The 62804-nt window shown below is 48.3% G+C and overlaps 2 protein-coding genes across 2 annotated transcripts; both read left to right on the plus strand.

The window, feature by feature from the left end:
• The first annotated feature begins 13542 nt into the window (after nt 1-13542).
• LOC147973782 (uncharacterized) lies at nt 13543-22694 on the plus strand. The gene is made up of 3 exons (XM_087524784.1): nt 13543-13557; nt 21986-22321; nt 22410-22694. Exons 1-3 carry the CDS (start codon nt 13543-13545, stop codon nt 22692-22694), a joined length of 636 nt encoding a protein of 211 aa, XP_087380910.1.
• Nucleotides 22695-49086: 26392 nt separating this feature from the next.
• Nucleotides 49087-50342, plus strand: LOC125555914 (uncharacterized). Its single transcript, XM_048718717.2, has 2 exons — nt 49087-49835; nt 49971-50342. The coding sequence occupies exon 1, from the start codon at nt 49244-49246 to the stop codon at nt 49787-49789; it is 546 nt and encodes a 181-aa protein (XP_048574674.1). The 5' UTR covers nt 49087-49243; the 3' UTR covers nt 49790-49835; nt 49971-50342.
• The last annotated feature ends 12462 nt before the right edge of the window (nt 50343-62804 follow it).

Below are 62804 nucleotides of genomic sequence, written 5' to 3' on the forward strand. Positions count from 1 at the left end.
ATGGCAAGAACAATGGCATAGAATGCACGGATCAACTACAATAACATCGGCAAAATCGCAAACAAGCTAACGATCTGCCCAGATTCACAAAGTAGCAAAAGTAGAGCTCGATTGACTCAAGCTAGGGTGCTCCATAATTGCAAACAAAGACATGGATGGATAGAGCACTACAATATTAACAAAACTCCCTTACTGATCATCCTCAAAAGAGGCACGGATCACTAGGAAACAACATGAACATATGGCATCATGAGATAAACAATCCCAGGACTTAGTGGAATCACTAAGTCCCTGAAAACAGAATTAGCAAGTGCACCACTTTGCAAGCTTGCAGAAGTCACCACACACATCCTAAAAATACATGGGTTGCACCTCTGGAAACATGGCAAAACCCTTAACAAAACATATGTAGAACTCACGGGCATATCATGCACACAATAATCATGGCAAAAATGACAAAAGTGCTAAACGGAGTAACAGATCTGACAATTAACTAAAGTAGCCCTCTTCTAATAGCATTTCGGTCATCAAGATGAGCTCAAATGAAAATGACGCAATGGAATGAAATGATGTACTCTCTGAGGTGAACATTTTGATATGTTATATGCCTAAATCGGAGCTACGGATGCAAAGTTACGGGGCCGCGAACAGGGGCATATGAACTAAAAATATCCGGGACTTAGTGAAAAAAACTACCCCTAGGATTTACTGTAGCAACCCCGATCCAGATCGGATCTCGCGGCACTGTAGCTGGCCGGACCCGAGTTCGCCGGAGTCGGCGTGGAGGAGGGAGGAGGCGGCCGGCGATGGCGCGGTCGCCGGTGGCCGAGGCGGCGGTCGGAGCTGGGGCGACGTCGGCGAGCTTCTGCGGCGGCTCGGGCCGGCGACCCCAACGACGAGGCGGCGGCGGACCGGGACGGCGGCGGCGGACGGCTGGGCGGCGACGGCCGGGCCGAGGAGGGAGGCGGCGCGGGGCGGCCGGCTCGCGGGCTCGCGGGGGCCTCGCCTGGGCCGGGCGGGCCGGCGGCGGTGGGAGGTGGCGGCCGCCAGGTGTCGACGCACGGGTGGCTGGAGGCGGCGGGCGGACGCTGTCCAGCCCCGTCCGGACACGTCCGGCGGCGGCGGCAGATGGATCTAGGGTTTAGGGGGGAGGGGAGACCCGTGAATTTCGGAGGGGGGTGTATATATAGGCATAGAGGGAGCTAGGAGAGTCCAAATGAGGTGCGGTTTTCGGCCACGCGATCGTGATCGAACGCTCTAGGACATGGAGCAGAGTTTGGTGGGTTTTGGGCCAAATTGGAGGGGTGTTGGGCTGCAACACACACGAGGCCTTTTCGGTCCCTCGGTTAACCGTTGGAGTATCGAACGACTGAAAAAGGTACGAAACTTGACAGGCGGTCTACCGGTAGTAAACCAAGGCCGCTTAGCAAGTCTCGGTCCAATCCGGAAATGTTTAATCCCCACACACGAAAGAAAGCTAGAAATGACCACCGGAGGAGAACGGAGCGCCGGAATGCAAAACGGACAATGGGGAAAAAGCTCGAATGCATGAGACGAACACGTATGCAAATGCAATGCACATGATGACATGATATGAGATGCATGACAAAGACAACAACACACGGAGACAAAGACCCGAACCCGAGGAAATAAATATAACTTAACGCCGGAAACGGCAAGAGTTGGAGTACAAATAGGGAAAGTTACATCCGGGGTGTTACATCACGGCACCCCTGACAAACCTGCAAATCACACCCACAGAGAATGTTGGGTCTTCAAGCAGGTCGGTAAGCTAAACGCCGAACACAAAGGGGAAGAGACACCAAGCGAAGACGAGGATGAACCTCGCCAGCAAAGCACCGGTGGACACAAAAAGTTCCCACCAGAGGTTAAAACAGTAAACGTGATCCATGTGACGAAGAGGATAAGCAAGCATGCACTCCGAGATACATGCGCCATAGGATTACCTTCTGCGAAGGAGGTTAGTCGGGGAGGAGGAACTGAAACTTCCTCTCCCCAGGGAAGGAAGAGAACCGCCTCTGAGGACCCGAAGCCAATGGTCTCCAAACGGGGGAAGAAATCTCCGCCGGAGGGTCCTGCCCTGGGGGATACCCTGGCCGCACTATGCCCTCAAGGGGATCAGCCCTCCACCGAGCTGTAAGTAAAAGGGTACTTAATAATGAAAATATCTCGCTTTACTTCTGAGGAAAATAATCGAAGCATTTATCTTGTAGTTCGGATCTTAGCCCTTCTCAGCAGAGCTTGTCTTCAAGGGATATTCTTCCAGAGATGATGGAGAGCGAAACGGCTCCCCCTGCCACACGGCCTCACGAGGCGGGCGACCTCGAGGTGTCATCGCGGAGGGTTTCTCCTGATCCGGCAAGGCCAGAAGGTAATCCTATGGCCACTCGAAGTCCTCAGTATCCGGCTCTTGAAGAGAGCAATCAAAAGAGTCTGGCACCGTCTGGTGTGCGGTCGGACGTACTGAGGGATCTGTTAGGGCAAGCGGCTATCTCAGAAGAGCACCGCACGTTGATGGGTACGGTGATTGAAAGGATTTTGTCCGCTGAAAGCGGGTTGCATGAAGCTTTTATGAGTCTACTGATGGGTTTTGAGGTACACAAAATGATGTACATTGTTGACAGTACCGCACATTTTTAGATGTTCCCTGTGTAGATAGTAGCCCCTGAGACTTTGGTTGCCGTCGAAAATGGCGGCAAACAGAGGATCATAGTCCTAGATACTAACCAGACCGCCTTTATGTGCAGGTGGTTGAAGCTCCAATGGCTAGCCGGACTGATGGGTTTGCCGAACTAAGGCGGCAACTAGATGCGGCAGATGCCGACATCGTGCTTGTTAACAAATGGCTTAACGAGGCACAAGGTAGGTGATTTTTCTGGTGATTGTCACATAATAAGAGCAGCATCATGCCAGTATCTTTAATATGTTGTGACTACAGATGGAGCTGCCACCGTGGAGACCCTTCGGGCAGAGCTTGCCGGATCCAAGGAGCAAGCAAGGAGCAGCAATGCGGCCGCTTTAATGGCGGACGAAGAGTTAAGGGCCGAACAGGCCGCGCATTGCGAGAGCAAGGAAAAAATAGCCAAGATGGCTGTAGAGTTAAAAGATGCTGCTGACCGTTACCAGCTTCTTGAAGAAGAAAACCGGGCGAAGGCGACGGACCTGGAAAAAGCCCGGGTGGCTGCCAAGGAAGCCCGCTCCAAAATTAGAGCGACGAAGGAGGGGCTGCATCAAGCTGCGTATATTGTATCTGGGAAGCCCTTCTTGTTGCGGACTAAGTTCGGGGATCTGAAGTATGCACCTCTGGACCGGCTATGGAGTTCTGCAGACGCCTACGTGGATTTGGCTACAAGTGCTGCTGATGCAGTCGAGTACTTCAAGGATCGGAAAGATCACGAAGTGGAAAAACTGTTTTGGTCACAGTTTCATGCACCAGCCCATCCGCTGTTGTTGAATGAGCAAATGGCCGAGTGGGCCGAGCTCCATAGATTATCCGGACATGCCATGAGGTCCGTTGTGGATCATCTGTGGCCGAGAGGGCCAAGGCCGAATATATACTTTAGCTTAGTGCAACAATTCCTTGGTGTTGTGCCACGCATCGATGCTGTAAAGAGGTCGGCGTGCATAGAAGGCTCGCGGATGGCCCTGGCCCGTGTCAAAACATACTGGGCGGAGATGGATGTCCCCACTGTTGCGGCACAGGGTTCGGCCATAGGCCGAGTGGCTGCCGAGCACTACTTTGAAGAAGTTCTTGAAGGCGCTCGTTCGATAGAGGCTTAGTGCTCGAAGAATATTATGTTTGAGTGACATGTATTCCCATTGTAAAAACAATGTTTTATTGAGTTTATCAAGGCTGTATTTATACTTTTGCCCGAAAGTACTATGATGCCTCCCGTGCGGCCGTTTATGTATATATGTATATAACCCGAAAGATGGCAGTCGTCGGCTTCAGCCCCCACACATATAATGCGGGGGTGCTCGCAGAAGACGCATGTTCACGCTTGATCCAATGTCTTGGTCCATTAAAGAGGTGATAGCACAGTGAACTAGGCAATCGGACTATAATGCTTTAACACTTTCACTTAGCCAGAGGAGTTTGACAGTGGGCCTACTATATAGCCCCTGGTGGCTCCGCGCTCATCCGAATTCGGGGCGCGTACACGCCTGGCCAGGAAATGGCCCTTCGTTAAGGCGGAGGAATCCCGAAGATTCCGTTAGGTCATCGAGTGGTTGATCAGTCTCACGCTATATCATGATATTCAGTTTTCGGCTTTCTCTACTCAGGTGCTCGTCCGGATGAACCAGGGCACAATCGCAGTAGTTCTCCTGGTGCCGCCTTAGCCAATAGAGCAGAACGTAAGGCAACAAAACACAGGAGCCGGGCAAACCCAACATTTGACCAAAGACATGATTCGGAGCTGATGCATATAAGGCCAAACTCGCGCCGCCAAACACTCCCTAAGGTATTCAGTCTTTATGATGTAAACCAGGCTAAACAGTGCCCTGTGTAATAAGCCCCTGGTGTCCAGGTACATGCAATATTCTGACGTGGCCACATGCCAATACGTCAGCATCCTTCTCAATTGTACTGAGAATCCAGGGGATGTGTATCAACAAGAGACAGTAAAAAAGGTTTACGCAGGGTCTTAATCTAAAAAGAATCCTTGGAACGGGTCCCTGCTGCACGTCTGCACCTGTGTCTCCGTTGTGCCGTATCCTGGATGGGTGTAGCATGATGGTCATATGTGAAAGAGAGGAACTTAGCTGAAAAGTTGTCGTGCAAAAGGTAGGTTAAACCATGTACGATTCAAGATGAGTAAAGTTGAGCCTAATTGTCACTTGTTTACGCGCGTTGAGCCCCTTGTATTGTTATAGGGGTATAGCCATCAAACTTGTATCAATTATATATAGTTACACCGGACTCGTCTAACCGTGTCCGTGGTCTTAACGACATGTCAGATGCTTCAGTTGGTGAGGCCGTCTAGTGTGCGGCTGCGAAGGCAGCCGCCCGGTCTTTCGCGCGCAAGGAGTGCTCAATATTTCCATTTACTTTAATGATGCCACGTGGACCGGGCATCTTAAGCATGAGAGAAGCGTAATGCGGTATTGTGTTAAAGCGAGTGAAATCTTCGCGTCCGAGTAGTGCTTGATAGCCACTTTGGAACAGAGCGATGTGGAAGGTTAACTTTTCGCTGCGGAAGTTCTCGGGAAAGCCGAATATAACCTGTAGTAGCAGGGAGCCCGTACAATGGGCTTATGTGCCTGGCGTTACTCCTTTAAAGGTAGTATTGCTATGGCTGATTTTTGGTGGGTCTATCCCCATTTTGCGGACTGTGTCATGATATATCAGGTTTAAACTACTGCCACCATCCATCAGGACTCGTGTGAAGTGGTATCCGTCAATTATCGGGTCTAACACCAAGGCAGCCCATCCTGCATACCGGATACTTGCCGGGTAATCCTGATGGTCAAAGATGATTGGTTTGGACGACCAATGGCAGAACTCCGCGATGATAGGCCCTGGGGCATGTGTCTCTAGGAGTGCCGCTTTGTTTCTCCCCTTCATCAAGTGTAAGATGTTTACTGTTTTGACTTCGGGTGGGAATTTCTTCTGTTCCCCAGTGCTTTGCTTGCGAGGCTCATCCTCGTCTTCGCTTGGTGTATCCTACCCCTTGTGTTCGGCATTGAGCTTGTCGGACTGCTTGAAGACCCAACATTCTCTATGGGTATGATTTGCAGGTTTACCGGGGGTGCTGTGGATCTGACATATTTTGTCCAGAATCTTGTTCAGGCTGGAGAGTTCGTCTCTGTTGCCTTTAGAGGGCAGCTTTTGCTGACCTGGCCGAGAGCTTCTAAATCTAGCGTTTACTGCCGTGCTCTTCGGGCTGTCTTCTTTATTCCGGTGCTTATTTTTACTGCGTCGTGGCTTCCCGTTTCCGTTCCTGACTTCGGATGTACTTCGGTCATTGGTGCTACATCGGGCTAACCAGCTATCCTCGCCCGCGCAAAAGTGGGTCATGAGGCTTGTTAATGCTGCCATTGTTCTCGACTTTTCTTGGCCGAGATGTCTGGCAAGCCATTCATCTCGAACACTGTGCTTGAAAGCTGCTAAGGCTTCGGTGTCCGGACAGTCGACTATTTGGTTCTTTTTAGTGAGAAACCTGTTCCAAAGCTTTCGGGCTGACTCTCTGTGCTGTTGAGTTATATGACTTAAATCGTCTACATCCGGTGGTCAGACATAGGTCCCTTGAAAATTTGCTCGAAAAGCGTCCTCGTGCTCTTCCCAGCTTCCAATGGAGTTTTCGGGGAGGCTTTTAAGCCAGTGCCGAGCTGGCCCTTTGAGCTTGAGGGGTAAGTACTTGATGGCATGGAGGTCGTCTCCTCAAGCCATGTGGATATGGAGGATGTTGTCCTCAATCCAGACCCTAGGGTCTGTTGTTCCGTCGCACGCCTCTATGTTTACGGGTTTGAATCCCTCTGGAAATCCATGGTCTAGCACCTCATCGGTGAAACATAGGGGGTGTGCGGCACCCCTGTATTTGGGTGTACCGTGGTGTTCGGATTTTTGTTGTGTTGCGTTGCATGCTGGAGCGTGCTTGCTTGGCCCGTAGATGGATCTGGTTGCGCCGTCCTTTTGATGCGAGCCCTCACGTGGATCGCGTACTGGCTTGTGTGTGGCATCGTTTGCTGCTCTATGTTGGCCTTAATGAGTTCAGTACGTCGCCAAAGGGCGAGTGCTGAAGGATATCCACGGAGGTGAACTCCATGATCGGCGCCCAGTTGGATTCGATGGGCACGGGCGCAGGCGGTTCGGAGTCCGTGGCCGGGGAAGAATCTAACAGTTTGGCGTCACGGCTCCCGTGAAGGGTAAGGTCGATATTCGGCTCGATCACCGCTGAGAATGCGGCCTCCGTGGCGGGGTCTATCCACCCGTCCATGGATGGCACAATTGGCTCCGAATTAAGGGTCGGAGCAGTTGCCGGTGCGGCCTCCTGAACACTGTCCGATGGTAGAGCTAAATCGTGCTCATCGTGACCGTGCGGTGCACTCGGCAAGGGCTCGAATCCGTCGAAGATCAAGTCTCCGCGGATGTCGACCGTGTAGTTTAAGCTTCCAAACCTGACCTGGTGGCCAGGGGCATAACTCTCAATCTGCCCCAGATGGCCAAGCGAGTTGGCCCGCAGTGCGGAGCCGCCGGATACAAAGATCCGTCCGAGGAGAGAAGTATCAGTCCAGACTGCATCGCTATCGATGATTGAAGGAGCCATCCAGCCTAACGATGACGACACGGAGGAACTCTCAATGAAAGCACCAATGTCGGTGTCAAAACCGGCGAATCTCGGGTAGGGGGTCCCGAACTGTGCGTCTAGGCGGATGGTAACAGGAGGCGGGTGACACGATGTTTACCCAGGTTCGGGCCCTCTTGATGGAGGTAATACCCTACGTCCTGCTTGTTTGTTCTTGATGATATGAGTAGTACAAGAGTTGATCTACCACGAGATCGAAGAGGCTAAACCCTAGAAGCTAGCCTATGGTATGATTGTTGTTGTTCCTACGGACTAAACCCTCTAGTTTATATAGACATCGGAGGGGGCTAGGGTTACACAAAGTCGGTTACAAGGAAGGAGATCTACTGTCCATATTGCCAAGCTTGCCTTCCACGCCAAGGAGAGTCCCATCCGGACACGGGACGAAGTCTTCAATCTTGTATCTTCATAGCCCAACAGTCCGGCCAAAGGATATAGTCCGGCTGTCCGGATACCCCCTAATCCAGGATTCCCTCACCAAGGGTTTCACCTCTGACTATGAAATACAAATGCCCCGACTGTCCTTATTAATCATTACTCAGATCCTGAAGGCCAACACAATGAGACTAAAATCCTATAATGTTATCCCATGCTAATGTATCCAAAGCGATGGCTTCCTTTGAGCACTCTAATTTCTTCAAAGTAACGATGCTGGAAACACGGCCCGACTAAATAAGGCTAGGAGCACGATGTCGACCGAAGGGTCTAGTAGGTCGGTGCTCTCCGTGAGGCAGACTGGCCGACCCGGCCCAAAGTCCAACTGTGACCTTTTCAACTGCAACAACTTAAATATACGTTGTTGGAGCTTGAATTCTGTATTTCGGTACCCCGTGACTAACAACTGATACGTCTCCAACGTATCTATAATTTTTGATTGTTCCATGCTATTATATTATCAACCTTGGATGTTTTATATGCATTTATATGCTATTTTATATGATTTTTGGGACTAACCTATTAACCTAGAGCCCAGTGCTAGTTTTTGTTTTTTCCTTGTTTTTGAGTATCGCAGAAAAGGAAAACCAAACGGAGTCCAATTGACCTGAAATTTCACGGAGATCATTTTTGGACCAGAAGAAGCCCACAGAGTACCGGAGATGGGCCAGAAGAGTCCCGAGGCCACCACGAGGGTGGGGGCGCGCCCCCCTACTTCGTGGCCGCCTCGGGGACCCCCCTGACTTGTTCCCAACTCCAACACCTCTTATATAACCCAAAACTTCCAGAGAGAAACCTAGATCGTGAGTTCCGCCGTTGCAAGCCTCTGTAGCCACCGAAAACCAATCTAGACCCGTTCTGGCACCCTGCCGGAGGGGGGAATCCCTCTACAGTGGCCATCTTCATCATCCCGGTGCTCTCTATGACAAGGAGGGAGTAGTTCACCCTCGGGGATGAGGGTATGTACCAGTAGCTATGTGTTTGATCTCTCTCTCTCTCTCTCTCGTGTTCTTGATTTGGCACGATCTTGATGTATCGCGAGCTTTGCTATTATAGTTGGATCTTATGATGTTTCTCCCCCTCAAATCTCTTGTAATTGATTTATTTTTCCGTTTGAAGTTATCTTATCGGATTGAGTCTTTAAGGATTTGAGAACACATGATGTATGTCTTGCGTGGGATACCCGTGGTGACAATGGGGTATTCTATTGATTCATTTGATGTACGTTTTGGTGATCAATTTGCGGGTTCCGTGACCTTGGGAATCTATGCATAGGGGTTGGCACACGTTTTTGTCTTGACTCTCCGGTAGAAGCTTTGGGGCACTCTTTGAAGTTCTTTGTGTTGGTTGAATAGATGAATCTGAGATTGTGTGATGCATACCGTATAATCATATCCGCGGATACTTGAGGTGACATTGGAGTATCTACGTGACATTAGGGTTTTGGTTGATTTGTGTCTTAAGGTGTTATTCTAGTACGAATTCTAGGATAGATTGAACGGAAAGAATAGCTTCGTGTTATTTTACTACGGACTCTTGAATAGATCGATCAGAAAGAATAACTTTGAGGTGGTTTCATACCCTACAATAATCTCCTCGTTTGTTCTCCGCTATTAGTGACTTTGGAGTGACTCTTTGTTGTATGTTGAGGGATAGTTATATGATCCAACTATGTTATTATTGTTGAGAGAACTTGCACTAGTGAAAATATGAACCCTAGGCCTTGTTTCCTTGCATTGCAATACCGTTCAAGCTCACTTTTACCACTTGCTACCTTGCTGTTTTTATATTTTCAGATTACAAAAACCTATATCTACCATCCATATTGCACTTGTATCACCATCGTTTCGCTAAACTAGTGCACCTATACAATTTACCATTGTATTGGGTGTGTTGGGGACACAAGAGACTCTTTGTTATTTGGTTGCAGGGTTTCTTGAGAGAGACCATCTTCATCCTATGCCTCCCACAGATTGATAAACCTTTGGTCATCCACTTGAGGGAAATTTGCTACTTTCCTACAAACCTCTGCACTTGGAGGCCCAACAATGTCTACAAGAAGAAGGTTGTGTAGTAGACATCAACAACTAGTCACTATACCTGGCCAGGCGATGGTGCACACCGTAATACCGAGTGGGTTCATGTGACAGCCTGGATTTGCCTTCTCTCTTTCTCCGGACTTTTATTTGCATTTGCTTTGGATTTGGAGTTTTGAATCAATTCAAATGGACTTGAACACTTGGGCCTACCCTTGATTTTCACCCAAGTGACCCATCCACCTCTAGCTCACCTTTCCTTCTCTGAAAAACTCCAACAAAAGCCCAAGGAATTTTTTTCATAAAAGAATAATATTCATTTTCTTCCCTGAAAATCACTTCAGAGAAGTATGCTCCAAAGCAACTCCTAGATTTCTTGCTCCAAAAATCCTGAATAAATTCACAAATATTCTTTGAACCCTAGGGCACATTCTTGAGCAAAAATATTGCATAACTTTTTGTAATATGTTTGCTACAGAAAATCATTTCTGTTTTGGACAGAATGATCACTTTGCACAACAAGTATATTTTTGCTTGATCTTTTGGGGCTGATCTTTTCTGAGCTTGATTACCCTCCTAAGAGATTGCTAACCCCAAATCAAAGCCTTTAGATCTCACTAAATTTTTCTCAGTGAAGCTCACAAGTTTCTGTCCAGAAACTTGGCAGGAAGAAAGCCACTCCCACAGTTCACCTGTGAACCAGCCAACTATGCAAAACAACCAAAAGCACTACAGACTAACTGCTAGACATGGCGTTTGTGCTTAGCTCAGCCTGATGCCAAAGTTCACGCGGTGACCACGAGCGTCCAAGGGGGTTGGCATGCAGCCGACGCACTCTGCAGTGCGCCAACGTCTTTGTTTCGCGTGTGCTCACTGCCCTGACCGCCGCAATTTGCCAAACCACACCCCCATCCTCGTTTGCACCTCCATAACTCCACACTGGTGCTCACCGATGCCGGAGCTCGCCGCAAAGAGCACGGGCACGGTGCGGCCAAGGAAACAATGCGCCCGTGCCCCTGTGCTCGTCGCGTACCGCACTCCTGTGCACGTCGTAGCTCGTCTACAGCCCTCGCATGATCTCCGGCGTCTTCTCCCCCTCTCACTAACGCCATTAGTTGCCGGGCGACACTCCAGAGAGCTCCGGCGAGCTCTCGATCCCCGCCTCAGCCTCGCCTATAAATAGAGCTCCCCCAAGCTCGTTTCTCTCCGCACACACTCAGCACACCTCCACACCACCGTAGGAAGCCACAGCCCGGCCGGGCAGGCCTCTGGCCGCCGTCCCCGTCCAGAGCTTGCCGGCGATCCTCGTCCTCTGCCCCCTCCCTGTCCAGAGCCACTCGAGCTCCACTGACCACTCCGTCGTGTTCGTGGTGGCCCACCGGTGCGTGCTCGTCCCGTTGGAGCTGCTGGACTGGCCCTACTTTGCCGGAACCCCCATCTCCAATGAGCTCCGCCCGCTGCCGCCGCTGAAGAGCTCCGTTCCGACCCCGTCCGGCCACCCTAGCCACGCTACGGGTACGGGCAGGTGCGCCTCGATCTCCTCTACAACCCTATCCTCTTAGATCTCGTCGCCGGGCACTCCTTGAAGGAAATATGCCCTAGAGGCAATAATAAAGTTATTATTTATTTCCTTATGTCATGATAAATGTTTATTATTCATGCTAGAATTGTATTAACCGGAAACATAATACATGTGTGAATACATAGACAAACTTAGTGTCACTAGTATGCCTCTACTTGACTAGCTCGTTAATCAAAGATGGTTATGTTTCCTAACCATGAACAAAGTGTTGTTATTTGATTAACGAGGTCACATCATTAGTTGAATGATCTGATTGACATGACCCATTCCATTAGCTTAGCACCCGATCGTTTAGTATGTTGCTATTGCTTTCTTCATGACTGATACATGTTCCTATGACTATGAGATTATGCAACTCCCGTTTGCCGGAGGAACACTTTGTGTGCTACCAAACGTCACAGCGTAACTGGGTGATTATAAAGGAGCTCTACAGGTGTCTCCAATGGTAGATGTTGGGTTGGCGTATTTCGAGAATAGGATTTGTCACTTCGATTGTCGGAGAGGTATCTCTGGGCCCTCTCGGTAATGCACATCACATAAGCCTTGCAAGCATTGCAACTAATGAGTTAGTTGCGGGATGATGTATTACGGAACGAGTAAAAAGACTTGCCGGTAACGAGATTGAACTAGGTATTGGATACCGACGATCGAATCTCGGGCAAGTAACATACCGATGACAAAGGGAACAACGTATGTTGTTATGCGGTCTAACCGATAAAGATCTTCGTAGAATATGTAGGAGCCAATATGGGCATCCAGGTCCCGCTATTGGTTATTGACCGGAGACGTGTCTCGGTCATGTCTACATTGTTCTCGAACCGTAGGGTCCGCACGCTTAACGTTACAATGACAGTTATTATGAGTTTATGCATTTTGATGTATCGAAGATTGTTCGGAGTCCCGGATGTGATCATGGACATGACGAGGAGTATCGAAATGGTCGAGACATAAAGTTGATATATTGGAAGCCTATGTTTGGATATCGGAAGTGTTCCGGGTGAAATCGGGATTTTACCGGAGTACCGGGAGGTTACCGGAACCCCCCGGGAGCTATATGGGCCTTAGTGGGCTTTAGTGGAAAGGAGAAAGGGGCAGCCCAAGGTGGGCCGCGCGCCTCCCCCCTCCCCTAGTCCTATTAGGACAAGGAGAGGTGGCCGGCCCCCTCTCTCTCTTTCCCCCCTCGAGGAATCCTATTCCAACTAGGATTGGGGGGGGGGATCCTACTCCCAGAGGGAGTAGGACTCCTTTGGCGCGCCCTCCTTGGCCGGCCGCCCCTCCCCCTTGGCTCCTTTATATACGGAGGCAGGGGCACCCTAGGACACACAAGTTGATCCTTGAGATCGTTCCTTAGCCAGGTGCGGTGCCCCCTGCCACCATATTCCACCTCGATCATATTGTAGCGGTGCTTAGGCGAAGCCCTGCGATGGTAGAACATCAAGGTCGTCACCACGCCGTCGTGCTGACGGAACTCCTCCCCGACGCTTTGCTGGATCGGAGCCCGGGGATTGTCATCGAGCTGTACGTGTGCTAAGAACTCGGAGGTGCCGGAGTAACGGTGCTTGGATCGGTCGGATCGGGAAGACGTACGACTACTTCCTCTACGTTGTGTCAACGCTTCCGCAGTCGGTCTGCGTGGGTACGTAGACAACACTCTCCCCTCTCGTTGCTGTGCATCATCATGATCTTGCGTGTGCGTAGGAAATTTTTTTAAATTACTACGTTCCCCAACAGTGGCATCCAAGCCAGGTTTTATATGTTGATGCTATATGCACGAGTAGAACACAAGTGAGTTGTGGGCGATATAAGTCATACTGCCTACCAGCATGTCATACTTTGGTTCAGCGGTATTGTTGGACGAGACGACCCGGACCAACATTACGCGTACGCTTACGCGAGACCGGTTCCCCCGACGTGCTTTGCACATAGGTGGCTTGCGGGCGACTGTCTCTCCAACTTTAGTTGAACCGAGTATGGCTACGCCCGGTCCTTGCGAAGGTTAAAACGGAGTCAAATTGACAAACTATCGTTGTGGTTTTGATGTGTAGGTGAGATTGGTTCTTGCTTAAGCCCGTAGCAGCCACGTAAAGCTTGCAACAACAAAGTAGAGGACGTCTAACTTGTTTTTGCAGGGCATGTTGTGATGTGATATGGTCAAGGCATGATGATGAATTTTATTGTATGAGATGATCATGTTTTGTAACCGAGTTATCGGCAACTGGCAGGAGCCATATGGTTGTCGCTTTATTGTATGCAATGCAATCGCGATGTAATTCTTTACTTTATCACTAAGCGGTAGCGATAGTCGTGGAAGCATAAGATTGGCGAGACGACAACGATGCTACGATGTAGATCAAGGTGTCGCGCCGGTGACGATGGTGATCATGACGGTGCTTCGGAGATGGAGATCACAAGCACAAGATGATGATGGCCATATCATATCACTTATATTGATTACATGTGATGTTTATCTTTTTATGCATCTTATCTTGCTTTGATTGACGGTAGCATTATAAGATGATCTCTCACTAAATTATCAAGAAGTGTTCTCTCTAAGTATGCACCGTTGCCAAAGTTCGTCATGCCCAGACACCACGTGATGATCGGGTGTGATAAGCTCTACATCCATCTACAAGGGGTGCAAGCCAGTTTTTGCACACGCAGAATACTCAGGTTAAACTTGACGAGCCTAGCATATGCAGATATGGCCTCGGAACACGGAGACCGAAAGGTCGAGCGTGAATCATATGGTAGATATGATCAACATAACGATGTTCACCATTGAAAACTACTCCATCTCACGTGATCATCGGTTATGGTTTAGTTGATTTGGATCACGTGATCACTTAGAGGATTAGAGGGATGTCTATCTAAGTGGGAGTTCTTAAGTAATTTGATTAATTGAACTTAAACTTATCATGAACTTAGTACCTGATAGTATCTTGCTTGTTTATGTTGATTGTAGATAGATGGCTCGTGCTGTTGTTCCGTTGAATTTTAATGCGTTCCTTGAGAAAGCAAAGTTGAAAGATGATGGTAGCAATTACACGGACTGGGTCCATAACTTGAGGATTATCCTCATTGCTGCTCAGAAGAATTACATCCTGGAAGCACCGCTGGGTGCCAAGCCTGCTGCTGGAGCAACACCAGATGTTATGAACGTCTGGCAGAGCAAAGCTGATGACTACTCGATAGTTCAGTGTGCCATGCCTTACGGCTTAGAATCGGGACTTCAACGACGTTTTGAACGTCATGGAGCATATGAGATGTTCCAGGAGTTGAAGTTAGTATTTCAAGCAAATGCCCGGATTGAGAGATATGAAGTCTCCAATAAGTTCTATAGCTGCAAGATGGAGGAGAACAGTTCTGTCAGTGAGCATATACTCAAAATGTCTGGGTATAATAATTACTTGATTCAGATGGGAGTTAATCTTCCAGATGATTGCGTCATTGACAGAATTCTCCAATCACTGCCACCGACCTACAAGAGCTTCGTGATGAACTATAATATGCAAGGGATGAACAAGACTATTCCCGAGCTCTTCGCAATGCTGAAAGCTGCGGAGGTAGAAATCAAAAAGGAGCATCAAGTGTTGATGGTTAACAAGACCACTAGTTTCATGAAAAAGGGCAAAGGGAAGAAGAAGGGGAACTTCAAGAAGAACGGCAAGCAAGTTGCTGCTCAGGAGAAGAAACCCAAGTCTGGACCTAAGCCTGAAACTGAGTGCTTCTACTGCAAGCAGACTGGTCACTGGAAGCGGAACTGCCCCAAGTATTTGGCGGATAAGAAGGATGGCAAGGTGAACAAAGGTATATGTGATATACATGTTATTGATGTGTACCTTACTAGAGCTCGCAGTAGCACCTGGGTATTTGATACTGGTTCAGTTGCTAATATTTGCAACTCGAAACAGGGACTACGGATTAAGCGAACACTGGCAAAGGACGAGGTGACGATGCGCGTGGGAAACGGTTCCAAAGTCGATGTGATCGCGGTCGGCACGCTACCTCTACATCTACCTTCGGGATTAATATTAGACCTAAATAATTGTTATTTGGTGCCAGCGTTGAGCATGAACATTATATCTGGATCTTGTTTGATGCGAGACGGTTATTCATTTAAATCAGAGAATAATGGTTGTTCTATTTATATGAGTAATATCTTTTATGGTGATGCACCTTTGAAGAGTGGTCTATTTTTTATGAATCTCGATAGTAGTAACACACATATTCATAATGTTGAAGCCAAAAGATGCAGAGTCGATAATGATAGTGCAACTTATTTGTGGCACTGCCGTTTAGGTCATATCGGCATAAAGCGCATGAAGAAACTCCATACTGATGGACTTTTGGAACCACTTGATTATGAATCACTTGGTACTTGCGAACCGTGCCTCATGGGCAAGATGACTAAAACGCTGTTCTCCAGTACTATGGAGAGAGCAACAGATTTATTGGAAATCATACATACCGATGTATGTGGTCCGATGAATATTGAGGCTCGTGGCAGATATCGTTATTTTCTCACCTTCACAGATGACTTAAGCAGATATGGGTATATCTACTTAATGAAACACAAGTCTGAAACATTTGAAAAGTTCAAAGAATTTCAGAGTGAAGTTGAAAATCATCGTAACAAGAAAATAAAGTTTCTACGATTTGATCGTGGAGGAGAATATTTGAGTTACGAGTTTGGTGTACATTTGAAGCAATGCGGAATAGTTTCGCAATTCACGCTACCCGGAACACCACAGCGTAATGGTGTGTCCGAACGTCGTAATCGTACTTTACTAGATATGGTGCGATCTATGATGTCTCTTACTGATTTACCGCTATCGTTTTGGGGTTATGCTTTAGAGACGGCCGCATTCACGTTAAATAGGGCACCATCAAAATCCGTTGAGACGACGCCTTATGAACTATGGTTTGGCAAGAAACCAAAGTTGTCGTTTCTTAAAGTTTGGGGCTGCGATGCTTATGTGAAAAAGCTTCAACCTGATAAGCTCAAGCCCAGATCGGAGAAATGTGTCTTCATAGGATATCCAAAGGAGACTGTTGGGTACACCTTCTATCACAGAGCCGAAGGCAAGACATTCGTTGCTAAGAATGGATCCTTTCTAGAGAAGGAGTTTCTCTCGAAAGAAGTGAGTGGGAGGAAAGTAGAACTTGACGAGGTAACTGTACCTTCTCCCTTATTGGAAAGTAGTACATCACAGAAAACTATTTCTGCGACACCTATACCAATTAGTGAGGAAGCTAATGATGATGATCATGAAACTTCAGGACAAGATACTACTGGACCTCGTAGATCAACCAGAGCGAGATCCGCACCAGAGTGGTACGGTATTCCTGTTCTGGAAATCATGCTGCTAGATCATGATGAACCTACGAACTATGAAGAAGCGATGGTGAGCCCAGATTCCGCAAAATGGCTTGAAGCCATGGAATCTGAGATGGGATCCATGTATGAGAACAAAGTATGGACTTTGGTTGACTTGCCCGATGATCGGCAAGCAATTGAGAATAAATGGATCTTCAAGAAGAAGACTGACGCTGATGGTAATGTTACTATCTACAAAGCTCGACTTGTCGCAAAAGTTTTTCGACAAGTTCAAGGGGTTGCCTACGATGAGACTTTCTCACCCATAGCGATGCTTAAGTCTGTCCGAATCATGTTAGCGATTGCCGCATTTTATGATTATGAAATTTGGCAGATGGATGTCAAAACTGCATTCCTGAATGGATTTCTGGAAGAAGAGTTGTATATGATGCAACCGGAAGGTTTTGTCGATCCAAAGGGATCTAACAAAGTATGCAAGCTCCAGCGATCCATTTATGGACTGGTGCAAGCCTCTCGGAGTTGGAATAAACGCTTTGATAGTGTGATCAAAGCATTTGGTTTTATACAGACTTTCGGAGAAGCCTGTATTTACAAGAAAGTGAGTGGGAGCTCTGTAGCATTTCTGATATTATATGTGGATGACATATTACTGATTGGAAATGATACAGAATTTCTGGATAGCATAAAGGGATACTTGAATAAGAGTTTTTCAATGAAAGACCTCGGTGAAGCTGCTTACATATTAGGCATAAAGATCTATAGAGATAGATCAAGGCGCTTAATTGGACTTTCACAAAGCACATACCTTGACAAGATTTTGAAGAAGTTCAAAATGGATCAAGCAAAGAAAGGGTTCTTGCCTGTGTTACAAGGTGTGAAGTTGAGTCAGACTCAATGCCCGACCACTACAGAAGATAGAGAGAAAATGAAAGATGTTCCCTATGCTTCAGCAATAGGTTCTATCATGTATGCAATGCTGTGTACCAGACCTGATGTGTGCCTTGCTATAAGCTTAGCAGGGAGGTACCAAAGTAATCCAGGAGTGGATCACTGGACAGCGGTCAAGAACATCCTGAAATACCTGAAAAGGACTAAGGATATGTTTCTCGTATATGGAGGTGACAAAGAGCTCACCGTAAGAGGTTACGTTGATGCAAGCTTTGACATTGATCCGGACGATTCTAAATCGCAAACCGGATACGTGTTTACATTAAACGGTGGAGCTGTCAGTTGGTGCAGTTCTAAACAAAGCGTCGCAGCGGGATCTACATGTGAAGCGGAGTACATAGCTACTTCAGAAGCAGCGAACGAAGGAGTCTGGATGAAGGAGTTCATATCCGATCTAGGTGTCATACCTAGTGCATCGGGTCCAATGAAAATCTTTTGTGACAATACTAGTGCAATTGCCTTGGCAAAGGAATCCAGATTTCACAAGAGGACCAAGGACATCAAGAGACGCTTCAATTGTCTACATTGTTCTTGAACCGTAGGGTCCGCACGCTTAACGTTATGATGACAGTTATTATGAGTTTATGCATTTTGATGTACCGAAGATTGTTCGGAGTCCCGGATGTGATCATGGACATGACGAGGAGTCTCGAAATGGTCGAGACATAAAGATTGATATATTGGAAGCCTATGTTTGGATATCGGCAGTGTTCCGGGTGAAATCGGGATTTTACCGGAGTACCGGGAGGTTACCGGAACCCCCCGGGAGCTATATGGGCCTTAGTGGGCTTTAGTGGAAAGGAGAAAGGGGCAGCCCAAGGTGGGCCGTGCGCTCCCCCTCCCCTAGTCCTATTAGGACAAGGAGAGGTGGCCGGCCCCCTCTCTCTCTTTCCCCCCTCGAGGAATCCTATTCCAACTAGGATTGGGGGGGGGGGATCCTACTCCCAGAGGGAGTAGGACTCCTTTGGCCTGCCCTCCTTGCCCGGCCGCCCCCTCCCCCTTGTCTCCTTTATATACGGAGGCAGGGGCACCCTAGGACACACAAGTTGATCATTGAGATCGTTCCTTAGCCGTGTGCGGTGCCCCCTGCCACCATATTCCACCTCGATCATATTGTAGCGGTGCTTAGGCGAAGCCCTGCGATGGTAGAACATCAAGATCGTCACCACGCCGCCGTGCTGACGGAACTCCTCCCCGGCGCTTTGCTGGATCGGAGCCCGGGGATTGTCATCGAGCTATACGTGTGCTAAGAACTCGGAGGTGCCGGAGTAACGGTACTTGGATCGGTCGGATCGGGAAGACGTACGACTACTTCCTCTACGTTGTGTCAACGCTTCCGCAGTCGGTCTGCGTGGGTACGTAGACAACACTCTCCCCTCTCGTTGCTGTGCATCATCATGATCTTGCGTGTGCGTAGGAAAAATTTTGAAATTACTACGTTCCCCAACACTCCTCGCCAGAGAAAGCATCATCACCGTGCCGCCCGCCTCTGCTTCTCTTCCCCTCCCCTCTGACCTGACTGCTGGGGCCCGCTGTCAGCCACTCAAGCCGCGGCCGAAGCGGTATGAGTGGTGACACCCAGGCGGTTTACGCCTTCGACGTCACCCCCTCTGGATTTTCTTTTAATTCAAATTTAGTTCAAATTTGACCAGAACTTTGACTAGCTGTAACTTTTATTCTACAAGTCCAAATGAGTTGATTCTTTTTGCATTCTGTTCTTATTGGAAAATCCTAGCAGCACACCCAAGATGGGATTTTTCTTTGTTGCCTAGAATTTATGGTAATTTTCAGAAGTATTCTTGATATTTTCTTTTTGTCATTTGATTTATTTTCAGAAGGTGAAGCTTGTCTTGAAGGCATCCAGGAGGAGTGTGAAGCTCCTCTACACTAAGGCAAGCCACAACAACATTTTCATGGTATCTTTGCAATATCCATGATTTTCCACTTGAATATATGATATCCATTGCATATAGTATTAAAAATAAATAATGCTTGTGTTATTTAGTTTGTCATGATCAAGATGCTTAGTTAACAGAAATAGTGAGATATAGCTTGAGTAGTTGATCTAAGTAAAATTTTCATGACTATGGCAATATGAGCACCGGTATTATTTTTCTTATATGCATGATGAGTTCCATATGATAAATGCAAACTAAAAAATGATTAATCTAGATGACCAGTAAGGACCAGAAATGTTGAAAGATGAGTTTGTGCAAGTAGAACTTTGAATGAGGTTTATCTGTTGTTCCTAAGTGATATGTGATGCATGATATATGGTTGCATAAGCATGGCATATAGTGACTCGAGCATTTTATTTCAAGTTAAACCTGATGATAGTTGAACTTGAACATAAAGTTGGTCGGGTCATGGTGCCACTGAATCGGGCTGACAAGTGCAACCACATTTGCCTTTGTATGGGAAGGCCGTTAATCGTCCTATTGTCATGTCTTTTGTCGGTGCCTCCAACGAGGGAAGGTTGTGGGCATGCGTTACCCTAGCCCAGTAAGCAGACATAACCTTGTGGACCTGTTGTTGTTATGGTACCTTGTCCCCGTTTGGTACTGTCTATTTGCCACGATGGTGGTTATTTTGCCTTTGGTAGGCTCGGTCACCCATGACTAATCTCAGTGGGGAGTTGGTCGGAGTGGCCGTAAGAGTGTCATGGCAATGGGAGAGCTCTGTCAAAATGCTATTGGTCCACCCGAATGGGAGTGCGAGGCCATGGGTTCCGTGGTGTGGGTAAAGTGTGCTACCTCTGCAGAGTGTAATAATCTATCCATAGCCGCGCCCGCGGATAAGGGCCCAGTTCGTAAGTAAGTCACACCATGGATCAACTTTCATAAATAAATCTTGCACACTAAGTTATTTGCATTGCACTTGTTGGATCATGATGATGTTAGTGAGACTGACTATTATGGTATCACTTGTGATCCGGGAGTGATCACTGTTTGGTTACGGGGTAACCAGTTAAACCAAGTATGGTTCCGTTCGTGATTCATTGTGAGCACTGTTCGGTTGCGAGGCAACCTTTTGGTAAGAGAGTCCGAGTGACTCGATGCACAAGTTTGGTTTCACTGCATAAGTAGCATGTTGTTGTTTGCATTTAACTTGATTAAATGTCATGATATTGTTTGTCATTATGGTTCTGTTGGCTGTGAGCTTGCAAGTACATTCAATGTACTGACCTGGCATGTTATGCCAGATTTCAGGAAAGTCTAACTGGATTGGAGTGTTGCCGTGTCTAGACCATGTCCACATCGGTGTCCATGTGCTATGGAGTCCCGCTACGTCGTTGTTTCGTTGTCGTGTAGATGTTGTGCTCGAGGCCCCTTTTATGTTCACTAAATAATGTACATATTATTCGGCGCACCGAGCTTGGCCTCGCAACTTGATGTAATGTCACACTATGCTTCCGCTAGTTTCAATAAAGCGGTGATTTATGTAACAAGATGTTGTGTGTTGCCAGAAGACATGATCTCTGGTTGGCAATGAAAGGTAAATCGGTCGCTCTGAGCCGGGTGCCACAGTTCAAAGTATATCTTTCCATTGCAGGAGGGGTAAATACATATCTACCACCACAACACACTTTTCCGGCGTGCGTGGAAGTCACCTGTATAATTACCTAGTTTCAAAGTAACATTTGACCAGGAACTCCCTCCACATGCCGGTGATCTCTGACTCCAAAATCATAATACTAGTAAGTACGAGAGTGCTCTTTTGATCCCGAGCACACATGCTCCCTCGTGTACAATAAAATTCAAATACGTAGTAAAATGTCGAATTTTTTTAATTTTCTTGTGATAAATATTTCAACTATGTGCAAAATTTTCTGATGAAATGACATTCATGGAGGCCATGAAAAAAACTGATATTCCAAATGCTTCCAATAATTGTCTTTCCCAAGCATTGTTCTCTATTCTGCCAGACCTCCATAAATGTCATTGAAATTTTGTACGCGGGTGAAAAATTCATCAATGTTTATCACAAAAAAAATTAGAACTTTGTTGTTTTTAAATCATTTATTGAATTTTACTATTCATATAGGAGCATATGTGCCCGGGATAAAAACTCTGTCCCGGAACATATGCATCGGTTCTTGGAATTTTGTTTTGAGCACGTGCTCCACCCAAAGTGAGATGCTCACCTCCCCCTCTTATGAACCATGGCCTCAGCACACGTACAACGCATTAGTCAGGAAAGGCAACTTAGTCCTTTCAGCTCCAATGATGAACTTTGTGATATTTGCCCTTTTTGCTTTTCCATTCGCACTATTCACATATTCGCTTTCCTAACACGTTAATGCCATTCCTATTCATAGCGTACCCAGATCAAGAAAGCAGCTGATGAGACCGAGACTATTCTGGAAACAACCCCAGTTGGGAAAAGCGATGGGGAAGGTGCACTTCGAGCATTCATTAAGGTTCACATATCCTTCAAACTAGCACTTAACATGTGTTGCTACATTCGATGTCTCATTCACTTGTACATGTTGCAGCGCCAGGGCCAAAGTTTAAGGCGGCTATCAAACCTTTTCGGTTGTCGTGACCCCGAGTATGTATCACCAGAACGGTCTACGTCGGCGACACCATCAGATCCCACTTCTGGCCATGGTGATCCTTTGGAGGATGAGGATGTGGGTATCGTCACCCAAGAGGTATGGCATGAGCATATATTCAATTGTTGATGCATTGCTAACTATATCCTCACACACGGTCTTCCCATATCTATTGTTATTGTAATAGGTTGCGAATGATATGACCTTGGGGACCTACCAAGTTTGGTCTGCATACGAGTTAAAGCCTAGGAAGGGAATCAATAAATACACACCTGAAGACTTCACCCAAAGAGGCAAAAGGACGGTCGGCACCTTGCAGATGGCGGCTTTGGATGACTATGTGGATGACGTGGAGGAACCGGAGCCGGAGCGGGTTGCTCTTCCTAGGAAGGCGAAGAAGATAGCCAACAAGAGGGGGGAGGAGCCAAAAAGCGCTCAAGGAACTAGTCATTGTCCTCTATTTGTTATGTAACTCGCCTAGTGGGTGTTTTGCTTATGTTGAACTTGTTATGTTGTTGAACTTGGAGTGGTGGTAGCTCTTAGTAATGTTGAACTTGTTATGTCGTTGAACTTGGAGTGGTGGTAGCTCTATGTTGAACTTGAAGTGATTGTATGTCTTGGTAATGTTGGACTTGTTGTGATGGTCACTCTAGGAAATGTTGTCTTTGTTCAACTTAAAGATCATTACTGTTTATTCTGTGATGCAACTATATGTGCCTGAAAATGACCCAGTTTGAGGGCCAAAAAAACTAAGTGGTGGTGTGGCGCCTAGCGGAGAGGTGCCGCACTGTACAGTGCAACGCCTGCTAGCCGTTGCACTGTACAGTGCGGCACCTCTCCGCTAGGCGCCACACCAACACTTAGCGAATTTTTGGCCCCAAACTGGAGGTAAAATTTTGTTGCTCTTTGGATAGCTGTACACAGGCATGCAACGCCTGCGTGTGACGCCTAGCTCGCAGGCGTTGCACGCCTATGAAGAGCTGTCCAGAGAGCAACAAAAGGTTTGCAAGTTACAGACCGGTGCAATGCCTAGCCTGGAGGCGCCACACCGAGCATTGCAGCGCCTAGCTCGGTGTGGCACTTGGACTTAGCGAATTTGTTGGCAAACCGAGTATTGTAAAGATAGCATATTCACACATAGTATACATAGCAAGCAGGTAAACAACTGTGAAGACAACATATGCACAAAGTACTTCATGACACATAATAGTTCATAACACACAGTACTTCAACTTGAGGAGTAGTTCATACAACCAAATCGAGGAGGAAATACATGGTACTTCACGACACATAGTAGTTCGCAACCAAATCGAGGAGGAGTCCAAAATACATAATAGTTCATGACACATAGTAGTTCACAACCAAATCGAAGAGCATAGTTTAGAGGATAACATGGTCATCGTCCACAAGCAAGTTGAAGATGACATAGCTCTTCTTCCTCTTCCTCTTCTTCTTCTTCTTCTTCCTCTCTTCTTCCTCTTCCTCCTCCATTTTCCTTATGCGGTGAGCCTCCTTAACCACCCTCTCCATGAATATCTTCTTCTCGCTCTCTTTTTTTCATCTTCAATTTCCCAAAGTTTCAAGGTTCTTTTGCTGTGGCCATGACCTTTGCATTCCCCACAATGAGAGATCTCACGAGGCTCTTGGAATTAGTCGTTGCCCGCTTCGCGGCGGCCACCATGGCCCCATCCATCCATGTCGCATCTAAGACGCTTTGTCTTATGTCTACCCCGTTTAACAACCTTCAACTCTGGATCTGGCCATAGTTGAATTCCATGGTACTCTGGCCATTGTGATTGGTTAAAGTATGGGTGAAAGCGGAGAGCCCATGTTTTCTTGACCATCATGATTGAGAACTCCGACTCCCTCACGGTGAGTGGGTGATTGACGCCCACATTCCTAACGCGACTAGCAGTATACAAGTGTGAGCATGGGAGATGAAGCAACAATGGCCTCCCGCAAGAGAAATCACAACGTGTTAGCGGCACCTTGAAAGCCTGACCTCCATGTTGGCGGCCATCGTTTGTGGTTCCTCCTGGCTCTTTCATTTCATACTTCCACTCTTCATTGTCATATAGTATACCTTGTTGTGAGTCCTCCTTCCGTGATTGAAATTCCAACCATTCATCAACCTTGGGTGGGAACTTGTACTTGTACTTGCGATTGTTCTCACTCGCTATATGTGCATCCGTTTCCATCGAGTACTTTAGAAAGTACGCATTCATCTTGTTAAATGTGTATTGAACTATTGCCGTCACAGGTAATCCACGTGCACCTTTGAGCACCCTATTGAAGAATTCGGCCATATTGCTTGTCATTTGACCGTATCTTCGGCCATCTTCATCAAAAGCACATGCCCACTTGTTCCGGTATTGAATGTGCCTATTGAGAAAGTCTTGACCACCGGGATCAAGTTTTTTGTGTGCGAGCAATTTGTTGTACAAAGTGGCGAACCGCTTTTCGGAGAAAGCGAGTGTCGGTGTCAAAACCGGCGGATCTCGGGTAGGGGGTCCCGAACTGTACGTCTAAAGCGGATGGTAACAGGAGGCAGGGGACACGATGTTTACCCAGGTTCGGGCCCTCTTGATAGAGGTAATACCCTACGTCCTGCTTGATTGTTCTTGATGATATGAGTATTACAAGAGTTGATCTACCACGAGATCAGAGAGGCTAAACCCTAGAAGCTGGCCTATGGTATGATTGTATGTTGTCCTACGGACTAAAACCCTCCGGTTTATATAGACACCGGAGGGGGCTAGGGTTACACAAGGCAGGTTACAAAGGAGGAGATATGCATATCCGTATTGCCTAGCTTTCCTTCCACGCCAAGTAGAGTCCCATACGGACACGGGATGAAGTCTTCAATCTTGTATCTTCATAGTCCAACAGTCCCGCCAAAGGATATAGTCCGGCTCTCCGGAGACCCCCTAATCCAGGACTCCCTCAGTAGCCCCTGAACCAGGCTTCAATGAAGATGAGTCCGGCGCGCAGTGTTGTCTTCGGCATTGCAAGGCGGGTTCCTCCTCCGAATACATTATGGAAGAGTTTGAATACGAGGATAGTGTCTGACCCTGCAAAATAAGTTCCACATACCACCATAGAGAGAATAATACTTCCACAAATCTAATCTGCTGACACGTTTCGATAGTATGGCATCACTCCATGGCCCGGTTATTATTCGAACCGCTTTTCTCAACCAGCTTCGCACATATCGCGAGGCGGTTTTCTTGATACGTCTTGTCAAATCAGAGATTGTGTTCCCCTTATCACGGGATTCTCATCAATACGGACGTGGGTAACCCAACCGCGCCATCAATTACGGCGCCTGGGGAATAAGCGGTTTTGCCACGCAAGTGGGGAGACTCATCGCCTCCTCTGCCCTTATAAAGGGACAAAGATCTACTTTTTTCAGCTACGCCTTCTTCCTTCTCGCTTAACCATTCCCGCATACTCGAGCTCTAGCGCCCAAGCTCGCGTTCTTCTTCTCCAACCACTCCAATCATGTCTGGAGAAGGAGGCAAGTGGATGGTCTCCTCCGTCACGGAGGAGAACATCAAAAAGTTACGAGAAGCCGGATACCTTCCCGCGAATATCGCGCACCGGCTGCCGAATGCGGGACAGATCATCCCAATGCCCGAACCCCATGAGAGGGTAGTCTTTTACCCATTTCTTCCGCGGACTGGGATTTCCTCTCCACCCGTTTGTCCGCAGGCTCATGTTCTACTACGGGCTAGATTTCCATGATCTGGCCCCCAACTTCATCCTCAACATCTCGGCGTTTATCGTCGTGTGCGAGGCCTTCCTCCGCATCAGGCCCCACTTCGGCCTATGGCTGAAAACCTTCAATGTCAAACCGAAGGTGGTGGGCGGCCAGCAAGCAAAATGCGGAGGCGCCATTGTGGGCAAGATGCCTAATGTCACCTGGCTCAAGGGCACCTACGTGGATACCATAAAGGGGTGGCAATCGGGGTGGTTCTACATCACCGAGCCGCGCGACTCCAACTGGATGGCGGCCCCCAAATTTCAATCTGGAATCCCCACACGGCTCACCTCCTGGAAAAAGAAGGGCCTGTCCTGGGGCTCTTCGGTAGAGCTGACTGGACTCCAGACCTGCATCCAGAACATGACGAACAAGAAAATCAAGCTCGTCAACGTGGTCCAGGTTATGCTCTTCCGCTGGATCCTTCCGTGCCAACAACGGGCTTTTGTTTTGTGGGAGTTCGACTCGGCCCAGCACCAGACGCTGCGAGAGCTCTACGGCACGACGCATGAGGACGTCTGGAAGGTGCTGTTCAAGGGCGCCGAGATGCCCGCCTCCCTCACCGAGGACCGCGGACTCAGCGCAAAGTGCCGCGCCATCCGGTAGGCTTTTACATCACTCAGGGTATTTATGTGCCCCGGCTTAGTTATGTGCTGGATCTAAGGTTTTATGTCATTAACAGGACTGGATAAAGACAGCGGAGCAGCTTGGTTGCCCAGCCCCCCTGCCCGAAGATCCAACAAACGCTCTTCTGACGAAGATGCTGACCTCGGCACCTTACGAGGTGCCGGAAAAGACGGCCAAGAAGAACGCCGCGGGGACCTGAAAGGGTCTCCGGTGCAAGATGGTTCTGTCGGACTCATCATCCGATGAGTCCGACGTGCACTCCTACCATGGAAACGAGGAGGAGGAGAAAAGTTCTCCCCCCAGCCGGGGGAGACAAGAAAAGGAAGGCCGACCCATCCGGGGAGGCCGAAGGGTCCAAGAAGGGAAAGACCCTCCCTCCGGACTGGGCCACGACGGCCGCCGACAGTGGCGACGAGTGGCTACCCAGGGACAAGCCCCTGGCGAAATCGTAAGTACCCGGACACCATAGTACTTCGTGGTATGTTTTATTGTACTGCCTTTGCTTATGTCAAACCTATTTATGCAGTCCGGCCTGAGCTCGTCTCGATGTACCCTCGTCGAGCGGCTCTTTGAGCACGTCGGATATGAACAACGGTTCTCCTCCGACGGCTTCCACCCCTCGCCCTACGGACAACGCCGAGGTGGTGTCTCAAAAGGCACCAACCCAAGGGGAGGCGGTCCTGGGGGCGCCTCACGGCGACCTCCCGGATCCTGGGTACCAAGGGAGCGAGGCTCCTACGGGCTTCAAGTTCGGGCACCAGCCGGACACTGCGTCGGAACCTTCAATGGTTCCGGACTCCGACAGGCGGTTCCCCATTAAGGGGGGCCAACCATCCGTGCCGGTGTCCTCTGTCCAACTAGAGGCACCAGACAACTTGCTGGAAGCGCTTCACAGCGCTTCCATCGATGAAGAACACTGCACTATCATGAGTGCGGTGGTTAAGAAGGTTCAATCCACCAAGAACGGACTAACCGAAGCTTGCGCCAGCATCCTAATAGGCTTTGAGGTAAGCATTCAAAATATAAAAATATTACCGCATAGATAGTAGCCCCTGATGCTCTGTTCGGCGTTCGCGAAGAAAAGCCGAATGGAGTATCAAATGATAACTCAGGAGTCTAATTAGAGTATGTCTATGTGTATGTGCAGGCTTCCCTGATGGCCGCTGCCGCACGTACTACGGAGGTCTCTGCGCTGAAGCAGGCCCTGAAGCGGACCGAGGACGAGCTCGGCCTTACCAAGGGGCAGCTCGAAGAGAGCAAAGGTAAGATATACCCCAGTTTATATAGGTAAAAATAAGTCCGGTGTAAAGTAATAGGATCATCATGAATTTGTCAGGGGCCACGAACGAGGTGGAGACCCTGAGGAAGGCATTGTCCGTGACCGAAGACAAAGCGGCCAAAGAACGTACTGAACGGGAGAAACAAGAAGCCCGAGTGGGCGAGGTGCAACAAGAGCTCGAGGCTCTCGCCAAAAAGCATGAGTCCTTGGAGATTGACTCCAAGACGCGGGATTCCGAGCTCACGCAGGCGCTTGAAAGCGTCCGGAGCGCAAAGGCCGAAGCCCACAAAACCCTCCAGGATATTGATGCGGCAAAGAAGATAGCAATGGGTAAGGCATTCAATATACAAAGCAAGCATGTGAAGGAGACTTTCCTTTTTCTTACCCGAGTTCAGAGCTCTCCAGGAGCGTTTGTAGATCTTCCCCGCAGTGTGCTGGATGCCGCAGAGTTTTACCTGGCTGAAGAGGGGAGCTCAGCAGAGAAGTTGTTCTGGTCTCAGTATACTGGGACCGAACACCCCGTGTCCTTGAGCGACCAGCTGAAGCAATTGGTCGAACTTCACAAGGCGGCCGAACAGGCCATGAGGGGCCTTATATTCCGGATGTGGCCCGGTGAGCCCCTGTCTGGCAGCTACTTCGGTTTGGTGAGGCGGCTGGTGGAAGCCTGCCCATGGCTTGAAGTCATCAAGCGATCCGTCTGCATCGAAGGTGCACGCCGAGCTTTTGCCCGGGCGAAGGTGCACTAGGTGAAGCTGGACGCTGTGAAGCTTGTGAAGGAGGGGCCGCCGGAGGGCAAGGAGCATCGCCACCCCGAGAATTACTATGAGAGTGTCCTGAAGCGTTCCCGCTTAGTGGCAGATTAGTGTGCCAAGGATGTAATTTTTGAATGAACATGCCCATGTGATCCTGTAATATGAAACGAGTTCTTTTGCGCCATGCGACGCTTTCTTAATTTAAAATATTACCTTCTGTGCGGCTGATTATAAAATCTGAGAGTTGGCCAGTCGTCGGCTTCTGCCCCCATGTAACTAGTACTGGGGTGTTCGGGGTAAATCTGAACACTCTTTACCCCAATTTTGGGTCCTTCAAGGGAGGTGCTCAGCGCAACGAACCAGGCAATCGGACTATAATGCTTTAACACTCTCACTTAGAAATAGAAGTCTATGATTTTAAATTTTTGGCGAAAATGGACATATGAGAGAAAGAGAAAAACTTAAATAATGCAATGATAGTTTAATAATATGCATGTATTTGAATAATACATCGAAGCGTACTGGTACAAGTATTGCAATAAGCATGAAGTAGGATAATTCGAAATGTCCTATCCCAAGGCAAGCTACACATAAATAGTGAAAAAGTGGGTATATCAAGTAGTACTAGAGACCACCTGGCAGTTCCCGTGTTCGTCTTAGCTTCTTGCAGCCTTGGTTGTTGCTTCCGAAATGTGTCCGGCAATCAGACTACCGGAAAGGGCTTCCGAAGAGTTAGGCCCTGAAAGAGAAAAAGAATGTCACAGGTATACCGCCCCTGGTGTGGTTAAGCCACAATGCGGGGTGTGTCCTGATTGTGCCCCCGCCTATGTCCATGGTATTTTCAACGCGTAGTTATGTATGCGCGGCACGAATTTCATCGCTGCACTGGGACTGGGACGGCGGCCGGATTGCTAGGCGAGCGCTGATCGCGCCAGGCGATCCTGTTGCAGATTATTCTGGACTCGCTTGAAGGTGTCCGGGGGCTGTATCGCCGAATGAGTGGTCTGTCTAAACAGGCTGCTTTGTGCCTCTGCTGCAAGGGCAGCAGTGTGCTCTTTCGTACGGAGCGAGCGTTCTATGTTTCCATTTACTGTTATGACCCCTCAAGGTCCTGGCATCTTGAGCTTGAGGTATGCGTAATGCGGCACTGCATTAAATTTTGCAAATGTTGTCCGTCCGAGCAGTGCATGATAGCCACTACGAAACGGGACGATGTCAAAGATTAACTCTTCGCTTCGGAAGTTGTCCGGTGATCCGAAGACCACTTCCAGTGTGATTGAGCCTGTGCAATGGGCCTCTACACCTGGGATGACGCCTTTAAAGGTGGTTTTGCTGGGTTTGATCCTTGAGGGATCGATACCCATTTTTCGCATTGTATCCTGATAAAGCAGGTTCAGGACTGCTGCCGCCGTCCATAAGGACTCGGGTGAGGTGAAATCCGTCAATGATGGGGTCTAGGACCAATGCAGCGGATCTGCCATGACGGATGCTAGTGGGTGGCCCCTGCGATCGAAGGTGATCGGACAAGCAGACCACGGGTTGAACTTCGGGGCGACGGGCTCCATCGCATAGACGTCCCTTAGTGCACACTTCCGCTCCCTCTTGGGAATGTGGGTTGCGTATATCATGTTCACTGTCTTCACTTGTGGGGGAAACCCCTTCTGTCCTCCTGGGTTCGGTGGCCGGGGCTCCTCCTCGTCATCGCTATGCAACCCCTTATCCTTGTTTTCCGCATTTAACTTGCTGGCCTGCTTGAACACCCATCATTCTCTATTGGTGTGATTGGCTGGCTTGTCAGGGGTGCCGTGGAATTGACACGAGCGATCCAGTATGCGATCCAGACTGGATGGAGCCGGAGTATTTCTTTCGAATGGCTTTTTCCGCTGACCGGATCTAGAGCCTTTGAATCCGGCATTGACTGCCTTATCTTCGGTGTTATCGCCGTTATTGCGGCACTTTGGTCTATTACGACGCTGTCTACCGTTAACATCTTTGGTATCCGAGGTATCCAGATTTGTTGATGTGTTGTTGCTGCGAGCCAGCCAGCTGTCCTCGCCGACGCAAAAGCGGGTCATGAGTGTTGTGAGGGCTGCCATAGATTTCGGCTTCTCCTGGTCGAGGTGGCGGGCGAGCCACTCGTCGCGGATGTTATGTTTGAATGCCGCTAGGGCTTCTGCATCCGGACAGTCTACAATTTGATTTTTCTTAGTCAGGAACCGTGTCCAGAATTGTCTGGCCGATTCCCCTGGCTGCTGGGTTATGTGGCTCAAGTCATCAGCATCCGGTGGCCACACATAAGTGCCCTGGAAGTTGTCAAGAAATGCATATTCCAAATCCTCCCAACTGCCGACGGAATCTGCTGGCAAGCTATTCAGCCAATGCCGAGCTGGTCCTTTGAGTTTTAGTGGGAGGTACTTGATGGCATATAGATTGTCACCGCGAGCCATGTGGATGTGAAGGAGGAAATCCTCAATCCATACCGCGGGATCTGTTGTGCCGTCGTATGATTCGATATTTATGGGTTTGAAACCCTCCGGGAATTCATGATTCATAACTTCATCAGTGAAGCATAGGGGGTGTGCGGCGCCTCTGTGCTGGGCTATATCCCGACGTAGTTCGTATGAGTCTTGTCTGCTGTATTCGGCCCGGCCGGATTTGCTCTTGGTGTATCCGACGCAACGATCATCGTCCCGTGTGGGCGCACGTGTTCGTGTCCCATATATTGACCTTGCGATTTTTGCCTTGTTGTCCAAGATGTCTCGCAGGTCCTCTGTGTTGCCCCAGGCCTTAGTATCTTTGACTGAGTGGCGACGTGGTGCGGGCTGAACTTTGGGCTGAAACGCCTCTCTGGCTCGGCCGCGTAGTGGCTGGTCAGCCGCATTGTACACTGGTGAATGAGGTTTGAAAGCTTCCTCCTCGAGGTGAGGTAGCAACCTGCGTTTTGGGTAACTCTTGGACGGGCGCTCGAGTTCATGCTCCTTGGCCGCAAGGACTTCGGTCCATTTGTCTGCTAGCAAGTCTTGATCAGCTTGAAGTTGTTGTTGTTTCTTCTTTAGGCTATCTGTCGTGGCTATAAGCCGGCGCTTGAAGCGCTCTTGCTCGACGGGGTCCTCAGGCACGATAAATTCGTCGTCGCCGAGGCTCGCCTCGTCGAACACTAGTAGGAAAAGGCCTACTAATGGCGCACCTAATTTGGCCATTAATGGCGCATTAGTGGTGCGCCATTAGTGCCACGCCATTAGTATATTTTACTAATGGCGCACCACTGGTGCGCCATTAGTATCTGGTATACTAATGGTGCACCTCAGATGCGCCATTAGTATATACAACAGTGCGCCATTAGTATGCCTCCCAGGGGGCCATGTATACCCAGGTGCTTTGGCATACTAATGGCGCACAACAACAGGATGCGCCATTAGTAACTTCGGCATACTAATGGCGCACTGTTTAATGATGCGCCATTAGTATCCTTTGGCATACTAATGGCGCACTATGATGTGATGCGCCATTAGTATGAATATTAGGTTTTCTATTATTTTTTAATTTTCTGTTTTTTGCACAGGTTACAAAATGTATAATTGGACAAAATATAAACAGCACACATCAACAACAGATTCATCGAATACAATAGAAGATTAGTCTCTGAATACAATTCATCATTTTAGTCTCCGAATACAATTCATCATATTAGTCTCTGAACTGAAAAGACCGAACAAAGATAGAACATTATATTACAAGTCTCGAGACCGCGAGTTTGTCTTCACATTACAAGTCGATATCGATCATCTAAACTACCATCACATAGAAGAGAGCTGCGGTCATCATGATGAGCATCATCACGATGAAACTCGTCTTCATCCGGTTCCTCCAACGCTCCCTCCCCTCTCCCGCTAGATAGCGGGCGTATCTAGATTCGGCCTCGGCCCTAGTGGCGTACCCTTTGTAAATGTTACCGCTGAATCGGTGAACCTGTCTCCGACACTCCTCCCAGTCGTCGTAGACTCCGGGAACCTTACCCTTGTACACGACATACCACGGCATTGCTATGCAGTAGCCAAACGAAACGTTAGTACCAATTCACAGACAATACATAAGCAATATATAAGTATGCAACAGAACGATCGGAAGAGAAAAGCAAGACATTAATAGCATCGATTACATCTTAAATTGAACGACTCTCGAAACCAAAGAGACATACTACAAGTTCATTAAAGTTTAATTACAACATGAGCCAATCGATGTTTCAGAACTAGACACAGCATCACTGCTTTTGACTCGACTCAAGGGACCGGAGCGTGGATGAAGCCGCCGTCTATCGTGGGAGTCATGAAACAACGGGCGTTGTCAGCCTGCATTTGTAGGATTGTGTCGATGTCACTGTTGGACGGTTGATTTCTGAGGTAGAACTGCCCCGAGGTACGAAGGACATCTTGATGGATGATTTCCGCAAACTCCGACTGGATGCGAAAGAATTCTTGTCTGATGTCCGCGTCCTGGATTGCCGACACGCTCGCGGCCCAATCTTTGAGTCTACTCGGTAGCAGAAGTTGATGATGGTCCCGTACGATCGCCCGCATGTGATGGATGGCGTAGTAGGCACCCTTCTGACCGCCAGGCGGCTACTTGACGCAGCAGAACGTCGTATTGTGGGAGAACACGTGCATGCCGTACTTACGAATAGGCCTGGTGAAGGTGCCTCCAGATTTGACGTAGCCGGGGAGAACATCATCAGGAACCTTCTTGACATTTGTGTAGTCTACGTTCGACTGACGGTCCGGGTCGAAATACGTGGCCATGGAATATTTGGGGCTTAGGAGGATGAGCGTGCAATGTGTGTCACTGCAGAAAACACGGAATGTTAAAAGAAAAACGATCGAAATCTAAGAATTCATATGTTACGGGGCGGTTGAGGGGAGGACTTACTCGGGAAAGTAAGGCACGAGGAAGTTATCCTTATCTTGGTTTGCCAGAATGACGCCTTCGAGGTAAGAACCCGCGACTTGCCGGTCCCCAGCGCTGCCCAAGATCTTGGCACGCATGTAGAAGGGGTCGACTATCACGATGTCCGGGGTCTTGTCGCGAATGATCCACATCTCCATACTCAGCGAAAATAGCCGAACGAAGGTGTAGTGCAGCGGATGAAGGTTCAACATAGCGTGGATGTCATCAAACCGCAGGACGATCGTACCCCCGATGGAGCTATCCACAAAGCCCTTGCCCTCTGGCACCTTGGCCGCGAAAACCGGGTATGCCACATCCTTCTCTACGAGACGCCGCTTCTCCAAAGAAAGAACACTGTCATGCAGACTCCGGATAGCACCGGTTGCAGCATCGAGCATATTTCTCGGTAGCATCGGCCTACCCGCCACATGCACCGTCCTCGAGATATCCTCAGGTGAAGGTGGCCCATCCTGAGCACAGATCGTACTCGGTGCCGGCTGGCCCGCACCCTTGTTAGTCTTTCTTTTGCGTGCCTTCTTCTTCTCCTGTAATGGGACCGAGTTCTGCTCACAGACCGCCTTCTTGAGTGTGTTGGGGCTGATCATATTTCGCACCTCGCCTATCTGAGGCTCGGTGAAGTCGGCAGCTGGAGGCGTCTCCTGAGAGCTGAACTGCAGACGACGCCTGTTGCAACTTGGCTTCTCCGCGGTACCAGCTAGATCGCGCACGTCTTTTGTTGGGTTGGGTTCTTGAGAAGGAGGCCCCATGAAGTCGCCACCGTACCCATGATCGGCAAAGTACTAATCGACGTTGGCAAATGTATCGTCGTCGTCGTCGTTCTGATCCTGTGCCATATGCATGTTTGGATCCAGTGGCATAGGGATGTCCGGCACCGTTGCGGCGGTCTTGCCATGGGGCCGACTTGGCGCCGGCACGACTGGCGGTGTTGTCTTTGGGGTGGTGTCCCCCGTCCCCAAACGAATCGGGCTCTTCAGCCAAAGCAGGGGCCAGCTCAGGCAGGCGCTGAGGGTCATCACGTCATCATCGTTGGCCCCGATGGGTCGAATTGGAGGTAACAACTCGTCGCAGCCTGGCAGCACCCGAACCAGTTGAACCCTAAACAAGTTGGGTGGCATCTGGGTACCGCGGAACAAGGGGTTTCCCGGTTGAACGATTTTGCCCTTGGCGACATCGACCAACTCGTTGTTCACGAAGTGCAGGAGAGTGAACGGAACGTCGGCGGCGCCCTGCAAAAACATGTAGGGTGTCAGGGATGCCCAGTCAAAGGCAAGGAGATGAAGTCCTCGGCCGAGAGAGGCTTAATTAGTTACCGTGATGATGGCGTTGAGCTCGGCTAATGTCGAGGCACCGCCAACGGCGGGCGTGTAGTTGACGGAGGGGCCGCTTGCTGCAGAGGTGCCGGCCGACGTACACCCGGGTGCATTAAGCTCCCGTGCTGGCGTCGGAGACACCAATGCCGCCTCCGCCGGAGACACCAATGGCCCCGCCATCGCGTTCTGCGAGTTGCTGGCCGTGAAGCTAGGAATCGGGGGCGGCCCCTGTTGGCCGCCCGCAATCCACGCACTAATCCCCTGGATCAAGGTAGGCACAATGGCGGTGATCGTCGCTCCGAGTTGTTGTTGCACTTGCTCTTGGACAATCTCCGGAATCTGCGCCACCTGTGCCCTGAGTTCTTGAACCTCGCGCGCCTGGCTTTCCGAGCTGGTCTTTTTCTCCTTTCGCCCACCAGTGTTATAGTATGACGACCATTTTGTCGACAAGCCTTTGCCGGCCACACGACCAGCTGACGTCAGCTTACTGAGCTTATCCTTGTTCTTCATTACATTCAATGCCCTATTTAGAGTGGTGTCCCAAGGGTTGCTCTTAGTCGACCCCGCGCTACTGCTTTCAGTCGCCTGCGGAAGAAATGTGAACCATTTAGAAATTTGGCTTCATTAATTAGAATGCAACCATATGGAGCTAATTACGCGGGGGTGTATTCCTTACCAGAACAAGCTCAAGCGCCCTGGTCTTCGGATCCGTGGTAAGCTCCTTTGTTTTCGGGTCCTTCTTGTACCGGGCCCTGACAAATTTCCTGGTCTGCTTGTCACCGTATTTATCGAAGAGGGGCGGTAGGCCTTGCTCGGCACGGTCCGCCTCCTCCTTGTCCCATATAGGCTCCGCCACTCTGTAACCGCCGGGACCGAGTGTGTGTTCCCCTAAGTTCAGCTCCCGCATTTCTTTCCCCCACTTACTTGATTCGGAGTTTGCAGTGCTCGAGCAATTGATCTTGAAGTCGTTGTAGTCATCTTCGGTGATCGAAGGATTTTTCTCCTTGATCTTCTCATAACTCTCACCTTTCTCGATCATTTTCTTCACATTGCTTTTCCAAGTAGACAGGGCCTTGCTCATCTTCGTGAGGGCAGCATTGTTCACTTTATTCCCTTTGAGGCTTGTGTTTTCAAAATCAGCGGGGAACTTGTATCATTCGTGCAGCTTCATGAAGAGTTGCGCAAATTCCCTCGGTCAGGATGCCTCAGGTTCTCGGTGTTGATCGAGACGGTGCTCCGGAGAATGCACCCGAGCTGAAGCGAGTACCCCTTGACTATTCGTTCGGGCGCCGTTGGATTCCCGTCGGAGTCCACTTCAGTAACTTCCTCCTTGAGGGTGCGGAGCACGGTCGAGCGCCGGTCCTTCCGTTGCCTCTTCGGTTGGCTGCCATCTGTGCGTGCGCCGCCATCATCAGTGGTGGCATCCTCGGCGGCACCATCAGTGGTGGCATCAGTGGGGTCATCCTTGGCGGTACCATCAGTGGTCTCAGGATCGGTGGGGAAGGCGGCGTCCTCATACAAGTGAGGTTGTTCCTCCATCTCCTGGGACAGCTCCCAGAATGCCTTGACGCCCGAACCCCCGGCCTCATCGTTGTTGGCCATGTTTCTCTCTAAATAGGAACAAAGTTTGGTCAAAAAGTTGGTTATTGTCAAGGAACAGGATCTCTAAGTTGACCAAATAACCTAATTCTCGAGGAATGTCGCCAAAAAGTTGGTTATTGTCAAGGAACAATTGAGAGATGTTTGTGATATTGCCTAGGTGTTTTGGGATAGAACCTGTTAGTGTGTTGTTGCTAAGGTCCAAGTCCACGTTCTCAGGGTAACCTAGTTCTTGAGGGGTGTGTCTAGAAAGTTGGTTGCTGCAAAGATACAAGGTTGTGAGTTTGGTCAAATTGCCTATGATGTTTGTGATATTGCCTTGGATCTTGAAGGCACTGTTGCATGATGCAGTGGTACAGCCAGCATGGGACCTCATCTTTGCAGGCTAATTTTCTAGATTGTAACACTGGGATTTGTGCATAAGCTAAGCTAGCTAAGACAGTAGCTTCCTTGCAACCCACAAAAGACAAAGGAAAAGGGGTGAAAAGGGGGAGATGGTTAGCTTTGATGAGCAGGCAACATCTTCCTAACCCCCTTCTTCTTGTCTCCTCTCACTATCTCTCTCACACACATGGCAAGCAAGGGTGTCTGAGTGTGTGAAAAAAATACTAAACTAATCCAACCACTAAAGCAAATTAATTTTTATTTCGGTTGAGAATCGGGCACCTTCTAGGTCAAGAAAATTGGGCATGACCTTTGCTAATTTTCTTGACCTAGGAGTGCCCCATTTCTCAACCGAAACGGAAATTAATCAACGTTTCAGGAGAAAGGGGTCATTTTAGAAGATCACAAGTAGCAGCAGCATCACTTGACAAAATCACAACTAGCAGCAGCATCACAAGTAGTACAACAGCAACATTATCACAAGTAGTATAGCAGCAGCAGCAGCATCATCACAAGTAATACACTTAGCTACCAGTTCAGAAATATAGCTAAGATAAGATCATCACCACATTTTAGAAACATAGCTCATCATTTTCATTCTTGCAGATAAGATCATCACCACATTTCAGAAATACAGCTTCATAGGTTGTTCTCTGTATGCAAGCAGTAGACCATATATATGTGACATTTTCATCTCTCATTAGCACTAAGATCTAACGTCTATTTTTGCTCATGCTGATTACTCACTTCAGAATAGGTTGCTTAGTAGTACGAAACAACACACACCAAGCTCCACCAAAAACAGAATAAAAAATGGCCATGTCATGCTTGGCAATAGCACAAGTGACATGAAAATTCAGGAGTAGGAGATCACAAAAGTACAGTCCACAGGTTACTCCAAGTTTCTGAATTTTCAGTAAATTTTCTGTAAGAAAAGAACTAAAAGAAAGAAATCCTAGGGTTAAAAAATCTGGAGCAAGTCCTAGCAGAACCACAAAATGTTCATCTACTCAAATTAATGTCCAAACAGTGTCATATCTTAAATTAACCTGTCATGTTCACTGCTCAAACATGAACTACCAGCAACCTTCAACAAGAAGTACTCAAACTGTCAAACATGAAGTACAAGCAACCTGCTATGTTAGGAGTACAAGAAGGATCCTGCTGCTGCTCCAAACAGCACTGGGAAACAGACATACTCCAACAGTTGATTGCGTGGTGGTGTTTAGGGATGGAATGCACAAAAATTGCAGGTGGCTCGGCCTACCAGAACCATTGAAACGTAGTGAAACCCGCCCTGACATCGGTCAGTCCCGTGCACAGCACAGACACGTATGCACGCTGCTATGCTAGGGTCCTAGCGCCAACGAGGACACCAAGTAGATAAAATCACCAATGGTTGTCGCAGTTTAGTTTGATTGCTGGTTGGCAGTGCTTTTGCATTATACTATATTCCTAACATTTCAGAATACATTGCATGTTAGTTTCTGTTCAAAAACCAAACCTTGTAAATTTGGACCAGGTTGATTATAGGGAAAAATGTCAATGATATGTTTCTCTATAAACTTGGTGATATTTACAAAGTTTGGCTTGGGGCAAAACTACTGTGCACTATTTTGAATTGGATGGAGTATTTGAAATGCTGTCTGAGGTTCTCAAATAGTTTTCCATCTAGTTTCATGGTTCTCAAAACAGTTTTTCTAGAACAAGATATGTGAATGGGACGGAGATGTGTCTGTTTGGGAGGCATCTCTCCTAAAAAATATGAAGGTTCATGGCTTTCAAGCCAAATGACCAAGTTCATGGCTATATCCATGTCAATTTTATATAATGTGACGATAGTTGGCACAAACATGGTGCTTAGCATGCCAAACAAGATTGCACATGGGAGGTTCTAACTTTTTGTAATAAAAAAATAAATTTTCATTTTTCAAGTGCCAAAAGAGGGTTTTTGTGTGAAAAATAAGATGCAAAAGTTCACTTATCTAATTACTAATGGTTTTCGCCAACGAGTTCCAGGCAATTTGATCAGGCTGAGTAATTACATGGGGACAACTAAAGAACCAACCTAATCAGCTAGAATAATGGCTAGACAAATTAAGCAATCGCACAGTTGGGCATGCATTCCATCCCTAAACAGCACAGGCAGAGAAAGAGCAGGGCAGAGGAGAGGGGGATGGGATTATACCTAGTCTAAGAGACCAAACCAGATGTGCAGGCAGAGCTGCTTGTGCCACGGCCAGCAAATCAAAGGTTGGTGGCGTCTGACACGTGCACCTGCGTGAGCAAAGGAAGCCAAAGCGCATGAGAAAATCAAAGGGAAGGGAATGGAAGGGAAGGGAAGAGAAGAGCAAATAGAGGATTACCTTGACGAGCAGCGGCGTCCCGAGCGAGAAGAAGCGCTGATGTCTCCCCGCGGCCGGCGACCGATGTGCAGAGGTGGTTGTCCGGGACGGTGCGACGGCGGCGAGCCTTTCTGGGCTCTGGGGGAGAGGAGAGGGCGAGGGAGGGCGAGGGCGAGGGCGAGGGAAGGCGGGGAGAGGGCGAGGGAGAGGGAAGGCGAGGAGAGGGCGAGGGAGGGAGAGGGCGAGGGCAAGGAGAGGGCGGAGAGGGCGAGGCAGGGCAGCGGCGGTGGAGCGGGCGCGGGCGGACGGCGTCGGGTTAGGTTTGGGCGAGAGGTGGATCTGGCGAGGGAGGGAGAGAGGCTAGAGGGAGAGGGCAGCGGCGGCGGCGGCGCGGTGGAGGGAGGGACGAGGGAGAGGGAACTAGCGAGGGGGAGAGGGAAGGGGGGATCGGGCGAAGGGGGAGAGGGAAGGGGGGATCGGGCACAATACTAATTGCGCACCACCCCTCGGTGCGCCATAAGTACATCCATACTAATGGCGCACCTCACCGTGGTGCGCCATTAGTATTTTTTTTTGATTTCTGCTCGAGCCAACAGGTTATCTTCCACCTGACCTGATCCACACCAAGTTCCCTCTACTAGCTCGACTGGTCAGCAGCCAGTTCTCACACCAGGAGGTCCTGTGTTCGATTCCCAGGCTCCACAAATTTTTTTTATGCATTTAAAATGCTGTTTGATACTTATTTGTGTTTAAATATGTTCAAACTTGTTTAAATCATAACAGTAATATTTTTTCTATAAGACAGTAATATTTTTTAAAAAAATATCATCAAACAGTAATGCCGGTGGAGCGGGGGGCGGCGGCGGTTGAGTAGGGGAGGGGTGCGGTGGGTCGGCGGCGGCGGTTGAGTAGGGGAATCGAGGGTGCGGGAGGGTCGGCGGCGGCGGCCGGTGGACCAGGGGGTGCTCGCGGTGAGGGGGACCGGATCTGGCGAGGTGGGATAGCGATCGAGATGGAGGGGGATCGAGATCGAGTGTCCATGAAATTTAAAACTATTCATGATAGTTCAAAAAGTGCCCATGAAATACAATCGAGAAATGAAGGCTACGATTTAAATACAATCGATCTTAGCTAGCTATCTGTTCACAATCTTCTTGCCCTTCTTTTTTGCAAATGGAGTTCTTCTATGGAACGGACGTCCTTTAGGTAGGGTGGTCCTGCTTCTTCTTGTGGTGTATGCTGCTACTTCATCATCGTTGTCATGTTCGATCCTTGGGTCGCCGTACTTGTCGAAGTCTTGCTCATTGGCTACTCCATCCATTCCGATGATCTTCCTTTTGCCTCTCCTCACGACAACACGACTGGGCTTTGACGGGTCGGTAATGAAGAAGCATTGGTCCACTTGGGAAGCCAGTACCCATGGCTCATTTTTCGCGGTGACGTTTGCGCCCGCGGTCTTGGATTTGGCTTCGGGTATAACCATGGTGGTGAAATACCGGTCTTCTTTTAGGACGCTCTTGGCCCATCTGACACGGAACATCGGGACCTCTCCAGCGTAGCTCAGCTCCTAGATCTCCTTGATCCTTCCGTAGTATCTGTCCTTGTCGTTACCGGTGTAGGATTCCATCATTACCCCGGAGTTCTGATAACAATCGCTCTTCATGTCCTTGGCCTCGGTGTAGAATGTGTAGCCGTTGATATCGTACGCCTCATAGGTCATCAGGTTGTGCTCGGCGCCCTGTGACAAGGCGAATATGAGTTGTTCTTCCGCGGAAGAATCCTCATGTAAAGGGTACGACAGAAGCTTCTGCTTGAACCAACGCGTGAAACATGAGTTGTGCTCTTTGAGTATATCTCCGTCCGTCCTCTGTTGGCCTCGGTCATTGTACGTCTTCTTAATAAAGGTTTTGTGCTGTACCACCCAAGGATCGACCACGTCTATGTGTTGTAGCGCGACTAGGTTTGCTCTTTCAAAGTCGGCGAGTCGACCCTCGAAGTCGACATGCATTTCGCGACGACCCTCACGGTGACCCCATCCAGCGAGCCTGCCGAGGTGCCTGTTGACGGGCAGACCAACGGGGTTCTCGATGCCTAGATAATTCATGCAGTAGGAGATGCACTCTTCGGTCAGAAAGCCCCTGGCTATGCTTCCCTCTGGACGTGACATGTTGCGAATGTATCCTTTGATGACACCATTCATCCTTTCGAACGGCATCATGCTGTGCAGGAACGTCGGCCCGAGTTGGATGATATCGTCCACGATATGGACCAGCAAATGCACCATAACGTCGAAGAATGCGGGCGGGAAGTACATCTCAAGCTCGCATAGTATCACCACGATCTCTTCCCGTAGCCTTCTGAGTTGCCTCACGCCAACAGACTTTCGAGAGATGACGTCGAAAAAGTTGCATAGGCCAAATAGGGTTTCACGGACGTGCGCGTCCATGATCCCACGGATTGCAACTGGAAGTATCTGCGTCATCAGCACGTGATAGTCGTGAGACTTCATCCCGCTGAACTTCAGCTTCGCTGGGTCTAGGTATCTGCTTATCTTCCCCGCGTAACCGTAAGGAAGTTTTACTCCTACGAGGCAGGTGAAAAACTGCTCGATCTCCTCCTGACTTAGAGTGAAGCACGCGGGAGGGTAGTCATTTCCGGTCTTCTTGGCCTTTTTGCCTTTGCGACGACTTTCCGTGTCCTGCTTCGCCTCATCATCATCATCATCATCATGATCATCATATATAGCGTGAAGCTCCTGCCTGATGCCCATTGATTTCAAGTCTGCCCTTGCTTTCAGCCCATCTTTGGTCCTCTCTGGCATGTTGAGCAGGGTACCAAGCAGACTCTCGCACACGTTCTTTGTGATATGCATGACATCAAGGCTGTGAGGCACACGCTGGATATTCCAGTACGGCAAGTCCCAGAAAACAGACCTCGTTTTCCATACCTTCAGCAGCGGCTCTGGCGCCTTTCGCTTCTTTCCCGGCTCTGGCGCCTTTTGCTTCTTTCCCGGCAGTGGGCAATCTTTCCAATTTTTCAACAGCTCGTCTATTTTCTCGCCGCTCCTCGTACGCGGGCGTCCTCGGGGTTCGGTTTCACCATCGGACAGATCCTTGCGTTTTCTCCATGGGTCATCGTCGCGAAGCCACCTTCGATGTCCCATGAACACGGTTTTCGAAGACCCAGGATCTCTATCTAGCTGGCGATACGTTGTGTCATCCATGCACCTGACGCATCCAGAAAATCCGTGGACCACCTGCCCCGCGACATATCCGTAACCGAGATAGTCGTGCACCGTCGTGAGCAGCGCGGCTCTCATAGGGAAATATTCTTTCTCTGCGGCGTCCCACGTATTGGCTGGCGTTTTCCACAGCGTGTCAAGCTCCTCTTTCAGCAACCCCAGATACAGATTGATGTCGTTCCCTGGTTGTTTCGGTCCTTCAATTAGCATACTCATGTGAATGTACTTCCTCTTCATGCACAACCAGGGAAGAAGGTTGTACATCCACACAAACACAGGTCAGGTGCTATGTGTGCTTCTCTGGCTGCCAAACGGATTGACTCCATCGGTGCTCGCGCCCAGCACGATGTTCCTTGGATCGTTCCCAAATTCTAGGTCTTCGAAGTTCAACGCTTGCCACTGGCTCGCATCCTTAGGGTGACTCAGCATCTTGTCTTTTTTATCTATCTCCGGATCATTTGCGTCATCTTCTCGCTTCTTCTCCTCCCTATCCGCGTGCCAACGCAGGAGCTTTGCTACCCTAGGGTCCGTGAAATACCGCTGCAGACGAGGACTGATCGGAAAGTACCACACCACTTTTCGAGGAGCTTTCTTCCTCTTCTTGTATCGAGTGACGCCGCACACTGGACATATGGTAGACTCCGCGTGCTCGTCCCGATAAATGATGCAATTGTTCATGCACACATGGTATTTCACGTGCGGTAAATCTAGAGGGCACACGATTTTCTTCGCCTCCTCCAAACTGGTCGGGCACTTGTTCCCCTTGGGAAGACGTTCGTGCCAGAATGGCATGTTCTCGTCGAAGCATGCGTCGGTCATTTTGTGTTTTACCTTCATCTCCAGAGCCATGAGCGTTACTTTCAGGCGGGTATCCTTGGGCCTGCATCCTTCATACAATGGAGTAACCGCGTCTAACTCAAGTTGATCCATCTTGGCTTTCTCTCGGGCGGCAGCTCTTGCGTTATCCGTCTGCTTGAGAAGCAGCTCTTGAATATGAGGGTCCTGCACCCAGCCCATCGATGGTCCAGCGTCATCTGCTCCGCCGGCATCATCATCTTCATGATCATGCCCGTCGTCTGCTCCGGCATCTTCCTCATCATCATGTCCTGCATCTTCTACATGATGACTGTGTACAGCATCACCGTCGTGATCATCTCCTGGGGATTCTTCGTCTTCTCGCCCGCCCGAGCCGAGGTGGTTGTCTTGCTGCCCTTCCTCATTTCTTGCCCGGCCCCCATGGACGACTTCGTAGTCATCTTCATCACCTTGCCACCGATAGCCATCCATGAAACCACGCAAGAGCAAGTGGTCCTGCACCTGCCCGGATTCCGGGTCCGCAATAAGGCTCTTTAGCTTGCATCTTCGACACGGACATCTTATCTCCGTCTCATTCTTTTGAAACATCTCGGCCTTCGCGGACCTCAAAAACCTATTCACGATGCCTTCGGTCATCATGCGGACCATGGTCGCCTGCGGGGTAGAGCAAAACGATATTTTAGAACCAAGAAAAAATTTGGCATGACTTTCCCTAAAAATAGGACCAAAAAGAATGCTTAATGCCAAAATTCTCGCCCAAACGGAAATGAATCAACATTCCGGCAAAATATTGGCAACTATCGCATTTCAAATACTGGTACACCTCCAAACACAAACACATATGCAACACCACAAACATATGCAACACCACGAACATACATAGATCTAGCTAGGCCATAAAAAGTGCATGTGCACATTGTTGTAGGGAGAACAACATAAATATAGCTTCCCCCCGTACTTACCTATCAAAACAAGGTAATTTAACCACTTAAATTGAATGAATCTATGGTGGAAATGAGGTGAAAAAGAGGAGGCACCCGAGACAAGGAGGAGGTGGAGAGAATGAAGTGGGGAGAAAGTGAGTGTGGGTAGGAGAGGCTGTCCAAAATATCTTGTTGCTGCCCACTTACTAATGGCACACCAACTCTAAATGCGCCATTAGTAATCCAGGTTACTAAGGTGCGCCATTAGTAGTTTTGCAAAAAAAACATACTAATGGCGCACTGTCCCACAGTGCGCCATTACTAGTTTAAACTAGTAATGGCGCACGGTGGAACAGTGCGCCATTAGTAGTTTTGCAAAAAAGGGAATAAAAATATAATTAAAAAAACAACATTAGTGGCGCACTTTCCGGCAGGTGCGCCATTACTAGTTACAACTAGTAATGGCGCACTATGTTTGGATGCGCCATTAGTATGTTTGGACAGGCGCACTAGTTTAAAAAAATTTGATACTAATAGCGCACCCTGGGCCAGGTGCGCCATTAGTAGTTTCAACTCTAATGGCGTATCAGAAGGTGGTGCGCCATTAGTATATACTAATGGCGCACCGCTTGTCTGGTGCGCCATTAGTGTCAATCCCATCTATAGCCCTTTTTCTAGTAGTGTTCGGAGAGAGGCATGTCATTGTCCGCCTCTGGTTCTCCATTTGCTACCTGCTCTGGGGGCTAGCTTGTTCGTCTTCCAGATCTTCGTCGTGCTGGAGGGGATTGTTGTTGTCTTCGACGCTATCCGAAGTGTTATTATCTCCTGTGCCGGTATCGCTGCTCTTACTGTGACGGGACTTAGAGCGGCGCCGCTGACGTCGGCGCTTGGGTTGCTTCTTGGAGGGGTCATCCTCCGCTTTCTCCTCGCCATTGGCTTCTTTGGGGGTGTCCACCATATATATATCATATGATGAGGTGGCGGTCCAGTGCCCCGAGGGCGGTGGATCCTATTCGTCTCCGGCTTCGTCGTCCATACCGTCGAAGTCCTCAGAGCCAAAGTCGAGCATGTCAGTTAAGTCGTCAACAGTGGCTACTAAGTGGGTGGTGGGTGGGCAGCGAATTTCTTCGTCGTCCGCATCCCATTCTAGCCGGACATAGTTCGGCCAAGGTTCTCCTGACAGGGAGAGAGACCTTAATGAATTTAGCACATCTCCAAAAGGTGAGTGCTGAAAGATATCCAAGGAGGTGAACTCCATGATCGGCACCCAATCGAACTCGACGGGCACGGATACGAGCGGCTCGGAGTTCGTGGACGAAGATGAATCCAGTGGTTCGGTGACACGGCTCTCGTAAGGGGTGAAGTCAGTATCCGGCTCTATCGCCGCTGAGAGTGCGGCCTCCATGGCGGGATCCATCTCTCCACTCTCGGATGGCGCGACTTGCTCCAGATTAAAAGCCGGAGTAGCTGCGGATGTGATCTCCTGAACACTATCCGACGCTAGAGTTACGTCATGCTCGTCGTGACTATGCGGCGCGTCCGGCATAGGCTCGAATCCGTCGAAGATCAAGTCTCCGCGGATATTGGCCGTGTAGTTTAAGTTTCCAAATCGGACCTGATGGCCAGGGGCGTAGCTCTCAGTCTGCTCCAGATAGCCAAGAAAATTGGCCCGCAGTGCAAAGCCGCCGAATATGAAGATCTGTCCGGGGAGGAAAGCCTCACCCTGGACCGCATCGCTGGCGATGATCGAAGGAGCCATCGAGCCTTATGGTGACGACACAGTGGAACTCTCAATGAAAGCACCAATGTCAGTGTCAAAACCGGCGGATATCGGGTAGGGGGTCCCGAACTGTGCGTCTAAGGCGGATGGTAACAGGAGGCATGGGACACGATGTTTACCCAGGTTCGGGCCCTCTTGATAGAGGTAATACCTTACGTCCTACTTGATTGTTCTTGATGATATGAGTATTACAAGAGTTGATCTACCACGAGATCAGAGAGGCTAAACCCTAGAAGCTAGCCTATGGTATGATTGTATGTTGTCCTACGGACTAAAACCCTCCGGTTTATATAGACACGGGAGGGGGCTAGGGTTACACAAGGTCAGTTACAAAGGAGGAGATATGCATATCCGTATTGCCTAGCTTGCCTTCCACGCCAAGTAGAGTCCCATCCGGACACGGGACGAAGTCTTCAATCTTGTATCTTCATAGTCCACCAGTCCGGCCAAAGGATATAGTCCGGCTGTCCGGAGACCCCCTAATCCAGGACTCCCTCAGCGAGACAACAATCTTGAAGATCATCGGCCAACTCCTTAAGGTCACATGCCCTATAGAAGTTGGAACAAAAGTGCCTCATGCACCATCGATGGTGCAACGGAGCATGCCCGGGAATGTCAATCTCCACCGCGTTAAGAATTCCTTGATGCTGATCTGATATGACACATATTTCCCTCTGAGCGGGTAACAGCTTCGTCCTCAAAAGACGCAAAAACCACTCCCAGTTGTCATTGTTCCCCGCCTCAACCAAAGCAAATGCCAATGGCAACACCCAGTTATTGGCATCACTTGCTATTGCAACCAACAAGGTGCCCTTGTATTGTCCAGTCAAGAATGTGCCATCAATGGCGATGACTGGCCTACAGTGTTTGAAAGCCCTCACGCATTGCTTGAACGCCCAAAAAGCACGGCCAAATACTCGGACTTCCCTTCCTTCATGAAACGTTGTTTTTTCCCCATGAGGCTCGACCACATGAACCATGCCAGGGTTTGTGGTGGCCATGGCTAACAACAACCTAGGGATTTGGTTGTATGCTTCCTCCCAAGTACCATACAACATCTTAAATGCGGCTTGCTTCGCCTTCCATGCCTTGCCGCACTTCACCTTGTAATGAAAAATGGCTTTCACAAGGTCAATGACATGTTGGACTCTCATTGTTGGAAGTGTGGATATTGAGTTGGAGAGCCTGTAAGCGATGAACTCGGACGTGAGTTGTCTGTGGTCTTGGGACACAATCTTGTCATCCACCCTTTTGCCTCGGCACATGTGAGTTGGCACACAACTCACTACGTGCCAAGTGGGACCTCCTTTCCATGGTCTTGCACGCACAATCCACGGACATATTCATCTTCACATGCACATGCAACCGTGTAGCGCACATTGACGTTCGAGTTCACCACCTTATGTGGACGATAATGCGTAACCGAGTAGTTGTTGAGCCACATCTTCAACTCCAAGAAGGTATCGAACTTAGACCCTTTAGCAATCCCGTTCTTGCCGTCATCCAAATCACGGTGAGATCTTGGCCTAGCTCCAAGAGATATACCTTGGCCACCATCTACCACGGCTTCATCCGCGATACTAACATCCTTGAACAATGTAGTCCGATGATCACGACCGAATACCTTCTCAAAAGCTTCGGCCTCCTTCACCGTGAACCCCTCCTCATCAACTTGTTCATCGGGACCTTCGTCATCCGAATCCAATGCATAGCCACGGGAATAAGGGATGGAATGGTCCATTGTCTCTTGCAAATGATATTTGTCGAGATCACCCACATTGTTGTCATGGAGATCAACTTCATTGTCATCGTCCGCATACTCATCATTCTCCTCTTGCAAAGCTTCATTTTGGTTGTATGGAAATGTGCTCAATGTTGGCCTCACTTCTTGGGTCAAAAGAGGTTCAACAATTTCATCTCACTTCAAGGGTGGGGGGCTACTAGCAACCAAAGGGGAGGGGTTCCGGTTCAAGTCCAAATGCAAACTTCAATCAACCTTCTTCGTTGCAAATAACTCAAGAGCCTTGTCTAGTGATTCGGCCACCGTCTCCTTGTATGCAACCCAACGTTGCTCCGAGTTGACACGCATTGTATTCCAACGGATGTGCATTCCAAAACCAACATTATGCCTTCCCTCCAACTCAACGATATCACTAGGGTCCATCCAATTCAACTCTTTCCTCACTTGTTGCAAGAGCTCCACATAGCTAGGACTACTATCAAACACCATGTCAAACTCATCCGGGTCTGGTTCAATATTGCCTTTCAAGAAGGCGTCTTTGTCCCCATGATGAACAAACACACATGTTCTTCCCATCCCTATAAGCATTCAAACAACACAACGTAACATTGCTTCCATGAGTTATAATCCAAGGATTAACACGGTATACAAACCCTAAAATACATATGAAACAACAACCCTAACCTTAGCACCAACATAAGAACACCCATAAGAATAACCCTAACATACTAACAAGCCTAATCATAGGAAATTGGCAAACGAACATCTCACATCTCCATGCAAATCTCTAGATCCATACAAAACTAGGGTTTCCCAAACTAGCAACAAATGAGCAATTTGTTAACATTATTTGGATCAGAACAAGGGGATCGGAGAAGATTACCTTGAGGGAGGGTTTGAGTTTGAAATTCACGGACAAAATCTTCAAATTTGCAAGATTTGGAAGAGGATTTAAGAGGAGGGGAGAGGGGAAGAGGGGGCAAATCTCGGGTCGGATGCTATAGGGGTAGGGATGTGTGGGGTGAGGGGAGGGGGCCAGCCAACTAGTAACAGACAGTGCAGCGCCCGAGTGCTAGGCGCTGCATTGCTAGGTGCGGGCCCAGGGGCTGCCATGGTGGACAGAGATGCAACGCCCCAGAGCTAGGCGCTGCACCGTAGGGTGTGGCGTCTGCGTGTCGGGCGCTACAAAAAAGGTCAGCCGCGTGAAATAGTTTCACGGGTAGTTCATTCTGTGATTTGATTTCGTCTCGAGGTTAAAATTGTCAAATTTGCCATGGAACGAGGATTCAGATTCAGAGCATTATTTATACCCATCAAATCGGATCTCATTCTCAGGTCAGCTCAGTCCATAGCATACTCCTTTTTCCATTAGAGAAGCGTCGCCGTTACCATTCCTAGCTATCATCCGCTCGGTAGCCAATATTTTCTTGTGTTGTGCAGTACGACGAGCGACTACTGTAGCACCTGCCTGAGCTAAATTGAAATACATATACTTCGATTCGATGGGGAAGGATCTGTGGTTCCACGTGCAGGCAGCGGCGGCGGTGCCGGAGCTGTCGCTGGCCTTGGCGCCGGCGGGCAGCAGCCAAGACCGGGAGCGGGACGAAAAACCGGTTCCGATGGCGTGCGTGGACGGCAAGCCGGTGCGGCTGTTCCAGTGCCTCTTCTGCGACAAGACGTTCCTCAAGTCGCAGGCGCTCGGCGGCCACCAGAACGCGCACCGCAAGGGCCGCCTCGACGGCCTCCTCTCCGACCCCTACAGCAACGACAGCCCATTCGGAGGCACCGCCATCGCGGCGGCGTCCACCGGGTCGTCGCGCTATTTTGGCACCTCCATCGTCTCACACGGCGGCGCTGGCGTGGCGGCGGCGCCAACCGTCGATGCCCGCTGGCCAGAGAGGAGGGGGTTGGGCGGCAGGGCTCCGCGGTTCGCGGAGCACGCGCTGCCCCTGGACCCGTATGCTGGAGGCGACGGCGTGGTGGGCCGGCCAAGGGCCTCCATCGCAAGCGGCGCCGGCGAGGCGTTGGACCTCGAGCTGCGCCTTTAGCTAGCGTCGCCTGGCTGGCTGCTGTGCTGCCGCTCATATCGCACAGGTAATGCCATCTTGGGACGATACCTCGTTTCCATCGTCCCAGCGTAAGATTGTGCTTCGTGGGGAACATATGTGTGCTAGGCGATTAGTAATGCGCTGCGGTTTAGGCTGAGATTTCCCGACGATCCTACTGCAGTGATCTTCAACTTGTGTAGCAATCTTGACGTACAAAGTGCGTCCAGATGCTGAAGATGGTGGTGAGGGGGGGAAGCATATGCGCGACAAAGATGGATGAACTGCTAGAAGAATTGCAATTGAAAATATCCGGGATTGGAAGGATACAATCCCAGCCCTTTCTCGATTGCAATATGTACTCCCTCCGTCACCGTCTCATATTATGAGAGACGGAGTAGTACATATTTACTGCCTAGTCGTCATTTTCCTTTATGTGTATTTTGCTTTGACGAACTCTGTTTTTACGGTTTCAGGCGTAAATTGCCCATGCACGCACTGTATTTATATCTTTCTCAGAGTCTCCAAAATATGCATGCACTCTGATATGGATTCATTCATTTGTTAAGTACGTACTCACCTTGCTTAACCGTGCACATGTCGTCATCGATGGAACTTATCGCCACGTTTTTTCTGTCGCGTCACTTCGCGCATACTCTCTGCTGCTTGATTTGGTAATAATAAAGCAGTACGAGTGATACGAGTGATGAGGTTGCCGCAAAGCCAGCCAGCCGATCGTCATCCTTATCCCTTACTCCACCCATGTACTGTATTATGTGATTCGAGGACTGCTACAGTACAATAATATGCGACAAACCAGTGCAAGTGGTGTAGTGGAATGACTCAGATGCCAGGGCCGACGATATAAAGAGTATCTACCTGCGGACTTTGCAAATCCGGCCAATCAAACGCCCGCAGATACACGTCTCAAATTAATCATTTTGCATCCATCTCTCTTATATTTCATCTCTTAGATTCATAGAAAACATACAAAAGAAATCATATATTCTACATTTACGTACACCCTAACTACTCTTCATCGTCGGAGATGTCAACAACGACGGTGCCGGGCGCCAGCTGGAGGGCGGGTAGGAGGGCTCCGGCTCATCCTCCTCCTGCTCGACCACATCCATATATGCGAACATCTCCGCCTCCTCCGTGGCCTCTTGCGCCTCCATCTCCCCCCGGCAACGGCATTTTGCCTCCGCAGCCGACTCCGACCAGAGGGAATCGAGGATGGCATGCTGCTCCGCCCGCAGATCTCCATCGCCAGCGTCCCCCACAGCCTTCTCCTCTAGCTCATCCACCTCCTCCTTAAAGTCCTCCTCCTCCTCCTCCTCCTCCTCGTCGTCCTCCTCCAACTCCCCTTCCGGACCCACTCCATCCGGAGGTAGCCTCGCGACGATCCGGGCTTCACACCTAGCCTGGATCTGCTCAAGGAGCTCGAGCCGGCGCTCTGGCGTCAGAAATGGCTCGCTCCTCACCTGATAGCGTGGGGGCATGGCTACTAGCCGGACGGGTGGAGTGGAAAGTGGTGGCGACGGCGGACAGGAGGAAGAAAATGTGGATGAATGGCAGGGTTTTGGTGCCGCCAGTCGACTTAAATAGCCGGCAATGCACTACACGGCCCGCTGGAGTTGCGCCATGCGGGCCCACCGGTCCGACGGAGGAGACGAGCTTTGGACCGCCGGGTTTGAGGGCGTTTTTGGTTGGGACCCCTTCGTCGGTCCGACGTGACGGGCATGTCCAGGTGCGCCCGGGCGCCCCCATATCCGTCCTATATTTGGGTTGGATATGGGGGGTGCCGGTCAGCCCGGGCGTTTGAGGCTCGTTTGAGGCGTCCGTCTGGATCGAAAAAACATGACCGATCAGTGACCGGGTGACCCATCCGGACGTATGAGGTGGGTTTGAGAGATTCGGTTGTAGATGCTCTAAGAGCCCTCGGTGCTCTTCGTGTCGCCCTCGGCTAGGGCTACGACCAACATGCTGCTTGGACAACAATGTAGATTCTCGCGAGGAAACCCGTTGTGCCGTAGCACTATGAGAGGAATGGTATATTTCCTGATTAAAAGGTTTTTTTTAGAAAAGGAGGATGACCCCCGGCCTCTACATCTGGGTGATGCATACGGCCACTTTATTAATTACTCTCACAAGACCTTACAAAGTAATACCATAGTAAGACTAAAGCCGCCGTCTAAGCAACAAACTGTCGCTACACCTATCTAGTTGATGAAGGGACGCAGATAGCCTGGGCCTAATACCAAACAGATATCGCGGCCAAACCTAACATCTAAGACCCGAGGATCCATCCAGGACGCCTGTCGGGCATGGGTCTCGCTGGTCCGACGTGCTCTCAAAGGCCGCCGCCGTCAACTGCCACCGCTCCATCTTCAGAACTGTACTAATGCATCAACCTTGCTCGGTCTAGCTATCATCGACGCCACCATGGCGCCCAATGGTACCTCCTCCCTGCGCGCAAATAGCTGTGCACGTCGCGGTCGCCACTGATACACCTCAGCACCATGCTGCCAAGTACCACCAACCGACACAACTTGAAGTCTTTGGAAGATCTGTCATGCGTAGCACCTGCCGACCAGACATGAAAAAGTGTAGCACCTGTCGGTCAGGCATGACTTAACATCTCCACCAAAACTCCGTGCAAGACGAAGCCGCTCCACCTCCTGCCTCTGACTTTCAGCGCTGCTCCACAAACAATGCTCCCAAGAGAGAAACGACACCGCAGTGCCGCCATCGTCCAATCTGGAATACCAGATCCTAGGGTTTCCCCCAGAGCAGCACGAGTGGGTCAGCAGTAGTTACACAATGATTCTTCCATCAAGGTAACGGCGTAGAACGCCACCATCGCCTGCCAATGGCTCTGTTTTCATCGGCAACCATGTCTCCCCAACTCGCAGACGGGACTAGATGATGGATCTCGAGATCCGATCACCAAGCCTCTGGTCGGCCATCTCTGACGAAGAAGATGACCATCACCATTGGCCAGCGAGACGACGCGAGATGAAGTGGGGCACTGCCAGCGTGCGTCCTGGCCAGCACCACGTCTCATGGCCGAGGGCAACGGCAAGCGCTGCCATGACGAGGACACAGACCAGAAGCCCAGATCCGGCCCACCCGCGCAACGCCACGTGGCCACCACCAAGCACCGTTCAGAGGCAGCCCCGCCGCCGTGAGGGACGCCGCCCCACGGGTAGCAGGCGCCAGCCACCGGCGGAACGCCACCGCGTGCCACCGGCAGCCGCGAGATCGCCACCGGCCGCCGCGAGATCTACGCGAGAACGACAAGGACGCCCCGCCGCCACCTTCCCTGGGGACCACGCGGGCTTCGCCGGTGTCCCCTCCGGCGGCGGCGAAGCGGGGGATGAGCGGGGAGGGGCGGCTGGCGGCGCGGTTAGGGTTTCCCCCGTGCGCCAGAGGTGACGCGCGGGGGACGTGCGCGGGGGTGATCTCCAAGGTTAAGTGAGAGATCCTTTTAACACTAATGCTTTGCCCAATCCTGATTAAAAGTGCATATAAACTTGCGCTGAATCTCGAACGAGGATTTAGGGCAATTTAATGGTAGTGCGAATGGATATAGACGGCCTTAGCATATCATTTGGAATGCTAATGCCTCGAAAAATTAGAGTTTTTTGAGTTGTTCACCACAAAATTTTCTGAGGTGTGTGCTCTATCTGTGGCGTGAAGAGGACGAATGCGTGCCATGCCCTTTGTATCTTGTAAGAAGGCTTGTGCCCTCCATATGTCTATGAGAGATGTTTGGGATTTCCTTTGGGGAAGAGGTTTTTTAATAATCCACAGCTACTAATTTTGTTGGATTCGTTGGGTAGGGCTTTGCGTGTGCAGGTCACATCGTCTGGGGCGAAGGCGGTGATTTTGGGTGAGAGAAAGGAATCTGTCCTCGAATCCACTTATTTTGTGGATAGCTAAGTTGGGTTGTTATTATGCGAATGTTGTGGCTTTTTAATACTACATTCGTCTTGATGTATAAGTCATTCGTGTAGTTCTAGGTCATCGATTTGAGAAACTAAATATGTGTTATATGTCATGAAAAGTATATATCCTTAGATTTCTACACGGATGTAGTTTATAAATATATATTTTTTGTCACATATAATACATATTTACATAGTTAAATTGTTGACCTATAACTACGTGAATGACTTATACACCAGAATAGAGGTAGTAATAAAGGATGGGGAGTGTTAGTCGTGATTCGGTCTATCTATCCTTCCAACATGAGCATTGTGACTCGTTGTCCGCCCCCACCTGATCATATTAAGATGAATGTGGATGCCAATTTTGTGGCGAGCAATGGCTTTGCTAGTGTAGGCGTAGTGGCGAGCAATTCTGTTGGCGAAGTCATGATTTCTGTTGAACTATATTGCTTGATGATCCAGTGTGGAAGAAGTGGAGCTTCCTGCGTGTTAGGTTGTATTCTACATCGGTGTCACTCTGTACAAACCTATTGTTCTGGAAACATGTTGCTCTTTTGTGTTCCTTCCTTGCAAATAAAATTCTTGTTAGGTCCCCCCTCGTTGATCTAAACGGAGAAGCGCTGGTAATTATAAAACTATACAAGATTAATCAGCAAGCCAACATGGTGGCGGATTAGATCGTGAAAAAATGTTTTGATAAGTCTGGTGGTGTTCTTGTAAGTAGTGTTCGCCTTGTGTGGTGTAAGTTTTAATAAACGATTGTAAGAATATTATTATCAGTTAATATATGTGGTCGAATGGCCTTCTTGGTTGAAAGATCATTTTCAGCCAACGATGGCCCTGCTGCAGCTGGTATGATATTGAGAAGAGTTGATGGTACAAGGGTGTTTGCAGCATACCGGGTAATCTTCTACTGTAACAACGCCTTGGAGTACCAAAAGGATCTCTCGAGAGTGTACATCACAGTTAGAAGTCATGCTCTTGGCTTCCGCATCACATAAGGAAATAGCTATAACAAACAAAGATACCAGGGCTAACACGGGATAGATCAACCTTGGGCTCGTTCTCCTCGTATGTAAAGAGGAAAAGGAAGAGATTGCTCGGGGAGACCATGGCCCAGGGAGCTCGTTCAGGTGACGGTAGGACATGCGAACCTGAAAAAGACGATGACAAAAGGCAAGATCGACGAGTGTCGGAGGACGAAGACAGGCTGAAGGAGTTGCTAGTCGTGATTGATGCAGTTGGTGCAAGACAAAACAGAGCGGCCGAGGCAAGGAGCTCCGTCCATGGCGAGCTAAGTTGACAATAACGAGCTCGGCGAGGTGCATCTGGAGGACATATATGTATAATTGTTTCTCAAATAAAGAAGAGGTTTCCTTTTGCTAACCTGCTCATGAGATCACTCGAATTTGTTCGGCCTCTGATGGCATTAGTTCTTAATTTCTTCTGTCGTTTCCAGTTCCACTTTGCAACCATAGCATCGGCGAGGTTGCATGTTCTTTGCTCCAGATTAATGATGACTCGTTGCTGGATACGAAGAGAAGCAAGTGAATCGTGATACGAATGAAAGGGCTAAAAATCACTTAAAAATTAAGGTCATCAATTGACTAATGCAGCCATCTTAATTAATTACTCCCTCCGTTCCAAATTACTTGTCTTAGATTTGTCTAGATACAGATGTATCTAGACTCATTTTAGTGCTAGATACCTCCGTATCTAGACAAAATTAAGACAAGTAATTCGGAATTCGGAACAGAGGGAGTATTTCACAAAGGTTTGATAAAAACATACATTAATCCACCTGAAGCCACCACTCACACCTACAAACTTGATAGGGTCTGTCTATATCTCATCTACTCCCTCCGTTCCTAAATATTTGTCTTTTTAAAGATTTCAAATGGTCACCATATACGGATGTATATAGACATATTTTAGAGTGTAGATTCACTCATTTTGTTCCGTATGTAGTTATCATTTGAAACCTCTAAAAAGACAAATATTTAGGAACGGAGGGAAGCCACCACTCACACCTACAAACTTGATAGGGTCTGTCTATATCTCATCTACTCCCTCCGTTCCTAAATATTTGTCTTTTTAAAGATTTCAAATGGTCACCACATACGGATGTATATAGACATATTTTAGAGTGTAGATTCACTCATTTTGTTCCGTATGTAGTCATCATTTGAAACCTCTAAAAAGACAAATATTTAGGAACGGAGGGAAGCCACCCCTCACACCTACAAACTTGATAGGGTCTGTCTATATCTCATCTACTCCCTCCGTTCCTAAATATTTGTCTTTTTAAAGATTTCAAATGGTCACCACATACGGATGTATATAGACATATTTTAGAGTGTAGATTCACTCATTTTGTTCCGTATGTAGTCATCATTTGAAACCTCTAAAAAGACAAATATTTAGGAACGGAGGGAAGCCACCACTCACACCTACAAACTTGATAGGGTCTGTCTATATCTCATCTACTCCCTCCGTTTCTAAATATTTGTCTTTTTAGAGATTTCAAATGGTCACCACATACGGATGTATATAGACATATTTTAGAGTGTAGATTCACTCATTTTGTTCCGTATGTAGTCATCATTTGAAACCTCTAAAAAGACAAATATTTAGGAACGGAGGGAGTAGATGTGAAATAATATCTCACATCTAAGTAACATCTTTTTTTATGTGGCCACTTTTATTTGTTTGTTTTTTCCTTTTTTGTTTCTCTCGGGCATGTTTGATTGTCTCAGCTTTTTTGTTAGGTTGTGCTGCTGCTGGGAGATGTGTTTGACTGTCACACGGCGCACGATGGTGGATAGTGCAACGTATAAAATTCCAAAAAGAAAAAAGAAATGTGACCACTCAAAATCGAACACAAGACCTCTAACAGAGGCACTCATGTAGTTAGCCACTAGAGCTATATCGCATTAGTTAATTCTTGCCACCGTGAAACACTAAAGATTGTTCCGCCGCAGATTGAACAATTAAAAAAATCGAACATTTCATGAAATTGTGATTTTTAATTTAGTCGAACAATTTAAAAAATTGAGAAATGTTTTTGAAAAAAAGAGAAAAAATTTTAAAAATTGAGAAACGTTTTTTTAGAAAGAAGAATTTTTTGCAAACTTTCAAACTTTTTAAAAAAGTGATTTTTAAAAAAAATGCATACACTTCTCAAAAAAATTTTAAAATTGCAAACAATTTTGGAAACATGAATATTGTACCAAACTTTTTATAACTTGTGATTTTTTTGAGAAACATGAATGCATTTTAGAATTTCCAAAAAAAATGATAGACACAAAAAATTCTAGAAACTTGAACAAATTTATGAATTTGGATTTTTTTTAAACTTCTAAATTTACAAAAAAAGAATCAGAAAAAAATAAGAAAATAAAAATGACAAAAGAGATCAACTTTTGAAAAATAGTAAACTAAAAAGAAAGGAAAACCAGTGAAGACAAAATGATAAAAGAAAAAAGAAAAAACATGAAGAAAAAAAGTATCCTAACTACTTGGGTCAACTCGTCTGCGGTTTGCTCGCTGTCGAGGATAGGCTTGCAACTGAGATAGAAAAAGGCCGGACCCCTAGTTGCGAGTTGACAGTGGACTCAGAATTGGGACTAAAAAGGCCGAGCCGTAGTTGCGAGTCGTGTTGGACTTGCAACTATTACAAAAAAACGTTGGCCCGTCGTTGCGAGTCGATGATGGACTTGCAACTGGGAGCAAAAAAAGATCGGGGCCTAGTTACGAGTCAAGGATGGACTTGCAACTCTGACAAGAAAGGTCCAACCTCAATTGTGTGTCAAGGATGTACTTGTAGTTGGAAGTAAAAAACCTTGGCCCAAGTTGCAAGTCGGTGGTGAATTTGCAACTCTGACAAGAAAGGTTGGTCCTAGCTGCGAGTCGAGGATGGACTTGCAACTGGGACAAAAAAGGCCAGACCCTAGTTGTGAGTGGAGAGTGTACTTGCCACTAGGAAAAAAAAGGTTGGGTCCCAGTTGCAAGTCGAGGGTGGACTTGCAACGGGGACAAAATAAGGCCGGACCCTAGTTGCAAGTCGTGGGTGGACTTACAACTAGGACAAAAAAATGACGGGGTCCAGTTACAAGTCGAGAGTGGGATTACAACTAGGGAAAACAGGTCGTATCCCGATTGCGAGTCAAGGGTGGACTTGCAACTAGAACAAAAAAAGTTGTACCCTAGTTGCGAGTTGAGGGTGGACCTGCAACTAGGACAAAAAAAGTCTTCTCCCAGTTACAAGTTGAGGGCGAGTTGCAACTGGACAAAACAATGTTGGGATCCAGTTGCAAGTCGAGGGTGAACTTGCAACTAAAAGAAAAAAAGGCCGGGCCCCAGTTGCAAGTTGATGGTGGACTTGCAACTGGGACAAAAAAAGGTCGAACCTTAGTTGCGAGTCGAGCGTGGACTTGTAACTGGACAAAAAAAATGTTGGGCCCGAGTTACGAGTCAAAGGTGGACATGCAACTGGGACAAAAAAAGATGAGCCACAGTTATGAGTCGAGGGTGGAATTGCGACTGAGGCAAAAAAAGATCGAGCCCCAGTTGCGAGTCGAGGGTGCACTTACAAATGAGAAAAAAAAGTTTAGTCCCCAGTTGCGAGTCAAGGATGGATTTGCAACTGAAATGAAAAACAAATTGGGATGAAAAATATTTTCAAATTTACTTTTTTCACATACTTAAACTTTTTTCCAAATTTTATAAAAAAATATTTCACACTAATCTTATTCATGAATTTGAAAAAGGGGGGAAAGAAAAGATAAAATGAAACTGACACAAAAAGAAAAGTTATATAGAGACAATAGAGCAAAAAATAAAAAAATAAAAATGGTAATGGAGAGAGGAGAACGGTAGATGAAAGAGAGAGTAATGATAGATAGTGAGAGGAGATTTGATCATCCAACTCTTCATTTGTGAAACAAACGAATGAAAAAAAAACAAATCTTTGCCAAGCCCCAGAAACAAACAAACAAAAAAGGGGCCGAGCCTATCCTTCTCGTGACCAGACAACGTGCAACTAGGATGAAACAAACTACAGTCCCAGTTGCGAGTCAAGGATGGACCTGCAACTGGGATGAAAAACAAAGAAGATGCCTGGTTGCAAGTCAAGGGTGAACTTGCAACTAGGAGAACTATGAGCCCAATTGCGACTCAAAGGTGAACTTGCAACTGGGACAACTACGAAACTACAAGCCCAGTTGCGAGTCAAGGGTTGACTTGCAACTAGGATGAAACAAACTACAGTCTCAGATGTGACTCAATGGTAGGCTTGCAAATGAGATGAAAGACAAAACACATGCCCAGTTACGGGTCAAAAGGCGGGCTTGCAACTCAGAGGGTGGACTTGCAACTTGGACAAGTACGAGACCAATTGTGAGTCAAGGGTGGACTTGCAATTGGGACAACTACAAAACTACAAGCCCAGTTACGAGTTAAAGGTTGACTCGTAACTGGGAGGAAACAAGCTATGAGTAAGTTGCAATCAAAAGGTAGACTTGCAACTGGGATAAAAACAAAACACATGCTCGAGTTGTGAGTAGGGGGTGGGCTTGTAACTTGAACAATTATGAGCCCAGTTGTGAGTCGTGAGGGACTTGCACCTGGGACAACTACAAAACTACGAGCCAGTTGCGAGTTAAGGGTCGATTTGCAACTGGGATGAAATAAGTTATGGGTCCAGTTGCGAGTTAAGGATCGACTTGCAACTGGGATGAAAAATAAAATACATGCTCTGTTGGGGAACGTAGCATAAATTCAAAAAATTTCCTACGTGTCACCAAGATCTATCTATGGAGTCATCTAGCAACGAGGGAGGAGTAGATGTACATACCCTTGTAGATCGCGCGCGGAAGCGTTCAAGAGAACGGGGTTGATGGAGTCGTACTTGTCGTGATCCAAATCACCGATGATCCTAGCACCGAACGGACGGCACCTCCGCGTTCAACACACGTACGGAGCAGCGAAGTCTCCTCCTTCTTGATCCAGCAAGGGGGGAGGAGAGGTTGATGGAGATCCAACAGCACGACGGCGTGGTGGTGGAAGTAGCGGGATTCCAACAGGGCTTCGCCAAGCGCTGCGGGAGGAGGGAGATGTGTCATGGGAGGGAGAGGGAGGCGCCAGGGCTTAGGGTGGATGCTACCCTCCCTTCCCCCCACTATATATAGGGCCAAGGGAGAGGGGGCGCAGCCTTGGCCCTTCCTCCAAGGAAGGGTGCGGCCAAGGGAGGAGTCCCTCCTCCCCAAGGCACCTCGGAGGTGCCTTCCCCCTTTAGGACTCTTCCTTTCCCTCTTCTCTTGGCGCATGGGCCTCTTGGGGCTGGTGCCCTTGGCCCATATAGGCCAAGGCGCACCCCCTACAGCCCATGTGGCCCCCCGGGGCAGGTGGCCCCACCCGGTGGACCCCCGGGACCCTTCCGGTGGTCCCGATACAATACCGGTGACCCCGAAACTTGTCCCGATGGCCGAAATAGCACTTCCTATATATAATTCTTTACCTCCAGACCATTCCGGAACTCCTCGTGACGTCCGGGATCTCATCCGGGACTCCGAACAACTTTCGGGTTACCGCATACTAATATCTCTATAACCCTAGCGTCACCGAACCTTAAGTGTGTAGACCCTACGGGTTCGGGAGACATGTAGACATGACCGAGATGACTCTCCGGTCAATAACCAACAGCGGGATCTGGATACCCATGTTGGCTCCCACATGTTCCACGATGATCTCATCGGATGAACCACGATGTCAAGGACTTAATCAATCCCGTATACAATTCCCTTTGTCTATCGGTACGACACTTGCCCGAGATTCGATCGTCGGTATCCCGATACCTTGTTCAATCTCGTTACCGGCAAGTCTCTTTACTCGTTTCGTAACACATCATCCCGTGATCAACTCCTTGATCACATTGTGCACATTATGATGATGTCCTACCGAGTGGGCCCAGAGATACCTCTCCGTTTACACGGAGTGACAAATCCCAGTCTCAATTCGTGCCAACCCAACAGACACTTTCGGAGATACCTGTAGTGTACCTTTATAGCCACCCAGTTACGTTGTGACGTTTGGCACACCCAAAGCACTCCTATGGTATCCGGGAGTTGCACAATCTCATGGTCTAAGGAAATGATACTTGACATTAGAAAAGCTTTAGCATACAAACTACATGATCTTGTGCTAGGCTTAGGATTGGGTCTTGTCCATCACATCATTCTCCTAATGATGTGATTCCGTTATCAATGACATCCAATGTCCATGGTCAGGAAACCGTAACCATCTATTGATCAACGAGCTAGTCAACTAGAGGCTTACTAGGGACATGGTGTTTTCTATGTATCCACACATGTATCTGAGTTTCCTATCAATACAATTATAGCATGGATAATAAACGATTATCATGAACAAGGAAATATAATAATAACTAATTTATTATTGCCTCTAGGGCATATTTCCAACAGTCTCCCACTTGCACTAGAGTCAATAATCCAGTTCACATCGCTATGTGACTAACACTCAAGGTCACATCCCCATGTGACTAACACCCAAAGAGTTTACTAGAGTCAATAATCTAGTTCACATTAGCATGTGATTAACACTCGATGAGTTCTGGGTTTGATCATGTTATACTTGTGAGAGATGTTATATTCAACGGGTCTGAATCTTTCAGATCCGTATGTACTTCGCAAATCTCTATGTCATCTTGTAGATGCAGCTACTACGCTATATTTGGAGCCATTTCAAATAACTGTTCTACTTGGAGCTATTCTAAATTGTTGCTCCATTATACGTATCCGGTATCTCTACTCAGAGCTATCCGGATAGGTGTTAAGCTTGCATCGACGTAACTCTTTACGTCGAACTCTTTATCACCTCCATAATCGAGAAAATTCCTTAGTCCACTAGTTACTAAGGATAACTTTGACCGCTGTCCTGTGATCCATTCTTAGATCACTCTTGTACCCCTTGACTGACTCATGGCAAGGCACATTTCAGGTGCGGTACACAGCATAGCATACTGTAGAGCCTATGTCTTAAGCATAGGGGACGACCTTCGTCCTTTCTCTCTATTCTGCCGTGGTCGAGCTTTAAGTCTTAACTTCATACCTTACAACTCAGGCAAGAACTCCTTCTTTGACTGATCCATCTTGAACACCTTCAAGAACATGTCAAGGTATGTGCTCATTTGAAAGTACCATTAAGCGTTTTGATCTATCCTTATAGATCTTGATGCTCAATGTTCAAGTAGCTTAATCCAGGCTTTCCATTGAAAAACACTTTCCAAATAACCCTATATGCTTTCCAGAAATTCTACGTCATTTCTGATCCATAATATGTCAACAACATATATTCATCAGAAATTCTATAGTGCTCCCACTCACTTCTTTGGAAATACAAGTTTCTCATAAACTTTGTATAAACCCAAAATCTTTGATCATCTCATCAAAGCATACATTCCAACTCCGAGATGCTTACTCCAGTCCTTAGAAGGATTGCTGGAGCTTTGCATACTTATTAGCATCTTTCAGGATTGACAAAACCTTCCGGTTGTATCACATACAACCTTTCCTCAAGAAAATCGTCGAGGAAACAATGTTTTGACATCCTATCTGCAAGATTTCATAAATAATGCAGTAATCGCTAATATAATTCCAACAGACTCTTAGCATCGCTACGAGTGAGAAAGTCTCACCGTAGTCAACTCCTTGAACTTGTCGGAAACTTCTTAACGATAAGTTGAGCTTTCTTAATGGTGACATTTACCATCATTGTCCGTCTTCCTTTTAAAATCCATCTGCACTCAACAGCCTTACGACCATCGAGCTGTTCTGCCAAAGTCTACACTTTGTTTTCATACATGGATCCTCTCTCGGATTTTATGGCCTCGAGCCATTTATCGGAATCCGGGCCCACCATCGCTTCTCCATAGCTCGTAGGTTCATTGTTGTCTAGCAACATGACTTCCAAGACAGGATTACGTACCACTCTGAAGTAGTACGCATCCTTGTCATCCTACGAGGTTTGGTAGTGACTTGATCTGAAGT

This window comes from Triticum urartu, chromosome 5A (genome assembly GCF_056163025.1).
Source record: "Triticum urartu cultivar PI428250 chromosome 5A, HENAU_Tu73, whole genome shotgun sequence".
NCBI lineage: Eukaryota > Viridiplantae > Streptophyta > Magnoliopsida > Poales > Poaceae > Triticum > Triticum urartu.

Excerpts from the sequence above, each read along its gene's own strand:
- LOC125555914 (XM_048718717.2), top strand. The coding sequence starts at position 49,244 with ATGGGGAAGGATCTGTGGTTCCACGTGCAGGCAGCGGCGGCGGTGCCG.
- LOC147973782 (XM_087524784.1), top strand. Across the intron at positions 22,322-22,409 it reads TGGGTATCGTCACCCAAGAG|GTTGCGAATGATATGACCTT; the intron begins GTATGGCATGAG and ends TTATTGTAATAG.